The sequence below is a fragment of the Artibeus jamaicensis genome, unplaced genomic scaffold, assembly GCF_021234435.1.
Source record: "Artibeus jamaicensis isolate MK-2021 breed Jamaican fruit bat unplaced genomic scaffold, CSHL_Jam_final contig_3230, whole genome shotgun sequence".
In the NCBI taxonomy this organism is placed as follows: domain Eukaryota; kingdom Metazoa; phylum Chordata; class Mammalia; order Chiroptera; family Phyllostomidae; genus Artibeus; species Artibeus jamaicensis.
This window is the reverse complement of record NW_026521764.1, coordinates 3,267,892-3,339,460: the sequence shown is the minus strand read 5'-3', so window position 1 is coordinate 3,339,460 and position 71,569 is coordinate 3,267,892. Positions and strand designations below refer to the sequence as shown.

General features: G+C 42.2%; 2 protein-coding genes and 1 pseudogene across 4 annotated transcripts; all 3 read left to right on the top strand.

Annotated features, from left to right (window-relative positions):
- Window positions 1-28,077: 28,077 nt before the first annotated feature.
- Window positions 28,078-59,705, top strand: CUNH7orf31 (chromosome unknown C7orf31 homolog). 2 transcript variants are annotated; one of them, XM_037126572.2, is made up of 10 exons: window positions 28,078-28,371; window positions 29,040-29,197; window positions 34,114-34,281; window positions 42,157-42,225; window positions 46,143-46,172; window positions 47,788-47,969; window positions 53,290-53,378; window positions 55,190-55,364; window positions 55,652-55,743; window positions 58,665-59,705. In XM_037126572.2, exons 2-10 carry the CDS (start codon window positions 29,064-29,066, stop codon window positions 59,484-59,486), a joined length of 1,761 nt encoding a protein of 586 aa, XP_036982467.2. In that variant the 5' UTR covers window positions 28,078-28,371; window positions 29,040-29,063; the 3' UTR covers window positions 59,487-59,705. The 2 variants fall into 2 exon arrangements, with proteins under 2 accessions (XP_036982467.2, XP_036982466.2); XM_037126571.2 differs by having other exon boundaries at window positions 42,154-42,225.
- A 4,267-nt stretch (window positions 59,706-63,972) lies between these two features.
- LOC119035293 (uncharacterized) lies at window positions 63,973-64,092 on the top strand (annotated as a pseudogene).
- A 3,064-nt stretch (window positions 64,093-67,156) lies between these two features.
- LOC119035254 (cytochrome c) lies at window positions 67,157-69,633 on the top strand. 2 transcript variants are annotated; one of them, XM_053663623.1, is made up of 3 exons: window positions 67,157-67,283; window positions 68,333-68,509; window positions 68,620-69,633. In XM_053663623.1, exons 2-3 carry the CDS (start codon window positions 68,341-68,343, stop codon window positions 68,766-68,768), a joined length of 318 nt encoding a protein of 105 aa, XP_053519598.1. In that variant the 5' UTR covers window positions 67,157-67,283; window positions 68,333-68,340; the 3' UTR covers window positions 68,769-69,633. The 2 variants fall into 2 exon arrangements, with proteins under 2 accessions (XP_053519598.1, XP_036982465.1); XM_037126570.2 differs by having other exon boundaries at window positions 67,159-67,272.
- The last annotated feature ends 1,936 nt before the right edge of the window (window positions 69,634-71,569 follow it).

Below are 71,569 nucleotides of genomic sequence, written 5' to 3'. Positions count from 1 at the left end.
GATTTCCCTTTTCCTCTCTGGGTTCATACATCGCTCTGTTGGATCAGCCAAGAAGGCTCATTACCTGTGCTCGTCCCTGGACAGAATCCCCTCTGACAATTACAGTCATTCACAGTATAAGCATATAAAACATTATTACCAATTATTCATTCATTAGTGGAAACCACAACAGTAGGCCATTGATGGCCCAGAAGCCCCATGTAATAGGCCAGTGGAACTTTCCTTCCCCACTTCCAAGTGTGTCCACATCCCATAAGATGAGTTCAGGCACCAAGGAGTCTAGCCTGAATGCACATCAGAGCCTACAGCAGATTTTCAGATCGCGCGATTCCCAGCTGGGAGGGCAGGAATTGAAGACCAGCAGGCAAATCAAGGGTTTGGTGGGAGGGCAGGCACGGCAGGAAGGACATTTTATTGTTAGCCTTTTTATTCTCTTTCAACCCCTCACCCCAGGGTCAGAGCGTAAGCATCAGTCCTGTTTCCTCCAGCATATACTTCCTGATGTCCAGCAAGCACCAGGACCCAGGGTCCCCTTTACCCTGCCCCTGAACAGATGACTCTATAGTTCCACCCTGCTGTCTGGAGGGCCTCGGGGGACCTCTACATCTAGCACCCCATTTCTCCTGGCCAAGTCTAGCTGTGCTAAGAGCCACTTGGATGAGTGCGGTGCCCCTGTGCTGTTAGGCAAAGCATCTGTTGGGTTCACTTTTCCCCCTGATTGGCCTCCTGTTTATGGCTTCACCAATGTTTTCAATTCATCCAAACTAATGCTTTTGGTTCACCCAGAGCTCTATTTAAATAGCAAGGTCCTCATTGCTGACACCAATTTTTTGTGTTTGGGGACTCCTGGCTCAATAGCCACAGACACACTGCATTTCAGCTGGGGCCATGGAGTTTACTTGCCATGGTCATGAAAACACCCCTTCCTCTGCCCACTAAGAGGAAAGAATAAGCAATAACCAAGGGCCATCGGGGTAGTTAGAGTGGGGAACCCATCCTCCACGCCCCCCTTCCATACTCGTAGCCCTCCTTCCCACTACTAGAACAAGAGCGTTTACTGCCAGGTCCCAGGAACATTGCTCATCTCTCTGAACCTGGTTTGTTAAAACTTCATCCTTCCTCTTCCAGACAGTCATATCTTCATCAGCATCCCCTTCTTGTCACTAAAAAGGTCAAAGCTACAATTTGATTTTCCTTTTTATAAGCTGGTACTGTTTCATGGGTGCTTGCAGAATGCACACCTCTTGGACCAGAGACCGCAGACATGAATTACTCACAGCACAGCAAGCATCATGATGTCAGCATTTTTACATTGGTCCCCCTGGCCCTCGAGTCCCATGGAGGCCACAAGAAAGACCCAGCTGGGTGCTTCCACATGTAGTGCATTGCATTACAGAAAAGAAACACTTTCAAGAACCCACCAATTTTATAACCAGCAGTAAACAAGCCTGCTTTTTTGTCCTAGAGGAAAACATTACCTCACCCTTCAAAGTTGCTCACTGCAGATACAACCCAGAGCAATAGACTGCATAAAAAAAAGACAGGGCCCTGCTTCCTTGGCACACCCAGCAAGACATGCAGAATCTCAACAGCCCACAGAGAAGCTTCTCCCAGCAATAACCAGCCCTTTGAAAAGACAGCAATCACTCTAAAAGTTCTGCCATCATTTGCTAATTTCCAGATTTAAATACTTCCACCATGGCTGAGGATCCTAAAGTGATTTCTAGAGACATTTGGAGGGGTTACACTCATGAATAAAAGAGAACATCTCATAAAATTAAAATAAGAAAAACTGGGCTGTGATAGTCTCAATCCTTGGTAGTCAGTCCTCCGCTGTTCTTTCCTCCTCTTTAGTAAACCATTAAACTCATGTTTATAAATTTCTGAGTCTATAATCATTTTCTCCAACGTCATCTAGTTTTCGCTTCATAGTATTTACTGCTCTCTTAAAATTTTCCCCTTTTTTTCACTTTGTTGATTGTCTCGCTGCCCTCAGAATGCGAACAAGAGAATTTTATCTATCTTGTTTACTACTTCATCCCCAGCACCTGTAATGGTGACTAGTGTGTGAAAGATAGTCAATGACTACAGGACAAATAAATGACTTCTGGTTCCAGTGCCTGTCCCGCCTCGTCATGCCACTTCTTCATTCAGTCACTTGTTGGATGGTGGGCATGGCAGACAGCGATCAAGATGGCCAACAAGCTCCAGAGTATTCCTCTTAAAATTAAACCATGATTGGGTTTCAGGACATCGGACAAACCAATGCGGCCACTCATATAATATGTAAAAATCAAACTAATCATTAAACCTTCCCATGCCTCAGCTGCTCCATGTAAAGTGCTCCAGGACCTCTGAAAGGATGGCTTCCATTTTCATTGTGGTCTCTGGGTGCACACAGTGCTGGGTATGTAGCAATGACAGTGCTGTTTTGGTTTTTCGTCTCTTTCTAATGACATCCATGCCTCTGGAGGGTGATGGCAGAGAAGAGGTGAACAGCTGTCATCTTGCTTTTCTGACACTCACCGAAGTGATTCAGAAATTCCGAAGAGTCCTGGAAGGCAGCTTCTCAGCTTCTCCTTAACCAGAATTCAAACCATTACTCTGACAAGTTTCCCAAACTCACCGCTCATCTGTTTTCTCAGTGATAAAATGGGGCTAATAACACCTATGTCACAGGTGGATGGCGAGAGTTAGACAGCCTAAACCAATGCTTCCCAAAGTGGGGTCCCTGGTCCAGCCGCACTGGCGTCACCTGCCAGCTGATTAGAAATGCAAATCCTTGGGCCCCACCCGTAAAGTGGAAAGTGTTGCCTCCCCCCTCCCAGCTGCGGTTTAACCAGCCTTCCAGGTGATTTGGATGTCTACTGAGGGTTCAGAGCCACTGACAGATGAAATCACTTGACACTTGTTTGGCCCCCAAATGTCTGCTTTTCACTTACTCATTCAGATTTATTAGCCATTTGAACGAATCCCAACTAAGCTGCAGGATTGTTTATCCTCCTCTGACTTGGCAGATGGGAACAGGGGTGGGAGACTTAGGAGCCGATCCTGCTCTGTAACCCAAGTGAAAATGCTTGTTTTGGCGGCTGTTCCTCTTCTTCACAAGTATCGCAATTTCACCCATCATTCCCTCCATGTTTGTAGTTTTCTTTTTTCTCCATTTCTTTATTTGTTAAGGAGTTCTTTCAATAGATCATTTGTACATATGTAAATAGCTACACATTTTACATGGATATACATTATCTAAATGAAAACCATGATCTTTCTGCCTTAAACATTTTATTAAATACTTCTAACAGCATGGTTTTGCTGCAATATTCAGGGCCCATCATTTGTTTTTGATGTAATCAAAACAAAGTGAAGACACTTTGTGGGAAAGCAGGACTTAATAACTAGCTTTTCAGCAAACTGTTAGAATGCCTCAATCCCATTCAGCGAGTGGTAGCAGTTTGAAAAATAAGGCTAATTTTGCTACAGGTTTAAAGAGAGTGGAAATAACCTGTAAATAGCGGTGTATCTGTGCTTTGCAGTAGAAGGTTCTTAGTTTATACTTAATTGAAAAGGCTAGTTGCTGCTGAATTTAGAAAATCCTGGTAGAGTTCTTTAAAGTAGTTTAATGTAGCATTTTACGGTTGCTTTTGTAGTTTGGAATTCGAGACGGATATCGAGGGATGCATATCTCCTCTGATCCCTTAGATTTAATCAGACTTCTCACTTGCTTGCCTGCATAATGGTTTACAGTACCTTTGATGATTTGCAGCCAACCTAGCACTTTTAATAATTTACTGTAAATGCATTTAATTTTTAATGGACGAGAATGGGTTAGAGGTACCTTTTACATTGGTAAGTGCTCTCCTGAAGACTGGAAAAAAAGGAACAGCATATTTAAATTCCAAATGTTATTGAAAAGCATGCGTCTTATGACCAAAATCAAATGCATAATTGAAGAACATACCTAACCCCAAATTACTGCTGGTGCTTTATTTAACCAGAAGATAACATTGCATTCATAAGGCTATCATGAGGACTTTTTTCAAATTCTCATTTTTTTCATCTTCCATGCTGTTTTCAATACACTGTCCCACCAGATACAGCAGACCTGCCACAGGGTGAGAATAGACATCATTTTATTACATCTTGCTAATCAAGAAAAGCTCAGTGAAAGAATGGCTTGTGGTGTCTGGTACATAAAAGAAATAGCATCTTATATTCATTTTCCTTAGATGTTTTTCTAAAATCTCCATATTATGTGCATACCTAGCAATGATTTCACAACTAGTCTTAAAAATATAAGGTTTCCATGTGGAAAGAAAAATGGGAAGATGCCAGGATAAATATTTTTTAAGACTTGATGGAGGACAAAACATATCTTGCCTTCAGAGGCACATAAAATACGTTCCAATGGCTGAATAATCCCTTTTTCAGATATGCCATATGTAAAAATAAGAGCGGCTTCGCAGGACTGCTTTCTGGGGAATCAGCTAAGAGCCTGTAGCCCTGGCAACGGATTCTTCTGCTTTAACATTCCCAGGTGGATCGACCCCAGGCTTAGCCTGAAATGCGCACAGGGAGAACGCTGATGGTCAAGGGTCCCGGTCGAAGCTCTGTTTCTGAAACTCCTTCGGAACTCGGACATCAGAGAGGCTGCATAAGCATGTGAAACTCATTCGCTGTTTCGGCCTTCACACCGTCTGGGTCTCAGCCCTGCTACAGACATCGTTTCTCAGGAACATTTGGTACTTAGCCAAAAAGTGTGCTTCCTGTCCAAATAACCCCGTGTAAAGGTGAGAGTTAGAGCATCTAGTTACCCTTTCCACATTTGGTTCCCTGGGATGAACCTGCAGGTACAGGATATACCTGGTTAACCAGGACTGCGGGCCACCATCTTTTGGCTTCCTGGCAGGGGTTGTGTATAAAACTGCTCCTTTCTCTATGAGCCAAATTCTCAGCTCCACCCCAGCTAATGAACAGAAACTTCTAGATCTGATCATTCGTATCCCCAGATTTGAGGAAGCAGGAATAGCTCTTGAGCAGATAAGTTCAGGGGCACCTGAGGTGGGTGACCTTTACCAATTCCATACATAATCTCTCCCTTTCCTCCAGCTCTCCCAAATTCTTTGTCTTGCAGCACCAACATTGACATTTAGAGTCCTTAGAGATCATCCAGCAATCCATAAATTCTCACATGAAGAAACTATAAGTGAAGTAGTTGCCCAAGGTTACACAAAGGCTGAAAATCTAGAATTTTCTAAACTGAGTGCTTTCTAAATAGAGCACTATTTGAAATATGCTTTCTGAATCAAGTGCTTTGCCTACTATGTCATAGAGTCTCCCTCTTCCCTGCTTCTGTTTCTTTCTTTCTCTCTCCCCCAACTACTGTCATCCCTTTTACTTTTGTTTTAGGCCTCCCCTTGGTTCCAGGGGTACCCAGGAGTGTCACTTAGCTATAGTGACAGCCATCATTGCCAGACAAAAAAAAAATTAAGGGATGGGGGCAGGGGGGCAAATAGTGGGTGTGCCTGACCCTAGTCTAACCACCTTTCTGGCTTAATTACCTTTTTCCTCCTCCTCTTCCAGTCAGGTGTGCTGCCTCTTTTTCACATTCTGACAGCATTGCAAATGAGCTGACTTAACCCTAGCTCGTTGCCAGCCTAGTCTCCATGACGGAAATATAATTAAGTTTCTTGTGCATATTAATTCCCCATTTTTTATGTTCTTACCAGGTTGGAGCTTTGTGAATCATCTTCAAAACACAATAGGAGAAAAGAGTCAATATTATAATAATGTTGCGTGGTAACAAATGATTGCTAGACTTACTGTGGCCATCACATCATAAAGACTATAAATGTCCAATCACTATGTTGTACACCTGAAACATAGAATATTGCATATCAATAATACTTTAATTTTTAAAAAGATAGAGAATTAGGAGCTGTAGAAAAGAATATTGTAAATGTAGCCTTCTAGCCTTCATCCTGGCCTGGGTCCTCACATCCCCCAAGTTAATACCAACTAAATACATGAAGTGTTACACAAGAGTGTTAACATCAGTCATTCCACGGGCGTGTAAATGCAGTGGGGTGGAGCCAGAGAAGGGTATTGTTGTCTTTATTCCAGTACATCTTTTAAGAGATTTTTAAAAGGGGGGGGAGGAAAGAGAAAGGAGGGAGTGAGGGAGGGAAATGAGAAAACATATCTAAACCACAATAAAATTTGTAAGCCTGAAACCTAGAGTATATCAGAAATAAATGTTTTAAGTAGTGTAAACAAAAAGGCTATAAGCATAATATAGCCAAATCTATAATCCTGTAAATCAATAAAGCTAGGTTTTTAAAAGATCTACAAATTCTATTTTTCCCCATAGCAGTTAAAAAAAGGAAAATTCTGAGTTGTGGACCGATTGTGAGTATAAATGTTAAAAAGTCTCTGTTATAACTGGGTGGTAGAATTCCTCATCTGTACCACTCACATCTATACACAGAAATGGTCAATCTTGTATTTTTCACAGGCTAAATGATTAACATCAGAGCCAATCTCAATCCCATCAACTGTGTGGAAATTAGTCTCTATAATGGAAAAAGTACTTTAACTCAAAAGAGTTCATTCATTAATCACATATCAACACACCAGAAAGATAATCTTTATGCTTAAGTTCCCAGGCTCTACTTATTCATCCATTCCTTTAGCAGATATTTGCTGAACTCTTACAGTGAGGCTGACACTCTGTAGGGCACTAAGAAGGAAAACGAATTCCTTAAAATAAAGGAGATTATAGATTAGAAGGGGGAAAATAAAATATAAATAAATTAGCACATGATTTAAACATTAACACAGATTCACCCCCCCACACACATACACACACACACACACACACACACACACACACACACACAAATGCTATAGGGGGTAGGAAGCAAAAGGGAAAAATTATATACCTATTTTTGCACAAGTGGAGACTTTTCACAGAGGAAGTTGCCACTTGAGCCAGGACTCAAGAGATAGATTGGGGTTCATCATAAAGTTTCCAATGAAAATCAAAGCCTGAAAACAGAAGCAGCCAACTTCATGTGGACCTCTGTTTGGCCAGCACTTCCCAGTGTGTTCACAGTTCTTACTTAGAAAGAAAAAGAACCCCACAAGGAAATGCTGGACCCTACAGCATTAAACAGCTTTATTTACAGCAGAACTTCTTAGAAACTCTACACCCTCAAAATGCATGCCAACCAAATAGATGAGATGATGCCCCCAAGGGTTCACATTGGTTATTCTGAGGCTGTGGATCTGGAGTGGAGCGGAGATAATAAGCACAGCAAATCTAGAAAAAAAGGGACATCATGTGCAGTGAATCCTAGGCCTAGAGAAAGACCCTTTTTCTGTATAGAACTCGAAGGTCTAACTTGTCTTTGTATACCCTTTCTGTCTGTATTTGTGATCTGTACTCATGGGTTTATTTTCATGTGTATTTTACACTAAGGTAAGAAAAGGTAATTGTGCGTACCTCACAGGAATGTCCAAATCCCTGTTGGGAAAAGCAGCAGACAAGTCTTAACATTTATTATTACTGCTATCAAAACGACAATCACTCTCATTCCGAAGGGTTGCCATTGTCCTATAGAATGAATTCTACAGAGGCTACACCACCATTTGTCTGATGTTTGTGTAACCAGAAGGCTAGAAAACCCAGAGTGCGGTGACTGAACAATACACAAGTGTAGGGTTGGTGGTCAGGGACTAGACAACTGAACCAAACCCTTTTCTTCTTTGTATAATAATCAACGAGTAGATTAGTAACCAGATCTTTCCTTCAAACTCACTGCATGTTTGTGGAATACTATCTTTTTCTATGTGTGAAAAAAACACAATTTAAGCATATTTTAAAGTGTACTAAATATTTTTAAAAAGGGGAAAAATGCAGATGGTCTAGATGACATAGTAAAAGATGAGTGGCTTAGTGGGTCACCACTCCTGTGAATAGAACTTCAGAAACTACCAAGAAAGGAATACTTCAGGCCTGTTATATGAACACTATTTAAAGCATGTGCTACCTGTATAATAGGCTGGGGAAGGACTGATTCAATGGATGAAGGGTGATTTAGATCTATGACTTACATTATCATGATGAATCCTATATTAATATTAAAGTTCTATCCATCACATTGGAAATCTCCCTGCAGAGTTTTTAACATTTCCCTCATGGCCACCTTAATATGTAAGTCACTGCCATCCTGCAGGGCCAGTGCAGCATCTCTGCTTATAACTTTTTCTATATTTCATTTGTTTCCACTTTCTTTCTGGTCGAATTAAGTCCTTTTAAGTTTTAGAAAAAAGAAAGTCGCCCCCTCTACAGATTACCTGAGTGTAATGCCCTCCAAAACCGCTCTCGTTCAGCTGTTCCACATCGTTCACTCCCTTTTGTTTGCTGATACTAAAATAAACAGCAGTAAGAGGTCTGCTCTGTAGGCCTAGGAAACTTGGTTCGAGCTGTTAGTACAAGCAGTAAATGCTGGCCAGCTTATATTTTGTAGCCTGTAAAATGTTGGATGATGTAGCTCAGATTCTTTGGTTGGTGGCCGCAGTCCGCAAATGTCACATCTCCTCAAAATCACTTCAGCAGCTGCTGTTCACAGGCCGTCCAAAGAGAGGGAGGGCCAGAGGGCAAGCAACCAGAGCACGCGCCAGAGGAGAGGCAGTCTCTGGGTGCTCATCTAAGCATGTATGGAAACCAGTGCTGCCCCAGGGTCTCCGGTGTGACAAAAATCTGAGGATCTCCTTGGCCCTAATGACGAGATGCTCCACATTCAGTAACTTTTGAGATGGGGTGGGAGCGGGAGTGGGGGAATGAGGAAAAAAGACAACAGGCCAAGAATTATTCACTAGCCTGGTTCCCTCCTCGGTGCCAGAAAGAAAACCTGTAAGATAGTAGTTCATCTTCTACCAGCCTTCTAATTATGCCCTTCTCCACCGCCCCTCCCTCCCACCACATAATCAGTTCTAAAGGACAGTGAGAATAAAAGCAGCAGGGGCAGCAGCAACCAGTAACCGACATCTGGGGGTAATCTGGGCGGATGACTCAGACAGCCCTGCTGAGGATTTGCTCAGTGTTTCCTCCAAAAGAGCAGTTCAGAGCTGACTGGGGCCACTGAACGGAGAACAGAGGGCCCTGCGGCTGCCCTGCAGCCCGTGGCTCTAATTTGTTCCACTGGGCAGCCAACCCACATCCCTCGCCCCCACTCCAACTGTGCTCACAGTTGACCCCTCAGAAGGCTTTACGGGAAGAGGGGAGCATGTGTCCTCTGCTCAGGCTCTACCCTGAGGAAGAGGGTCAGCATGACCCAGGGCATCCTGAGCCTCCTTTGTGAGCGGTTACTTAGAGGAGAGGCTGTGGAACCAAACGGCCCAGCCTCCTAGATGGAGAGCGATGGAAGGGAGAAATGTCCTGGCAGATTTTTCATTTAAAAAACTTTATAAATTTTTAAATCTTACTCTTTCAAAATGAGCCATAAATGGGTCAAATGATATAGAATAGTGAAATGGATGTGATATGAATTCTTTATAATTATGGAAATGGCAGCTTCCTTATTGGTTACATGAGTCATATAATATGTAATTCCCTGCCCTGGGTTATTAATAATGGATACACAGTTATCAAATTGTTTTAATGAACACTTCTAAAATACTTTCTGTCACTGAAAGCAAATATTTTATTGTAGACAGATATGCTTGCCCGAACTAGGATGTCCCAGTATTACTGTTTCCAATTTAATGTAAATACTGTCAAAAAATTGACAGAGAACAATGAAGCTAATTACCAAAAGAATATATGCTTCTATTTGGAATTGTACTCAAGAGTCCTATTTTTACCGTCTCCAAAATAAACACTCCTTACTGATCTCTACACAGTTCATTATATAATGAGAGGCAATTCTGGACTGTTTCTGAGGGAAGACTGAGCGTCAGGCACAGAATGGCAAGTCTGCCGACTTTAACAAAACAATAAACTTTCTTTCTCAAAAAGCAACAAGCCCCTCTGCTCCAGGTCACAGAACTCACCCAACCCTGATAAACTCAGTGGGAAGAAATGAGGCAAGAGAATATCACCACAGCAAAACAAAGGACGTGAGACATTTAGGAAAGAGGCCCAAGTTGAAAAAGAGATTAGGACTATTTAGGGACTGAACCACCTGGCCTTGAAATTCTCAGGATAGCACTTCATAACTGGTGCTGAGAATAACACTGGAAACAGGAGCACCTCCAAATGCCAAAGAAAGACACCTGAGCCAGGGCTCTCACCTGCCAGGGGAAAAGGGAGTCTTACAGGCCCTCAGAGTTGGCACTGCTTTTGATGGATATGTAGAGAAATGGCTGGGAATTGTGCCCTCAGCTGCCCCTGGGGAAGGAAGATCCAGAATTTGTTTTGTTTTGTTTTGTTTTTATCATCAAAGCCCCACATGAGCCACAGAAATATCGCACAAGAACACCTGCTTGCAAAAACAAAGACCCAGATGGCATAGATGAAAGCAGTGTCTACTGGAATCGCCAGGCTAGGATAGAGACCTTCCTCAGCATCTTAAGAGAGAAACAGAGAAACACCCACACCCACAATAGCTAAGTGGTTCTCTGACTGCCATTCAGAACTTAGTTTTCACCAACTTGGGAAGTAGTTTTTCTCTGAGCAGGGAAATGGATTCAGGCAGAGAAGAGTCCAGATTTCCCTTACATCTATCCTGCTGTACTGGGCACCTTTTTGATTTTAGTCTTCCCAGTAGCATCACTGACCCCCAACTCTTTCACAAGTTTGCAGTTGGATCTCATATGTTAATGCAGTTTGACCCACCTCTGGTCACAAATGATTGGTTAGGATGGGGCACCTTATCTAGATGGGGCCAATCAGAATCCTTCCCTGGTATTCAGCATCTATAACTGAGATTAAGGCAGTTTCTTGAGGGAGAATGGGAGGGGCTGAAATTGAACCTGTGTAAACTCAGAAGATATTAACAAACTGATAGATAAGTAGACAAATCAAGACAGCAGTAGGAGGGGATAATGAAACTGATGTGCTGAGAGAAGAAATGAGAATCCAGGAGAAAGTCCCAATGGTGATCTGAATCCTAGGCTTTGGATGTTCTATAGCCCCGATCACATTCATAAAACATCCCAGGATCCTCATAATCAATTCCCCATTTTGCTTAAACACAGTAGAAATTTCAGTAACATGAGACCAAGGAGATCTGAGTAGTATATTAGGTAAAGGAGAACCTGGTTTTGCAGCTGTGCCGATATGAAAGCCACAGCTACAAAATATTTACAAGAATAGGGAACTGCTCCAGAGGCAGGGAGGTCCAAAGTGAGCCCACAGTGATTTCTCCCCTATTCCATTTCTCACCATGCATCGCTTAGCCCAGGATTCTAGGACTCCTGATCCCTGAATATTTCCATCCAAATCAGGTCAGGGGAAGATATACAGTAAGGGAAGTTTTGAAGTGGTAAATTTAAACAAGCAAGTTTGGCCAAAAAATATGGAAATATAAGAAGGACTATTCCGCTGCTCTTGACCCAGAGGCTGGTGGGTAGGACGTGGACAGAGGTGGTATTCACTGGAAGATCTACATGCGTCTTCCCAGTTGCATGCTTCTAGACCATGGATCATTGACTACTCCTATGAATGGATCATGAATATACCCCTTCGAAGGGGGAAATAAAAGCAGTGTTAAAGAGAAGTGTGAACCCCTTCTCAGTGATGAAGCCCAGCCACTGTGATACCACAGTGCAGGAGGCCACCAGTTCAAGGTGCCCACATGGGCTCAGTCCTAGAGCAGAGGGGCAGGCGGGATGACCAAAGCTGAAAGACTGGTAACAGAACGGAGCAGAGGCCAAGTGCCAGTGTGTTAATGCAAGGGCACCCAGCCAGCCCCCCTTCCTACTCACCACCACTGCAGCCGCATGGCTGCCCTGAACCTTCGGGGAAGCTCTTAACAGTCCTCCAGAGCACAGACACCGCAGAAGTCCCCATCAAGGAAAAAATTCATAGACATTTTTCAGTTAGCCCTATTATCTTTTTTCAAGAGAGGCAGAAGAGCAACTTGCAGGGTCCGCATTAGTGATGATGCTCATTGTTATTAGCTACCCATCTGCCCTTATTCCTATTTGAGATGGGAAAACAGTCCTCCTTTCAAAACACCCTCCAAACCCACACTGGTGTAGGTTTGAGCAACAGATTTCCTCCCCGTTGTGGCTAGGCTAAGCCTAAGGAAAAAGCCTAAGGATTAGACTAAATTCAAACTATTGAAATTTGCAAATTTTCTTTTATAGAAACAAATTATTCTTTGAAGAGCACATTCCACTCTTTAGAGCTGGATCCTCCAAAACAAAAATAAAACAAAACTCAAAAAATTAAAAATTAAAAACCAAGATCTTGGAAAAGCACACACTTTTTGAGAAACTAAATTATTCTGCTCAGGTTGGAATAATAAGGTGGCTGCTGGCTTATTTTTAAAATATCAAAAGCAAGACTAGCCAAAGAAAAAGAAAAAAAAACCCAAGTAAAGGTCTTGGTTTCCATTACCTATATTTGTATAAAAGCTATGTGTTGTTTTAACTAAACATATGGTCTTTGTCCCGCATGTAAAGAATTCTGAGTTTTCCTGACACTTTGGCAAGAGGTACCACAACCCCCTGCCAGGCCAGTAAAAATCACACATTTTTTTCTGCAAGGAAAAAAAATGTCAATAAAAACGAACATTAAAAAGCGTAAAAAGCTTGAACTGGAAAGCGGTGCTGGAGAGAGGCTGCTTCCTAATCAGCCTTGCACAAGTGCTTTCACAATTTTATATAACATTAATGCTCTACTCTGTTCGAGAGATCTAATACTGGTACTGAAAGTTTGTTCAATACGTTGTTCTAAAATATGTTCTTTAGACAAAGGGACCTTGCCATTTAAACAACCTTCTAGAATAAATCACATGGATAAATTTTTATAAATATTTAATGTTCTTGCATTGGACAAATTGATTCTTTAAGTTACTTCAACTAGAATTGAATTCCAACAGCTTTTAGTACGTAGAGGAATAATCTTTGTCTCACTTTTGCGTGGGCACCGTTCAAGACCTTGGTGTTGCGATCTGTCATAATAAAAAGCAGAGAAGTAAATACAGTACTGCTATCAAAATACGACAAGCTCATTACAACAAGCCACCCATAAATCTTAAAACAAAGGCACTGCCATACATTTTAAAAATAGTCATTTTATGCAATTTGCATAGTATGATTTTATTTGAAACCAAGGCAGGTATTTCTTTCTCTCTAGACACATAATGCTGAAATGAATTATACAGTAATCCCATCACCCACCTCTAAAGAGGGCCTGAAATTAGTTAACAAATGGCTGCAAAATACTTTGCAATCATGAAATGCAAAATAAAACGATAATGCCCATAAATTCTTCTGCATAGCACAACTGGATTGTGCTTAGATGGAAAGGGGGAGCAGAAAAGCAAAGCAGTGTAAAAAGGCAGATGCCCTGGAAGTAATCGGCTGGGTCAAGGGTGAGAAGAAGGGTTCCATAATGAGTTTCCTCTGGATATTAAAATTCAGCACCTTTCTGGTAAGTCTCACCATGGCCTCAGGAGACACAAATAAATGTGTGGAGTGAGCTGGCCCTTCTACATAAAGATTTAAATAAAAACTTGCAGCCTGTGGTGCAAAAATAATCTCTAGTTTTAAAATATTTCACTAGACCCTTAAAAAGTCCTAACCCCAACTCAAGTCAGCTCAGTTCTTGACTCGTGGAATGATTTGCCCCTTTTTCTCTACCTGCCTGCCAGAGCTTCAGATGCATCCAGTGGGCATGGAAAAATAATAAGCCATCAGAGAACCCTTTTCTGCCCCCAGCAGGAGAAGTCAGTAGGCCTATGAAGTCCGCCAGATGGGAGACCCGGAAGCATCATCAAGAGGCCCTCCGTGGGACCCTGTAGTTCCTCTTCACACCCTTCCTGGTGTTTGGGCCCTTCACCATGGCCAGATCTATACTGAACCTAATAAGCAGTATGTTGCACTACAATACAGTAAATCTAAACACACATCCAACCTAGTTATGCCTGACTGTCCATGTATGGGTCTTTGTCCTGGAAAGCCTTAGATGTAAATCCTCAACAAGAGAACGTTAAGATGTTATGATTTCAAGATAACCCAACAAACCTAGACTGTGATCATGTGTAAGTCACAGTAAAGAGCCAAAACTGGGAAAAACAATTAGCCGGAAACTTCAGCTGTATCTCTTATTTCCAATACTAATGAAAACTTTATCCATTCACTTAGAAATAAAATATCCCGAGCACCTATGACAATGGAAAAACCACTGTGGCCTGCACAGGCTAGGTCCTGCCCTCATACAGTTTCCGGAGCACCAGAGAGGGAAACAAGGAAGCAAGAGAGTGAGAGTGAACAGAGCCCTGATTAGGGAAGAACAGAGAGCCATTCGTTGGAACTGGAAGCCAGGAGAGACCTCTCAAGACATGTGATGCCTCAGGTGAGACTCAAACTTACAAGGAGTAAGAAGTGGATGAATATTCCACGCACAGGAAAATCACGAATAAGAGACTTGGAGGAAAGAGACAGCACATCCATTTGGCAGAACAGAAAAATGTTTGTCCTAAAGCATAGAGTTGGTAGGGCGTGGGGAGAGATAATGCTGGAGAAATAAGAGTACAAATGATGAAAAGTGGGCTCTCTAAGGATTGGGAGAGAAGTAGAAAATCATAGAAAGGTTTTAAAGAAGAAATCATAAACATCTGTATTTTATTTTAAAAATTCTGATTGCATTGTGGAGGAAAAATTGGAGAGGACCAAGAAAAAGGTCTAGGCAGTAGAAAAATGGTAACTGCATAATGGCAATTGCAACCAAGAGACATGAACCAACGTCAAAGCTATTTAGTAGTTAGAAGAGACCAGACCCAAATGGGGAGGCTAGCACAGTGAGTTAAGTATTCAGATGGCTTGAGTTCAAACCCTGAGTCAGCCACTTACAGGGAAAGTCACTTAATCCTTCTGCACCTCAGTTGCCCTTTCTGTAGTGTAGGAAAAATAATAATAGTACCTGCTCATGGGATTATTATGAAAGATAAGCTAATTCACAAAGTACTTACAACAGTTCATGCCACACTGTACGTGTTCAAAAAAAAATATTGTCTATTGAGTGTAATGGCTCAAAACTGGAAACAGTGGTTCATGAACCGCAGATGTGATGGGAAGTGGAGGACGAGAGGAGGAAACAGTCATGGATCCACGAAGGGTTTGGGCTTGGACAGGAGGGTGGCTGGAGACTGACCGTGCCGGCGACCAATGTGCTGCCTCTCAGCTCCAGATCCACTCTCGTTTTCTGCTCTGGCATCCTGGAGATGGACCCAGTAAGCACTGCTCCTTTGCAGCTGACATTTGCCTTTCAAAGGCAAGAAGAAGGGAATTTTTCTGGTTCAGATGTGCTTCCATTTGCCTCTTTTTGCTCCTACACAGGGCTGCCTACGGTGCATGTGGGGGCATCCAAGAGCACCCACCCCCACCAAACTCCAGTAGCCCAGGCCCACTGAGTCTGAGAAAACCCAGAGGTTGCCTTCCTAGCCTTGGCCCATCTGCACCCCGGAAGGGTGTCTCCCACTTGTAATTGTGGCCAGGCGCAGCTGGAAGTAACTTGGCAAACTTCTCTGCCATCCACACCTTCTTCCATATGGTCTGAATTCCAGACACTTTGTCGTTCCCTTGGATAATCTCCCTTGGCCCCAGGGTGTTCTTTACCCTTTTACAGTTAGTCCCTGTTATAGTGCACAATTCTTTCTGTTAATCATTTCCTGGTCAAATTACTGTGTGTTTTCTGTCTCCTGATTGGACCCTGCCCAATGCAGAACTCTTCACTGAAGTGGAAAACATAGGAAGAGAGACAGGTATGGAAAAGATAAATTCCATTTTGGACGTACTGGGCTTGAGATGCTTGTTGGACATTTCGACAGCACTGTCTGGTGGGAAGCTGAGTACCTTCTCAGCTGTAGAGCTGAGAAGACGTATCCGAGCTAGAGACATAGGCTTGGAAGAGAATAGCTTTAAAGTCTCCAAAATCTTCATGAATGAAGCAGGTATGTAAATGCTAAGTGCCAGGGAGACAGATATATGTATTTTTAATTTTTCATGTGCTCATATGTCTCATCAAGAGCCCCTAAATGTGCTATATACGTGGCAGCACATTTCATCAAAAGACTTACGGTAATTTTGCATCCCATGTGTTAGGTAATGTTGTTTTGTATCTATTAATGTTTTCAAAGCTAACTGCAAATAGGGTTGAAAACAGCCAAGCCCCATAAGAAGATAACTCTAATTACACTCCCAACTTGGAAGCTTAACCCTGGTGGAGGTAAGGGGAATCATTCGTCACTCAGCTACTTTGGCGCTGAAAGCAGGAAAACTGCGAGCAGCACTGAAAACTGGTGAACTGCAAAAAGTGTGAGACAACTAGACACAAACACATTTTGAAGGAGTCCCGGGCCAAGCCCTTCCACTTTTTCCAGAGTGTGAACTCGACCAACATAACTTGCTCCTTGCTTCTCCCATTTCTCAAAAGTTTGGAGCTCCTGACCACAAAAAAAGGAAGTTCCATCAGCAGTTTGCAAAGAAACAATTTAGAAGAGAAATGTATTAAATCCTGAGGGAAATTAAACCCAAATAATCCAATAACAGCATCACGAAATTAACAATAGACTATGAATTGAATCAATTGCCTCCTACTGTGGGGATCCTGTGGCTACCCACAGACCGAAACAAACGTGGCCGATGGTGTCCATTGCCTCCAGAGAGGCGGTGGGCAAGGGTGACCTGGGGCACCCTAGAGTTTACCCACTGGTGTTTTCAGCTTTCTGATTGATTCTGGACATCTATAGTACAGAGAAAGGTCTTTGCTTCTGCCCATTTCCTACCTCAGATCATGGCAGATTAGTGAGAGAGGCCAAAGGTGGTACGATGCTTGAGACAAAAGGTGCAATTTTATGACTCACTCTTTTGTAAATTCCCCTCTAAGTGTCTGTGTCTAGAAGTAGCTAGAGTGTTGGAAATCAATCAATGTAAGGCTTTTTTTCTCTGGAGAGGGCTGAATGGCAGGTGCAAACGAGGAATGGTTTCTCTAGAACCCAGGCGATAGAGAGATCAGGTGGGTCTTTGAGAACACCAGGCATCTGCTCCAAAGGAGACTCTGGCATTTCGGTAAATGAGCATTTATTTCTGTAAATTCTTTTCTTATGCTCTGATGTCTGTCTGCCTGGGGCAGTGTGAGATTACTTAAGTGCCGTGGGCCAGGGGGGCCACAAAAGCAGCACGTGTGTGACTCACCAAACCTCCGCGAGTTCTTAAGGGCTTTGAGGAGGAAGGTAGGATGCGGTGTCTCATAGAAATAAAATCCCGGTGATTTATACAGCTTTGCCAAATAAGGCCCACAGGGCAAATGCAAACGGCCTTGAACTGCCTCCAGCGTCCCCGGAGACAGCCGCTTTGTCAAAATGCCTGTCACAGGGTCTCATGCACACCCTTCAGGTTACCGCTGACATTTACTCCTGAAGCTTTTTAATAACCAAACAGCATTTCACAAAAAGTTAATTAAAGGCACTTTATTTGGGTATTACGTGACTTAGAATTATTTTCACATTCTTAATTTTGTTTGTCATTTTGAAAACACTATGCCTAATTCTTTTGTGTGGATTAAAAAAAATTTTTTTAACGTGGCCAGCAGGTACTGAATGCTATTTTTTTCCTTCTCCCAAGAACTGATACAAACACCAATATACTTTTTGTTTGAGCTCGGAGAAATAAAGCATTCTGTTTGGAATCTTAATGACTATGGCCCCGAACTTACCTAATTAGAAGCTCCTTTTTAATGAGAAAAAATGATTTTCAAAGTTAATGAATTTGTAAGCAGAAACACTGCTGGCTCCCAGAATGAATTACCCACATTCCTCACAGACATATTTTAGTGAAACGCTCCAATTAATATTAGCACTTAAAACATGTGGGATTGATTTCCCCGTTGAAGCAAGCTCCCCTTTGTTCTCAGACAACCCGGGAAGACCAGGGTTTCCTTCCTTGGAGGCATCAGGTGGCACATAGGAACTTAATTCTAGGTTTTGGACAAAATGGATGTTATTTCATCAAAACAATTCATTTTATTGCCTTGAGCCACTTTGAGCTTGTTAACATCAAACATCTTTTGTGCAGATGAGTTAACGATGTCCAATCTTCCCAGCAAAGAAAATCGTGACAAATATTCTGAGGTAAGTTTTTTAACTCTCATGTGACTAGCATTGACTATGCATTTGTCCAGAGCCCAGTGCTTTCACGAAGGGTAAGGAAGTGCTCATTGTGCTTTGTTTTTTCGTCACGCGTCAGCCTTCCCGTGATGGTGGATGGATGTCACATGAATTTCTAACCCAACAATGAACAGCCCAGCCTGTCCAATGACGGTGTACATGCAGGTACAACACTTAGCAAGCACAAGGCACATTAATGATTTTCAGCTGACGCAGAAGCACCCAGTTGTAATAAGTAGTTGCAGAATTAAGATCTGGAGACATTGCAGCTGGACATCTGAACTGTCTTCAACTACAAACAAAAAATATGACATTTATATTTTCTACTTGGCAAATGCAAGCTGGTAAGTTTGTGGTACATCTGACTAGAATGTTTGTCCCTAGATGATGGAATTGCAAGTGGTTTTTATTTTCTTTATACTTTTAGATACTCCAAATTTGCTGAAACCAGTATATATTATTTTTTACAATCAAAAAAGCAATCATCTAAAAATCCTTATATGGACAAACCTTCATGGTTAAACTAAATCTAATTATACAACTGCTGTTTTTTTAATGGTTTCTTTAAAGTTGGCATATTACTGGGGCAGTAACCCACAAACAAATTGGTGCTTTGCTAAAAATGTGATTTATATACCAGTAAAAATACAATCTGTGTCTTGAGAAGTGCTTTTAGGCTGGAGCTCCGAATACGAACTAGTGAAAATGACATTCTGTGGGGCGTCCTCCAACCGCACCCCAAAACCTGGCTCGAGTCTCTGTTCCCACGTACCCACCACAGAGGAGGGAAGCAGGGACGGGAAGAAACCTCAGCAACGTGCATCAAAACCCAAAAGAGAATAACTGCCGTCAAATACGCTTTTGCCTCATTTCCTGCCTCATTATATTCCTGCTGCTCAAACACATTGCTGTCTTCACTCGATATATTTTATTAATATTTTATAGTTGTCTTACAATAGTCCAGGGACAGAGAAACCAGATTGCTTTAAGAAGCATAATGCAAATTATTTATTCAAATATTCTGTACATGAAAACACAAACTTTGTTTATGGCTTTAACAATTCCACAGATTAAAGTTTGGATTTAAGTTAATTTTGGGTCCAAATCTACTGCTTATAATAGTGATAAGTAATTTTAGTGATAATTTCTAATGATAGCCTAGAGAAGACCTTAAAAGGGAGAAGAAAATAAATCTCAGTTTTAAAGAACTAAAAGACTGGTGTCCAAAAAACTTCATGAGGATGAGCACACCTACCGCCAACAAAATGCCGCACTCAGTGCCCCCCCCACACCGTCCTTGAGGTTGAGGGAGGACCATGGGAGGGGAAAGAAGCACTGGAGCAATGACCAACCCTCCTCTTCGACTTCCGTCACTCACCCCGGGGTGGTTTCATGGGCTTGCAAGCCAGGCAGTCACACAGGGTCCTGGGTTTGGTTAAATGCCCTCTTGATTCTGTCTTGAAGTTCTTCATAACTTTGGACAAAGGGGCCCGTATTTTTAGTCTGTACTAGGCCCAACAAATGATGGGGCCTGTCCGGTTCTCCCGAAACTTGGTCCTACTGGCTCCTGTGCTCATATTCCCAGCATCCAATGCCTCTCCGTGTTTATCAACCCGAGTTTCCTACGTAAAACCCAAGGGCCAGCCTGCCATGCAGGCCCAGCAAGTCTGCTTACATCCTACAGTGAATATAAATATAACCTTACAAATTGTGAGATATGGTCAAAAATGCAAATTTATTTTTGTATCCCATGATCTCCCTTAAAATGTAAGGGCAAAGAGAGGGTTGTGCAGAAATCTTCCCCAGCCCTGCATGAAAGCTTGGCCAGAAGCCATGAACTTCATTGCTGCTCTTAAGTGATGTCAGACCTTTGGCCTCTCTAAGTCAAAAACACACAGTCTCAATTGTACTGTAGTCAACATTTCAATGTGTTCAGCCATTCGGTCATTCATTCATTTATTCGCCCATTCATTTGGTCCTCCAGTGTTCCTGAGGGAAGCCTGAGTTCAGGGACAGGAGCGTGGTCACATTCTGTTTACTCTCTCTTCCAGCCTCACCTGGTTTCCTCACTCCGTGCTTTGCTGGACCTCACTGGGATGGAAGAGAATTCAAGATGAGAGGCAAAGAGATGGTACAGTTCTTACCAGGGTGGAGAGATTCACTCCTGGGACCCAGTGGGTGGTACTGCCCACCATCGTGGGGCCCTCTCCCTGCAATTCTTCTGTTTCCCCTGACACCTTTCAACGCTCAGCTGGGCCTCAGCTCTTACCCAGGGTTACAGGCACCCACTCCACCCATGTCTATTTCTCTTCTGGGGTCCTCTTCTGTAAGACGCAAAAGAGCTTCTCTTTCCTGAAGCCTTCTCTGCTCGCCCCCGGCTCACCCTCCACACTGGAGGCCCTGCTCTGTTCTGCCTCCCTGAGATGCATTAGCTTTCTGGCCTGGAGTCGGGCACCAGGCCTTTGTTTCTCTCAACCACATGGAACACATTTCCTCATCCTATGGAAGCCCCTCCCTGGTGAAGTGGAAGGGATGCGGTAATCCCCAGACACCTGGGCCCGGGTGAGGGGCATTCACAGCAAGGTCACAATGCTCTTCAAAGAAATCCTCTCTGAAGCCAAATCCTGTCCTTTAATCATCTCTGAATGAGTGAGGGAATTTAGAACTAGAAGAACAACTTTTCAGTCACTTCCTTCAAAAAGTCTTCAAATGGTGATCTTGCTTTGGGAATCTGATATCTATTAGATTTTGGTGTTTCAGTGAGACTCCACTTTTGACAGCCTTTGCAACAAAGATAAATCTGTCCTTATAAGAATGCTTATAGCTGGTAAAAATGACAACTTCTCCGAATCATTTCACACATATGTGCATTTTTCTGAGGAGAGAGTTTGGAGTTCAGGGGTTAAATTCCTTTTTTATTTTTATTTTTTATTAATTTTGGAGAGAGAGAGGAAGGAAGAGAGAGAGAGACATTGCTGTGTTGTTCCCCTCACTGACGCATTCATTGGTTGATTCTTGCCTGTGCCCCGATGGGGGGGGGGGTCACACCCACGACATTCGGGTGCTGGGACGACACTCCAGCCGTGCAGTGACCAGGGCAGGGCCCTGGAGTTAAATTCTCATGGGGGTTTGAAATCTCACAAAGTTGAAGAATTACTGCAATAGCAGGTTCTTATTTCTAGAATTGTTTTAAATTAATATCTAATTCAATTTGTAAATGAATAGTTTTATCTGACTGGCCATTAAAATGATATGAACATAATGCCAAAATAATCAGAATCGTTTGAGTGGCTTAATCCAACCCTCCTCCAAATGCTGGCTTTTTAACAGCAGCACAAAACAGGATGAGCAGACAGTTACGCTCCTCTCCTCCACGTCTTTCCCAGGCTCACCCCCAAATACCCTCGCTTCCAGCGCTTCCCTTCCCCAAGGAAATCCCACCTGGATCAGTCCTGACCTAGAACTTAAGCAGCCTGTAAAAGTGAGTGGAGGGTAGGGGCTTTGGGGGAAAGGTGAGGACGACCCCAGTTATACGTCAATCACTGTCACGGAAGGCAACTACCATGCGATCTCAGGCCCCCCTTTCATATATCGTACCATGACCGTGACCTTGAGAAACACAAAAAGGAAAAAGACATGCACTGACTCCAGGACCAATTTCTCGGTGAGAAAAATGAAAGGTCGGTGCTCACCTAAGTGTGACCAACAAAATGAAATAGGCAAGAAAGGGGAGAGCAATGGCCTCCGCTTTGTGGGGGGAGGGGGTGCAGGGGGGTGCTTTTTTTCCCCTGAATGCAGCTTTGTGGTACTCTTCTCCTTCAGATGGCCTCAAACTACATGTTATTTCTAAAAACATGCACTTTCACATTTCTGTATTTTTGTTCATTCCAAGCCCTTCACCTCAAAAGCCCCTTTTCTGTTAAACTCCTTCAAGATGCAGTTCAAATTTGGATGCAGCTGTGTATAACAGAAAACCTAAATAATCTTGTTTTAACCAAGAGAGACTTTTTTTTTCTTGCATAAAAATATCTGGAAGGAAGCAGTGCTGGGCTGGCATGGAAATCCCACAGTCATTCCAGAGCCTGCCATCTTTCTCATTCACGGTCCTAAGCACGTGGCTCCCCCCAGGCCGTCAGGTCCCCTTCCAGGCAGCAGAAACGAAGGGACAGGCAAAGGGGCACTCTTTTGCAAGAGGGCATTCTTTTCCAAAGGGACCCTTATAGCTCACCATCCAATATCTTTCGTGGCATTGGCTGCCCAGATCAGCAAGTGAAGCTGGGAAATGTCGTTTCTCCACTGGACACACTGCCCCAGCCACTCTAACTATGGCTAAAAGAGCAGGGACATTAGATGGACAACTGGAGGGTCGGCTCAGTCCTGATAGGCTCACTTCTTGGTTATCTAAAATATACAATATTTCTTTTTTTTTTTTCTTTCACCAGGTCCAAGTCAACACTATTGACATTTCAGATAATTCTTTGCTGTGGGTGGCTGCCTTGTGCTGGAGGACATTTAACAGCACCCCTAGCCTCTACCCACTAGATGGCAGCAGCGCCGGCCCACAAATGTGACAAGGAAAAAGGTCCCCAGACATTGCCAATTGGTCCCTGCAGTGCAAAATCCTTCTTAATTAGGAACCACTGCACTAGACTGTCCTGCTCTTCCTCTGCTTAATGCTGCAATGGGAGTGACTATTTGTTGTTATGATAACGATGCCTGTTTTAGCATCTAATGCTGTTTTGCCCATTTCTGTTCTGTTCATTTGTACACATGAGGACTGCTCTCAGAAAGGACTTTTTGAGGAAAAGGAGTTAACATGTGGGCCCCACTGACACCCATCCGGCTCCACGGTCTGGGCGCTTCTCCTGCAGACACTGCCTGTCCACAACTGCCCCTCCAGCCCAGCCCTCAGACATTTTAAGCATTCAGGCTACATGTGTTGAATTAAGCTTTAAAAAGTAAATATGAGTGCCCTGGAGCCCAGGAATAGATCCTAAGTGTTTTATAACACCATATACAGGTTTCATAAAAAGGAAAGGGAGAAAGAAAAAGGAAGGGATGGAAAGAGGAAGGAAGGAAGGAAGGAAGGAAGGAAGGAAGGAAGGAAGGAAGGAAGGAAGGAAGGAAGGAAAAAAAACCATAGATTCCTAGGCAGCTTTCATAAAATATTTATCTTTAAAATCAGGTAAGGAGGGGACTGCCTCCTCAGTAATGCACAGAACAAATGCTGGACCACTTTGATCCTACACTCTAAAGGAGCGATCGCTGCTTTCCCCCTCCCTGCAGCACACCGAGTACTATTGTTGGAGATTCAACTCAACTATCGGTTCCTTCTTCCATGGAGAACTGAACTGCTCCAGAGAGCCACTGAATATGCAGTCACTGGCAGGTGGAGTGGGGAAAAGGCATCAGGAGACAAACTTCTGCAAGGATAGCTCTTTCCGTCTCTGGGTTATTTCCAGTCTCTTATGGGTCTCATTCGTGAATTAGGACAAAGCAGTAGAGGAATTAGAATAAATCAGAATACAATTCACTGACATGAATCGTAAGAGTGTTTCGGTATTGTAGCCATCTCCTTCCTTTCCCCAGACTGAGGTTTGTTTCCGGCTGCTCCGTGGAAAATATAATCGCTTTGCTTCTTACAGTCACGCTTGAATAAGGAAAATACTATGCAGCGAATGTTCGTGTCTCTTTATTACATCCAATGTTTATGTTAACTTACTATTTATTAAGTGGCCTTGAGTACTGAACTTATTATTAGGTATGGCACATTTTATTCATTATTGTTAGAAATATTAAAAAATCCGGGAGATTTCACTTGCCTTTTTTTATGTATTCTTTTTACTGTGGTAAATATACATAACATAAAATCTACCATTTAACCATCTTTAGTGTATAATTCAGTTGCATGAAGTGCATTTCACTTCCCTTCCTACCTGGTCTATTCTCTAATTATACTCACACCATTAATATCTAAATAACCAACCCAACACTTTAGTGTTATTTTGCCTGTAAAAAAAAAACTATGACAACAATAAGGTTGATGCTTTTAGAGGTGCCCTGACTCTGACCGATTGACATCTTATTCAGGAGTGTCACATTTTCTAGCAAACCTTCAATTTCCCCTATATCCACTTCAAGCTTGTTTGGAACTGGGTAATCGTTGCCCATCTTTTTTCCTCAAAAACTGTGTTATCATCTCATCAGCTCACACGACACTGGATCACCTGGGGCCAGAGCCAATGCTTCTCCGGAAGTACCTGGGACAGTCAGGTATGAGGAGGTAACAGTAATTGTATGACGGTAATGAAAATGGAAAGTTTGGTGAGTTTTATTTTCCTGGGGAATGAAGAATGGTCAACAAATATCCATAAGCTATTTTCTAGCCCTTCTCTTCGAACTTCAGTGCTCTACCCCATTCTTCCTAACAGTTCATTTTATCATATGCTATGAAGTTTTCCTCTCCTAACATAACATTCATGTAACGTGTTTATTCCCATGTGTAGCTTCAGAAATGGGAAGTATCATGCCCATTATTCTCTTTCTAAATTATAGGAACTAACACATGAAAGGAGTGACACAGGAAAATCACAATTAGAATCAGGAGTGAAATTAGATTATAATGAGATTAATGGCAAATTAATGCTCTTTGTAGAGGTAGAAAAATATTATTTAATCCTAAAGATAAATTGTCTCAAAATTTATTTTTCTTCTTGCTGGATTTCCAGGCATCAGTATATTGTGGTTAATAAAATATAAAACTATTGTGCCTCTTAAAATATGCAACAATGCTAATTAGCTACAGCAATGCACCTACATAATTTTCAAACTGCTTTAAAAATAACCAGTAGCTTTTTAATGTTATTATATTTTTTTATTGTTGTTCAGTTACAATGGTCTTCATTTTTGCCCATTGGTCTCCCCTTCTAACTCCAAGCACTGAAAGATAACCAACACTGCAAAACTGCTTTTAACCTCTAGAGGGAAGAAGGTGCTCCACATTTGTACTTCACTAATTTTAAATTACTTGACCAAAATAACAAAACCACCACCACTACCACAACAAAAAGCCTCTGAGATCCTCTGGTTGCATACTATACAATGCACTGGATACTTAAGGCCCAGTTAACAACTTTAAAATTTTTAACTAATGTACAGTTACCTACATTCAACAGTTTACAAAAGGCAAAATTAACAGTTTCACATCCTGAGTCGAGCTGTGAGTGAAGGATTATTAGCATCAGGCAGTCAGTGCACACTCAGGGAAAGGCAGAGGACTTCAAACAAAACAGACTGTGACCGAGGACCAGCCATCTTATTTCTATGTTAAAATTTCTGCGGTAAAATGCAAAGGTTGTATTCATGATAAAATTTAAATAGTTACTGAAGTTACAAGGTGATCAAATGTTACAATACTGACATTTCCCTCTTGAATTTTCATGTGTTCCTTTTGTTTTTAACCACAAACCAACTGTAGATCTAACAATGGCAAAGATGTTTTATTTTCCTCTTAATACATCTTTTGACCTAATTAACTTTTGTTTCACTCCAAATTAGGCCATTTGCATTTCAGTAGCTAAAGCACTACTTTGTTTGATTAGAAACCACAACCTCTTCACTTTTTCACTCTCATTAATTAAAACACATCATGGTAAATTAAGCCGTTTGGATTTCACTCTGAATGGGTGACATTTTAACAACTGCCCCTTCAACCTTCTCTCTCTGTCAATCTTGGCCACGTCCTACATCACTGGACAGCACAAAGGCAATGGTGGCAGCCTGATAGGGGAGTCGAGCAGGCATGGACCCAAGGATGATACATCACTGAAGCCAGCGATTTCTCAGATGCATGAGCCATTCGCCTGCCAATCAAACCTGATAAGGCTTCTACCTTATAGGGTTATGCATGACCTTACCCAAGACACTAAATCATTTCTGAAGTCTCATTTCTTAACCTAAGCAAACCTGCTCTCCCCACTTTTCAGGTTGACGGGCCCTATTCACTCTCACACTAATAAACACAAGGGTCGTGGCTCAGAAAAGCAATGGGGGGACCAGACAAAGTAGCAGTATCACTTCTTTTTAGACTAAGGAAAGCAATGCACTTTTAAAATCAGGGCTAGTCATAGGAGAGAAAGGGATCTGTGCTATTGCCTACTTGTGGAATTGGCAAGTTTAAAAGAACTTGCTCACAATCACAGCTGTCCTGTAATAGATCTAACGTGAGCCAAGGAAAGGTGTGTGAGCACAGGCTGGGTGGTGGTACGTGAGGAATAGCACCAATGACATTTCTGCATGGACTGTGAAGCTGTACTACAAAGACTTATCAGTCTCCTTTTAACATCAATTCTCTTTTGGAAAGAAATACATGCACAAAGTTTAAAAAGCCATAAGAATTTTATAGGGCTTATAATTAGGATGACTGCATCCTGTCTTCCAGGAACATTTCTGATTTACCCTCATTATCCCAGTGTAGTTTTAAGAGTGCCCCCTTTCACCCTGAAAAGTGTCCCAGGTGAATGAAAAACTATTGTCTCAAGCCCAACCTCATCACCCCCAATTTCTATTCCCCAGAACCCACTACTCTGAATTTGTTTAAAATTTTTTCTATATGACTTCAAATTTCTAAAACAAGAAGCAAACAAAAAATGATTATATTACTTGTATCAGTTAAAAAATTGCCTTTGAATTCTAGGGGGTAGGGGATCAACTTAAACAAATAGAAAGAGATGTCTGGAAGTTACATTGTTTGAACACTTACTCCTCTAAAAATGACTTCTCCTCCTTCACACTTTGCTGAGATTTCATATACATACAAATTCTCGACAAAATGTTAGAATTTTAGATCAACAAACTGTAGGGGTAGGGAAAGAAATGTCATTGGTCACACATGGTGCCTACATCTCCGTTCGAAGTCAGGTATGGTGCTGTCAGCTGTTAACATCTTACTCTTTAAACTTTATCACAGGTATGTATATATAGGAAAAACATAGTATATACAGGTTTCAGTACTGTCCACAGCTTCAGGTATCTGCTGGGGCTCTGGAAACGTATCCCCCCAAGATAAGGGGAAACTACTGCAATTTACCATATGCTATGTAGGTGCATGATGTAAGTCCGTGTAACTGTTGGGGGAAAGTGTGTGTAATTTTAAATCCTACAATACCCCTAAGTGTTAGGTATTATCCTCATCTGACATGAGGAAAATAAGTTAGGTTTGCCTGGAGATCAAAGCTTTGCCCTTATCCCCTTTACTATCCTGATTTCCCTATCTTCTCTGTGGAAAGTTCAATGTTCCCTCTTATGTTCAACCCTTAGTGAAGTGTCTTGGTACTACAGCACTAATACTGCAATCCTTATTGGTTTATGTGATTTGCCCCCCTCGATCTGGCCTCATTGTCCCCAATTAAAGCGTGGAAAGAGGAAGGACCGGTCGAATGCTCTGTTCCACTAGGGTTTCCTTCCACCCCTTTTCCCTGGCCCTGCGCTCTTCCTCCGTCCAGTAGACACAAAACGCCCCAACCCAGAGACACCACTAGAACAGGCATCCCTCCAAAGAGAAACGATGGGGCCGCCAGAGGGCGCCTGTAGGCGGGTCGGTGAGCGGGTCGGGGGCGGGGCCAAGGGAGGGACGGGTCCGGAGCCTAGGGCCTGATAGGATGTGGATAAGACTATTTCGCCCCCGCCCCCCAACTGAGCTTCCGGTCTTCTCTTTTCACTTCCGGTTCCACTTCCGTTTCTCACATGTCTGGGAGCTGCTAGGCTATCTTCCTGCGAAACTTGGTAGCGCGGCCGGCCGCCCCGCAAGAATGCATTACCTAGTGCCACGGTCATGGTCGCCGTCACAGGCACCCACGACCCCACCCCTGGCCTCCTCTCAGTCCCTCTCTCTCCCTCACCCGCACCTGCTCGCAAGCTCCCCGGGGCCGCAGGTGCGGACGACGGCGGAATTCCACGCTCCGCGAAGGCCCGCCAGCTCTGGGGAGGGGAAGGGGAGGCGCAGTCCAGTGCTGCTCCCAGGCTGATGTCCCAGGTGCGTGGGAAACCCAGAGGTATCGATCGGCGGGGTGCCGAAGGGCGGGAGGCTCAGCTCCCGGGGCCCGCGGTCCTAGCCACCACGCCTCCTTGGCGTCCCCCTTCTAGTCCAAGAGAGGGGTGGGATTTTCACCCTTTGGGGTCCAGCTCACGCTTCACCACTGATTATCCACCTCTCTGCAAAGGACTTAACCTTGTCCAGGATACTCCAAGACTTAAGAAGCTGTTAATTTTGTCGGATAATGAATCTCCTTACTTTTTAGAAAAGCCGTGAGGGGCTGGGGAAAGGGGGCGGTGGCGTGATCAGCTAAGTTTTTTTTGAATAATTATGCTTAAATTTGAGGCAAGAATGGAATGTCAGCCCATGTCCACGAAGTAGAGAGGCCTTGTGTGGACCTAGAGTGCTTTGGAACATCTTCCACTTCGTGGATTTGTTTCAGCTGAAATTAATTTCCATAGAACTTCAGTTGCTATTTGTTACTGATGTGACATCTGGGCATCCACAGAGGAGCCCTCAGTGAGGAAGGAAGCCCCTGATTCTTTGCAGCATTGCGCTGAACACTTTAGCTGTACAAAGCATGTCTTCTGCCTGCCCCGAGGGAGGAGCAGTGTGACAGTGACCCAGTCAGTCCACTCCCAAATCAAGTGTGTCCTCCTTCTTTCCAGGTTGTGCTTTTTTAGCCAAGAAGCATGGAGGTAATCCACCACCGACCCTGCTGTTGCAGGGAGCTGGAAGGAGCTGACATGCTCTCAGACACCTTTTACTCAAATGCGTGTCACACTCCACTACAGATGCCTACTCGCCCAACTGCCTCAGAGGACAGGTAAAACAAAAGCTAGAGAAAGCAAAACAATTTAAAAGGGTCTTAATAGATTTGTATATTTTTATATATGAGAAAAAACACTTAAGGTTATGGGTCTCTTCTGTTTAATCACATCATAGGGAAGGCATAACATGACAGTTGTCTAAAATAACATGCTCACACCTGTTAGGAACTCAATGAAAAGTAAGTTGGTGTATATTTTTAAAAGTGGACATCAGACTCATCCACTACAGTCTAGAATTCTAGAATGATTGGTTCCTTCATTTGATAATTAATCTGTTTAATTTTTTTATTTTGTAAGACCATGTGGTTAAAAATACTCCCATAGTCTGTTGTTCATAGTTGCTGCCTAAATTTTTGCTTTACCAGATTTTCTGTAACACATTAATTACAGGTTATGATATATATCTAGTCATTACTCTATGTGGACACTGTACCAAATGCTTTCTACAGAGTAACTCTTATCCTCAAACAACCCAGTAAGGAAAATACTATTATTACCCCCATTGTATGTGTGAAATAACAGGTAAAACAAATTTTCTGAGATCTTAGTGCCAGCTTTTCTATATTGTATTTACTTGAAGCATTTCAAAGGGGAAAAAAATACTCAGAACATACAGACAGTGAAAAACTAGCCTATGAGGTTGTTTTCTTGTTTTTATTTTTTAATTTCACTTTGCCAGACCTCTAATTTAAGAATTATTTCTTTAACAAACCAGACAGGGAGTCACCTAGCCACAGTTTAAACCCTTGCAAACTGAGACATCACTGCCACACAGGCAGATCCATTCCATTTCTGAATGCTGCTGATGGTTAGATAATTTTCTTTCCATGGAGAACATTTTTCCTCCTAGTAATTTCTATCTGCCGATCCTGGTTCTTCCCTCTGAAGCCATGCAAAATAAGGAAATTAGTCATTTCCAGGACAGCAGCCCTTGCTCAGAGTTCTCTCTGCCAGGCTGAACACTGCTCTCAACAGACTTTCCTATTGTGTCTTCTTCCTTTTTGCATCCAAACTTTCACCATCTCAATCAGACTTGCATGGCCTGTTCCAGTTTGTCGACATGCTCTTTATATGAAAAAGGGAAAAGGCAACTAGTTATAAAACTAACACATTCCTTGAAAATAATTTAGAACTCTTAGAAATCCACAAAGAAAACAGATTTTTTGACAGAAAAATTACAAAATCAAAGCACAAGGAAGAAAACCTCTGTACTTCCTTTGTTGGCCACTGTTAACATCTCAACATGCGTTCTCTCCATTCTTTTTCATTTAAAGATCATGTTCAACTTATTTTTTGGAAACTGCTATTTTCTTATCAGTGGGGAGAGGGTTCAGCTTACTTCTACTGAGTCAGTCCTTGCTGCACCTGCTTTTCTACTATGACCTGATTCTAAAAAGTGGCCATCAGTCCAAATACCTACTCAGCTCCGAGGACTAGCAATTATCCAGAGCTTCTCTGGAGTCAGAGGGAACCCTTAGCAGGTGATGTGTGATCTAGGGAAGAGGAGGTGACCCTGGCTCATAAGTAGCATTGTGAGGTTTTCTACTTGGCCAAAAGGGACCTGAGTAGGACTTTAGGGCAGCCATATCTGAATGACTCCTTATCCCCTCAAAAGTCCTCATCTAGCCCTGGGTGGTTGTGGCTCAATGGATTTTGAGTGCCAGCCTGAGAATCAAAGAGTTGCCGGTTCGATTCCCAGTCAGGGCACATGCTTGGGTTGCAGGCCAGGTCTTCAGTGGGAGACGCATGAAGCAACCACACGTTGATGTTTCTCTCCCTCTCTTTCTCCTTCCCTTCCTCTCTGTCTTCCTTTCTGACTTGTTAACAGCTAGTTGCTTTTAAGAACATGTTTTGTTTTGTTTTCTTTTCAGCATTGTTTTGTTTTGTCTTCTCTAGGCCAATCAATAATGTCAAATAGAAATAGAATTCAACTTCCCCAAGAAAATTTAACCCAAAATGCAATTGTTTCCCTTTTTAAGATTTTCATATCATTATCCACTCTCAAGGAAACATATCTCAAAGATATGAGCATCATATCTTTGCAAAACACTGAGCTATATATGCTGGGGATTCTGCAGTGAGTGTGGCAGACACCTTATCTGTAGTGACTTGTCCTCATTTTGTTCTGCAGTGGCAACTGTCATGAATCAATGTTCTTTATTCCCTAGAACATTACATACTTTATCTCTTGGTGATAGGTAACTATTTTATTATGAAAGGAAATAACCCAGGAATAGCCAGATGGAAGAGATGCGTAGGGCAAGGCATTGTGGGAAGAAGTACAGAGCTTCATGCTTGAGCATACTACTCTCCCTACATCTCCATGCATTCACCCACACAGAAGCTCCTTTTCAGCATTTTCAGTTGTTTTCAGTGGGAAGGTTGGTCCAAATAATCTAGTCTGCCATTACTGGAAACAGGATGTCGTTAAATCCTTCCTAATTAGGAAGCACATCTTTGCCATAGTCTTAAGTGCTTTGTGAGACCATCTTCCTAGCCTGAATTTTTTATTACTGTGCTGCAGCCCTAGAAACAAATCCATCTCTTTGGTTCTCACCCATTCACTTATGTATGCATGCATTCAACAGACATCCATTTAGTACCTCCTATATAACATGGATACAACAGGGAACAAGGTAGAGTCTCTGTCCTTCACTTCCTTATTAAGAAAGAGCAGAAAGAGTCCTCTAAAGTACCAGACATGTCCATGTCTCTAGCCCATGGAACGGTACAGTTGTAAGGGGTTGGACTTTTGGAGACCTGATCTCTGGGAAAGGTTACTACTGAGTAAGGAAATGTTTCTAAAACTTTAGCATGTATAGGAATTGTCTAGAGGGCTTGTTGTAACAGATTACTGGGCTCCAACCACAGAAATTCTGATTCCTAGGTCTGAGGTGGAGCCTGAGAATTTGTACTTCTAACAAGCTCTTAGAAAATGCTGATGTTGCTGGTTCATGGTCCACACTTTGGAAATCACTATTAAAGAAGCTCTAGATGGAGCTTAGGAGCAAGTGTTTCTGCCTCTTTATAGTACTCTTCATTTTTTAATATCAAAAGATCATCTGTAGCCAAGATCAGTCAATGTGGGAAGACTAGTCTTTCCAATAAGCGGTGCTGGGACAACTAGATGTCTACACACAAAAGGACGAGACTGCACCCTTATCCCACATCCTGCATAAAATGAACTCGGCATAGGTCAGAGACCTGAGCTGAAGAGCTGAAACTGAAAAACCGTCAGAAAAAAACAAGGGTAAATCTTCATGATCTTGGATCTGGGGATATATTCTTAGATATGCACTAAAAGCACAAGCAACAGAACAAAAAAATAGATAAATTAGACTTCATTTAAATTAAAAACTTGTACTTCAAAGGATACTATAAAAATGAAAACATACAGAAAAGGAGAAAATATTTGCAAATCCTATCTCTGATACGAGACTTCTATCAAGAATGTATCAGAACTCGTACATCTCACTAATAAGACAGCCCAGTTTAAAAATGGCCAAGGATCTGAGCAGACGTTTTTTCAAGGAACATATACAAATGGCCAATAAACACATGAAAAGATGTTCAACATCATCAGTCATTAGGAAAATGCAAATCAAAACCACAAAAAGATACCACTTCACGTACACTAGAATGGCTTTAATTTAAAAAAAAAAAAAGGAAATTAACAAGTGTTGGCACGCATATGGAGAAACTGGAATCCTTGTTCATTGGTGGTGGTAGAAATTTTCCACTGTGGAAAACAGTTTGACAGTTCTTCCAAAAATTAAATAGAATTACTGTGTGACCCAGGATTCCACTGCTAGGTGTTTACCCGAAAGAATTAAAAAACAAGTATTCAAACAAAAACTTGCACATAAGTGTGCAGAGCAACTTATTAACAGTAGCCAAAAGGTAGGAACAACCCAAATATCCATCAACAGATGAATGGATAAAGAAAATGTCTTATAGCCATAAATGGAATATTATTCAGCCATTAAAAGGAATGAACTACTGATATGTGATATAGTCACAAAAGACCACATATAGATTTCATTTATGTGAAATATCCAAAATAGGCAAGTCTGTAGAGGTAGAAAATAGAATAGTGGTTGCTTAGGGCTGGGTTTGGGAGGGGGAAGTGAGGGCAGGGTAGCTAAAGAATACAAAGTTTCTTTTTGAGGTGATGAAGATGTCCTAAAATTATTGTGGTAATAGTGGTACATATTTGTGAATATACTGAAAACAATTTAATTATACACTTTAAATGCATGGACTGTAAGCCATGTAAATTATATTTCAATAGAGACATTTAAAAGAAATAAGCATACATACTACAATTGCAAAAATAAAAACGATAATCCATAGGCTCTCAGGAATTTAACCTCATTCCTCCAGCAATCCAATGATGCCTAAATAACCAGTATCTATCATAATCTACTTAGCACTGCAAATTCTGTCTGTGTTCTAAAAAATGGGATGTAAAAGTAACTTCAAAGCTATGGGAATTTTAGTTGTTTGTCTTAGTCTGTTTGGGCAGCTATAACAAACAACCACAGCCTGGGTAGCTCATAAACAATGAACATTTATTTCTCACTATTTTGGAGGCTGGAAGTTTAGGACATGGCACCAGCAGGGGCACGTTCTGCTGAAAGCCTTCCTCCCGGTCCGTAGCTGGCACCTCCGTGCTGTGTTCTCATGTGGTGGAAGGGGCTAGCAACCCCCCCTGGGGTCTCTTTTCAAAGAGTTTTCACCCCACTCATAAGGGCTCTACCTGTGTGAGCTGGCCACTCCTAAAGGCCCCACCTTCTTGTACCATCCATCACTTTGGGCGTTAGGATTTCAACACCTACATTTGTGGGGGACACAAACTTTCAGACGACAGTATTCCATACTGAAGCTATTTAAAGTCTTTCTTTTTTCACAGGTATCAGGACTTCAGGGAGTCGCTCCAGCAGTGCAGGCTGCCATGGGGCGCTGACAGGGAACACGGTGGGACGATGCCCACTTCATTCCCTGAGGAGCACAGGCTGAAGTGTCGCGTCCCGGGCAAGGGACATCAGCACTATGGATCTGGTGGAGAAACCTGGCTAAGGTGAATAATCTTTCTGCCTTCCACAACAATGTATTAGTATTTGTTTTATTTCTATTGTGAGTCCTTTATAACTTCATCTACCTCCAAACTTATTTCTTTTACTATTTATAAGAAGACACAGATAGAAAAACTAATCATATAATTCCTAATTGTGAAGTCAGTATAAAAAAATGCGTGTTTATGGTTGTATTTCTGTCCTTAGAGGTGTACAAGTATTATGATCAGAAATTTGGATTAATTTAATTGCCTCGCTAATCACACTTAAACTAAATAGGAATATTCCTTTGAGAGATTCAATTAAAAATCTGTTTGCTCGGACAAATAGCTGGTCTAATTTATACAGAAGTTCTTGGTTTTAGGGGACTTTTGATTTCTAATTTGTTTATCAATCTATAGTCATTAGAACCTATTGGGCATTGTTTTCAGTTATTAAAGTATTTCAGAAGTCATTTATAAATCTTAAAGTCACTCCTTCAACAACTTTATTTAAAACACAGATTAAAACTGAAGAGAAAGGGGGAAAACAACCTGAGCAGCAAAGAAAATGTCACAGTAATTATTTATTAAAAATTATGAAATTTAGTCAAAATCCATCAAACCTTCACACAGAGTCCTTACTCCTGCGTACTCTATCAATCCTGGTTGCCTAGTTTACTAACTCTCTAGTTTGGTTTGTTGTTCTAAAGCCATCAAAAGAAATTGGGAAAGACAAGCCACAGCTAGAGAGAGAGACCGTGACAACAGGGGCACATGGCAGCCAATGACCTTTGCAAAGTCTAAGGAAAGCCATAGAAAGCAGACAAAGGGGAAGGCACTCACCTCCCCAAAAGGGAAGACCCAGAGTCAGCAGTTCCCGCCTCCAACACCAAGTCGAGGATCTCTCTGTGACGTTCATTGCTGTCTGGTTCAGTTACAAACGTGTCCTGATAACCCACATGTATGCCCTTGGTAAACCACCAAAACACCCTATATGAAATAGTAAGGAAAAAGGAGAAGAAAAATCAGTTAATATATTAAAGTATACAGGACGTAGTGAGGAGGAAAATATGGGATGCGACTGTAGTGTTTGTTTCTACAGCTGGCCTGAGGCTCTTGTTGATGTTACAGGGGTTTGCTTTCCCCACCACCCAGTCCAAGTTCCCTTGCCCTCAGCCCAAACCTGAGCTGGTAGGAATTCATTATCTGGGGGGGCAACCCCAAATTCTGTTTCTGAGAGATCTAAGCTTTTAGTGTGAGGTTGCCACAGTATTCCATTAACTTTATGCTTCTGGAAACAATACTAGGAGGTGTCCAAAAACACTTCAGGTTCTAGAAATACTCCTTTCATATTCCCATCATTGTATATCAGCAATCCTTTGCCCTTGACTTTAAGGATCAATCACCCCAGCCTACTTGGTACAGTCCTTTCTTATCTGCTTTCTCCAGATTTATAAGGAGCCCCAGATTACCACATTCTCAGTTCAACTTCCAGTTCAGTGGGACCATTGTTGTGTTCTCTGATGAAAGTATTTTGCCCTTAACCTCTGAACCAGCAAAGACCCTGGCTATGGAAGAAGTTTACTTCTCAAGTGTAACAGAAAGTAAACAGTGAGAGGCGTCATCCCCACTTCTGCTCTTTGCTTTTTCAACAGTGCATTCTAGCTTTGGGGGGAACTGTTTATTGGTTATTGCTTCAGAGCATGTGCCACACTCAGCCATAACTGAATCTTCGATAGCTATTCTGCCATTCTGTGTATCCAGAAAGACCAGTGAATGCTTTAATTCAACTAGGGCCTCATTTCTTGTGGGGTAAATTACTTAAGTTGAAAGTACTGTCATTTAAATGGCATGCAGTGATTAAGGCATTTGGGAAGTCCACCAGTGATGTGACTGGCAGGAGTATAGTGAGAAGGAAAGGGAAATCCATGTTAATAAGTGTCTAGTCCTGCGATGATAAATCCGGTCTTTCACGGTGGAAGGGTCCAGTGTAATCAGCCTTTCACCGACAGCTGACTAAGACACCCAGGGAGACCTTTCTCTCTGCAGTATTTAGGGTTGGTAACTTCTGGCAAACTCACATGTGGCCAGGTCCGTTTTGATGAGGGTGAAGTTCATGTTGACGGGTCCACACAAAACGACTTCTGTCTCTGCCGCCATGCTAACTCAGTTTATGGACCATTGAGTGAGCGCTGGGGTTACCAGAGAAAGCCAGACTTATGCTCACAGAGGTGCTCGTTTTTTCTACCTCATTAATCAGGACATTCTCAATCAGGGAGTTTTTTGGGTGAGCATTCTGTGGGGTGCAAAAAACCCTCACATTCTACGGCCATACTTAGAGGCTGAGAAAGCAAGCTTTTTGGAATCTACGCTGGGGTATGAGATACAAGGTGGGTGTTCAAAAGATATTGGGCAGTTACAAGGGACAGTTGAGTGCTACAATTTATTAAAATATTACAAGCACCAAGAGTGAAGGCTTTGGGTGCTAACATATTCATGTAGGTTCATCGATTAGACACTCCGGTGGGAGATGTTGTCTATGAGTGAGGCTAAAGGTATGTGAGGGTGAAGTGGATATGGGAGATCTCTCTACCTGCCTCTCAGCTTTGCTGGGAAATTAAAACTGCTCTAAAAAGTTATCTTTTTTAAAAAGTCTACGAGGTCCAGCCTCCTTTGACCACCCCCCCCCCCAACCAATCCAGTCTCTTTCCCAGAGAGAACTGCAGATACCACTTTGGTGTGTCTCCTGGATTCACTCCTTTTGTTACGCATTTACATAATCACACAGGCACCCGTGGAAAATATATTGTGTTATTTTATGTGTGGATACACTTAATACATAGTATGAGGCAAGTTAGTTCTTTTTATCTCTATATAACCTAGACATTATAAATACAGATCTACCTCATTCGTTTTAGTTTCTCATAGTATTCCACCCCCCCCCTTTTTTTTGCATTAACTATAGGTAATGAATGTGCTCAAACAGTCCTGCTTGAGCTCATACTTGACTGTTTCTCTGGGGGAAATCCTAAGGGGAAGTTATGGGTCAATTATGTAAATATTTTTAATTACGGTAGATAGAGCCCCAGTGCTTTCTAGTCTCTTGGGAGTGGCTAAAAGTGTCCGTTTCCCCATACTCTTGGTATTATAGTATCAAACTGTACAATTTTCACCTATCTAATGAGTATCTTGTTTATTAGAATGTGTTTCTTTGCTTAGGTCGAGTACTTTTTTCTTAGGTATTGCCATTTACATTTTCTTTTCTGTTCTTTTTCTTTCTCTATTTTTATTGCTTGTCTTTTAGCTGTAGATTCTTAGTTGTTTTTTGTGTTCTGTATATTAATCCTTTACATATCTTTATTGCAAGTATTCCAATCTGTGTTGTATTTGAGATTTTTATGCTGTCCTATGTTTACATTTTTCTAAGTACATTTTATTGATTATGCTATTACAGTTGTCCCATTTTTTTCTCCCCTTTATCCCCCTCTGCCCTGCACACCCCCCTCCTACCAGCATTCCCCCACCATTAGTTCATATGTATGGGTTATACATACAAGTATTTTGGCTTATCCATTTCCTATACTATTCTTAACCTCTCCCTGTCTATTTTGTTAATATCAATTATGCTTCTTATTCCCTGTACCTTTTCTCCCCATTCTCTTCCCACCCCCTCCATACTGATAACCCTCCATGTGATCTCCATTTCTGTCATTCTGTTCCTCCGGTTTAGTTGGTTGCTTAGTTTGTTTTTGTTTTTTAGGTTCTAGTTGTTGATAGTTTTGAGTTTGTTGTCACTTTACTGTTCATAGTTTTTATCATCTTTTTCTTAGATAAGTCCTAACATTTCATATAATAAGGGCTTAGTGATGATGAACTCCTCAAACTTTACCTTATCTGGGAAGCACTTTATCTGCCCTTCCATTCTAAATGATAGCTTTGCTGGATGTAAGTCCTTGCTTTTTATGACTTTGAATAGTTTTTTCCAGCCCCTTCTTGCCTGCAAGGTTTTTTTTGAGAAATCAGCTGAAAGTCTTATGGGAACTCCTTTGTAGATAACTGCCTCCTTTTCTCTTGCTGCTTTTAAGATTCTCTCCTTATCTTTAATCTTGGATAATTTAATTATGATGTGCCTTGGTGAGTACTTCTTTGGGGTTCTCTGAGCTTCCTGGACTTGCATGTCTATTTCCTTTGCCAGATTAGGGAAGATTTCCTTTATTATTTTTTCAAGTAAGTTTTTGATTTCTTGCTCTTCCTCTTCTTTTTCTGGCACCCCTATGATTTGGATGTTGGAACCTTTAAAGTTTTCCCAGATGTTCCTAAGCCTCCCCTCATTTTTTGAATTTTTGTTTCTTCATTCTGTGCCAGTTGAAACTTTATTTTTTCCTTATGTTCCAGATCTTTTATTTGAGTCCCCATTTCCTTCCCTTTACTGTTGGCTCCCTGTATATTTTTCTTTATTTTACTTTGCATAGACTTCACTTATTCCTTTATTTTGCTTTATTCTTCCTGTACTCAGTCATTTCTCTGAGCATCCTGATTACCAGTGTGTTGAACTCTGCATCCAATAGGTTGGCTACCTTCTTGTCACTTAGTTCTTCTTCTAAAGTTTTGATCTGGTCATTCATTTGGCCATATTTCTTTGTCTCAGTGCACCTGTTAACATTGTAAGGGACAGAGCCTTAGGTATTTACCAGGACGGGGTATCCCACATCACTGCATTGTAGCACACTCCCCATGTGGTACATGGGGAGAGAGAGATCAGAGAAGGAACAATGCTGCTTGCTTGGCTCTCACCCTAGTTTCAGTCACTTTTCTCGCTTCCCACAAGTGGATTGTGCCCTTTCACGTGCTGATACCCAGGTGGGTGGGTTTGTGTATGATCTAGGACCCCATGGGTCTCTCCGTGAACTTTCCTGTGAGGCCGGGAGTTTTTCCTGCTGGTTCAACCCCAAGAGCTTTTTACAGCCAGAGGTTTTGAGGCTTTATTTCCCTGCACTAGAACCCTGGGTTGTGTGGTCTGTCTCACTCCCCAGTTGTTCCTCCCGGCTTATCTGCACACGAATGTGGGACCACTCAGTCCACCAGCCTCCACCTTTAGTGCGTCCTCACAGCAGCCTTTCCATCTCCACCCCTCCTACAGGTCTGGATGAAAGTTCCATTAACGCCTTTGTTGTCAGGCTTCCACACGTTCAATTTTCTGACAGCTCTGGTTGTTTTTTGTTTTTAAATTGGTTGTTGGCCTTATTTTAGTTGTGCAAGGAAGTGAAGCTTATCTACCTATGCCTCCATCTTGACCAGAAGCTCCTGAAACTTCACATTTTTTATTCGATGTTATTATACTTCCTTTTGGTTTTTGACTTTTAAAAGAAAAATCTTATTTAAAATGTTTTTCTGTCCTGGCTTGTATAGCTTAGTGGATTGAGTGTGGGCCTGCAAACCAAACAACCGCGGTTCAATTCCCAGTCAGGGCACATGCCTGGGTTGCAGGCCAGTTCCCAGCATGGGACCCATGAGAGGCAACCATACATTGATGTTTCTCTCTCTCTCTCTCTCTTTCTCTCTCTCTGCTTCCCTTTCCCTCTAAAGATAAATAAATAAAGTCTTTAAAAATAAAATAAAATGTTTTTCCTGCCAGCAAGACAAAGAAATACTCATATATTTTCTTTTAATATTTGTCTGCATTTCTCCATTCTTTAGATTTTAACCCATCTGAAATTATCTTTGTGAGTAGTTCAAAGCAGAAATATATTTTTTCCAAATAGCTAGTGAATTTTTCCTGCATTGTTTTTTTAATTTTTTTAATTTTAGCATTTTTTAATATATTTTATTGATTATGCCATTACAGTTGTTCTATTCTATTCCCCCTTCATTCCCCTCCACCCTGCACTCCCTACCCCCACCATTCCCCCCCTTTAGTGACCACGTGTCTCAAGTTCTTTAGATTCTATATTTCCCCTACTATTCTTGCCCTCCCCCTATTTTCCACCTACCATCTATGCTACTTATTTTCTGTACCTTCTCCCGCCTTCTCCTCCCACTCCCCTGTTGCTAACCCTCCACGTGATTTTTATTTCTATGGTTCACTCCTGATCTAGCTGTCCTCTTAGTTTGCTTTTGTTTTAGGTGTGGTTGTTAATAACTGTGAGTTCGCTGTCCTTTCACTGTTCATCTTTTTTATCTTCTTTTTCTTAGGTAAGTCCCTTTAACATTGCATATAATAAGGGCTTGGTGATGATGAACTCCTTGAATTTGATCTTATCTGAGAAGCACTTTATCTGCCTTTCCATTCTAAATGAAAGCTTTGCTGGATAGAGCAATCTTGGATGTAGGTCTTTGGATTTCATGACTTGGAATACTTCTTTCCAGTCCCTTCTTGCCTGTAAGGTCTCTTTTGAGAAATCAGCTGACAGTCTGATGGGAACTCCTTTGTAGGTGACTGTCCCCTTATCTCTTGCTGCTTCTAGGATTCTCTCCTTCATTTTAATCTTGGCTAATGTAATGATGATGTGCCTTGGTGTGTTCCTTCTTGGGTCCAACTTCTTTGGGACTCTCTGAGCTTCCTGGATTTCCTGGAAGTCTATTGCCTTTGCCAGATTGGGGAAGTTCTCCTTTATTATTTGTTCAAATAAGTTTTCTGCTCGTGGCTGTTCCTCTTTCCCTTCTGGTACTCCTATAATTCAGATGTTGGAACATTTAAAGATGTCCTGGAGGTTCCTAACCCTCTCCTCATTTTTTTGAATTCTTGTTTCTTCATCCTTTTTTGTTTGGTCATTTTTTTCTTCCTTCTGGTCTGCTCCCTTGATTTTGAATCCCAGTTTCCTTTCCATTACTATTGGTTTCCTGTGCATTTCCCTTCATTTCAATTAGCTTAGCCTTCATTTGTTCCTCTAATTTGTGACTAAAATCAACCGGTTCTGTGAGCATCCTGATCACCAGTGTTTTGAACTGTGCATCTGAAAGTTTGGCTATTTCTTCATCGCTTAGAGTTATCAGCTCTAGGGCTTTGAGTTCTTCTTGAGCCATGTTTTGATCTGTTCACGCCTGTTGAGGAGCGAAGCCTTAGATGTTCACCAGGGCGGGGCCACTCAGGTCGCTGGTTTGTGATGCTGTATGTGGGGGTAGGGTCAGAGAGGAGCAATGGCGGTCCTCTCTGCTGCTTCCCACCACTGGGGCCTGCGCAGTCTGTCTCACTGCTCGCTGCTTCACTGGTTTATCTGCGCGCGAATGTGTGACTGTGGTCAGTCTGCCACCTCCTGCCCTCACTGGGTCCACCTATTGCCACCCCACACACACCTGGGATCCTCCAATGGCTGCCTGTGCACCTGGGTCAGACCAGGGGATCTTTTCTGCCTGACCCCGCTCTGCTGCTGGCTCCGCCCCCCTTAACGGTCTGGCTGAATGGACTTCCATGTATAGTTCAATTTTCTGTGTTTTGGCTGCGTTTTTTGTTACTAAAACTTTATTGTCTTTAAACTTGGTTGTGCAAGAAGGCACAGTGTTTTCACCTATGCCTCCATCTTGGCGGAAGTCCTCCTGCATTGTTAATTTTCCTTTTTTTTAATTTAATCTCTTGGGGCGATATTAGTTAATAAAATTATGTAGGCTTCAGGTATACATGATCTGTATATTGTGTTATACTCACCAGCTCAAGTCCAGTCTCCTTCCATCACCATTTATCCCCCCTTAAATCCTCTTCTACCTCCTTCAACCCTCCTTCCCTCTCCTGCACTGTTCATTGAAAAGTAAATCCTTCTCTACTAATTTAAAATGCCTCCTTTTCATAAACAGAATTTCCATATGCACATAGTCATACTAATCTATTTGTCTTTTCCTTTTTCACTGTTACACTGTATTAATTTGAAAAGATGTTCAATTTAATGTTTTCTTTCTTTTCAGAAGGATTCCTATTGAACAATTTTATTATTTGACACAGAACAAAAAAAGTGACATCTATGGAAACGATTCCTTGTAAGTTTGGGGTTTATTTTCCTTGTATAAGATCAAATAACATTTTTAAGTGAAAATGAGTTATATGAGAAATAAAAAAGCCCCAAAATGGAAACTTTTAGAAAACCCAAAAGTGTTCCATTTTTTAAAAAATAGCATTAATAATAAAAATGAAGACCAAATGACAAAAAATAAAACACATAAGCCTAAAACACACTAATTGCTTGTGGTATTTAAACAAGTAGAGAAAAAATTGGTTATATGAAGAGTAATGTGTGAAGTAATTCGAACAGGCCATCTTGGTCATTTCCCTGCCTTTGACCTAGTTACTCAATCTAATGGGAATATTATTTTTCTTTAAATGTTCACAGAAAATGCTCCAGTGCCCTCAACAAAAATGTTTAATTAGAATTTTATAAGATCTTCATTATGATAATCTACAAATAACTTAGTAAGATTATTCCCTAAGTCTCCTTCGGATAAGGAATATTTGGTCATTATTTTTTACTCATTGAAATAGTTTGTTGTATATAATATAAAAATTATACTTTTTAATATTCAGATAAAAATAAAATACTAGCAGTATTGAAGTAACAATGAAAATATCCCTTCTTTGCCTTTAACCATTAGAATTACTAGGAATCTGTTTGTAGGTGGAAAGTTAATATAGATCTTAGCCACAAGAGGGAGCCAAAAAGACATTTGTGCTTACTAAAACTTGTTTATCCCTCTGGGATTAGTTAACTTGGAAAAGTAGATACAGAGTATAGCAGTAAAATATTAGAATGATTCAGGTCAAGGAATCTGTGTCTCTAAAGCCTATTTTCTTTTCATTCATTTTATTTTCAAACTTTGGCTTTTTTTTTTTTAAGAAGCTTTCCTTTTACTTTCAAAAAATTTCTACTTTGACTCAAATCAATTTTAGGCATAGACTTGTCAATATCATAGTTAAATTTGCTACACAAGAAAATTTTTACATGCTGACTTAATGTTTCATAAATAACAGCCAATTTAGTAACTCTAGATCCCTTGGATTTTTATATTCATTGTCCCACTTTTCTCAGCTCAACCAGAAATATAACTGGAAAATGGAACTTTTTTTTTAGTTCAAATTCCATAAACTTAGAATCCAAATAAAGCAGGATATAAACATTTTATGGTTTATGTGTTAATAATATGAACTAATAAAATTATATGGTTAATACACCATTTTCTGAACAGAGAAATATAAAAAATAAAAGAGGATATGCAATTTTACTAATCTTTACTGTCAACTGATTAGCAGCCTGTTAATTTTTTATGCCTGAAATATTTCAGAAATATTTGAGTGATTTGAAACTAATTGTTAGAATCCGAAGGACGTGGATAGCTATCCTTCCATAGTGTGGACTTTGTTCCTGGGCAGTGTAATTAGTAAATACACAGCCTTCAAATGAACTGATTCAGAAAAGGCATACCTTCAGAAGCTTGTCGGTCTTGTCCTAGCCTCTCTGTCAACTGGGAGAGATCAACAATCCTGGGCAAAATGTCAAAGAACATACAGTACTGATCTATGTTCTCCAGTCAGGCCACACTCAGGTGAGTGTGCAGTTACTTTAGGTCATGTAATTGTACCACATGCATGGTGGCAGGCTGCCTCAGAGAACTTTTGCTACCACCATGAAGGTGAATGTTGGAAAAACCAGAGCTGTCTTATCATTAGAAGTAGGCAGTTCTAACTGCACTGCAAATAAGAAATGCAGAACAGAACACCTGCTACATTAGGCCACTCGCCAAGCCTGGGAGACACAGCAGCTGTACCCAGTATGTAGAAACACACAGGGAGGTGGCCAAAATGAGGTGAGAAGAAACATCCCAAATGAAATACCAGAGCAAAAAACCAGGGAAAAATGGATACAAGTAATCTACTCAATACAGAGTTCAAAACACTGGTTATAAAACTCAAGAAACTTAGTTTTGACCTCAACAGCATAAAAAAGGACCACTCAGAAATAAAGAATACGCTAACTGAAATGAGGAATAATTTACAAGGAATCAACAGTAGAGAAGATGAACCTGAAAATCAGATCATCAATTTGGAACACAAGAAAGCAAAAACACCCAATCACAACAGCAAAAACAAAAAAGAATCCAAAAATATGAGGATAGTGTAAGAAACCATGTAGAACAACTTCAAGCATACCAACAGTCACATCATAGAGTTGCCAGAAGTAGAAGAGATAGAGCAAGAAGTTGAAAACCTACTTGAAAAAATAATAACAGGAAACTTACCTAACCTGGTGAAGGAAATAGACATACAAGTCACGAAACACGGAGAGTCCCCAAACAAGGTGAACCCAAAAAGACCCATACCAAGACACATCTTAAGTAAAATATTGGGTTGGCCAAAAAGTCAATTCAGTTTTTCTGTAAAGTGGCTCTAGTTGTGTTTAATTGTCTTTAACTTCATTCAAAATAATTTTGTTAGATTGTATTGTGACAGCTGTCATATCTGCATGCATTTAAAAACTTATCAAAATTGATAAATTTTTTAAAAGATTTTATTTATTTATCTTTATGGGGGAAGGGAAGGAGAGAGGTAGAGAAATATCAGTGTATGGTTGCCCCTGTGCATCCCCCACTGGGAACTGGCCTGCAACCCAGGCATGTGCCCTGACTGGGAATCGAACCACGACCCCTTAGTTCACAGGCCCATACCCAATCCACTGAGCCACACCAGCCAGGGCCAAAATTGGTAAATTTTTGTGTAGCCATTTTAATATTGAAGATGGAAGGAAATAAGCAATATTTTCAGAATGTTATGCTTTATTATTTCGAGAAATGTAAAAACATAACTAAAGATTTGTGCACTATATGGAGAAGGAGCTGTGACTAATCAAACATGTCAGAAGTGGTTTGCAAAGTTTCATGCTGGAGATTTTTTGCTGGATAATGCTCTGTAGTTCAGTAGAGGTTGATAGTGATCAAATCAAGACATTAATTGAGAACAATCAACATTATACCATGCAAGAGATAGCTGACATATTCAAAACACACAAATAAAATTATTGGTGAAAATGAAAAATATGTTTTTTATTTTTTCACAAAAACTAAACAGACATTTTGGCCAACACAATAAAAAAGAATGAATCTTAAAAGCATCAAGAGAAAAACTGTTGGCTACCTACAAAGGAGCTCCCATAAGACTGTCAGCTGGTTTCTCAACAGAAATATTTCAGGCCAGAAGGAATTGGCAAGAAATATTCAAACTCATGAAAAGCAGGGACCTACAGCCAAGACAGCTCTACCCAGCAAAGCAGGGTAGAACCAAAGAACAGATAAAAGACTTTCCCAGACAAGAAAAAACTAAAGGAGTTCACCATGACCAAACCATTATTACATGAAATGTTAAAGAGACTTATTTAAGAAAAAAGAATAAAATCATGAATAATAAAATTATAATAAATATACATCTATCAACAATTGAATCTAAGGAACTAAGAAAACAAGAACAACAGAGACAAAATCATGGATATAGAGAGCATTTTGGTGCTTGCCAGATTAGAGGAAGATGGACGGGAGCGGGTGAAGAGGTGAGGGGATTAAGTACAAATAGGTGGTTACTGAATAACCATGGGGATGTAAAGTACAGTGTGGGAAATGGAGTAGCCAAAGAACTTACATGCATGACCCATGGATGTGAACAATGGTGTGGAGATTCCCTGAGGGAGTGGGGTGTGCTGGGTGGAGGGGGACAAAGAGAGAAAATTTGGAACAACTGTAATACCATAATCAGTAAAACGTGATTTTTTAAAAAGATTTTTAATGTCGGTGTTATATTAGAGACACTGTAGTTGGAGAATGGATATTTTTTATTCTTATGCAAGTTTCTAATAGGAATGTAAGCTTTAAAAAGTACTTAATAAAAATTAGGATTTATTTTCCTGCTTTTATTCTAGGATGCCCAAACCACCTAACTCAATGGTACGGTAAGTATACAGTATGTCTTTTCCTTCCCCGTTCTGTTCACAGAAACAGTGTTGGCATCCGCAGGTCTTATTGTGAGGACAGATGGGACTCTGCATGTGAGGGTTTTAACAAGTGGCAGGAGAGGCTGGGGAAGTCCAGTAACAATATTAATCTTTTCCTCCAATTATATCCCCTGCTGTTCTTTTTTTTTAATCCTCATTGAGGATATGTTTCTTCATTTTAGAGAGAGAGGAGGTGAGGGGGAGAAAAACAACGATGTGATAAATTTTCATTGGTTGCCTCCCATACGTGTCCTGCCCAGGGACCAAACCTGCAGCCTAGGCCTGCGCCCTGACCACAGCTGAGCCCACAACCTTTTGTCGTTGTGGGACAGTGCTCCAACCAACTAAGCCACCTGGCCAGGGCACCAATATCACCTTTTACTTTTGTTTTCTATTAATATATAAATATTTTTCTATTCCATGTACTTCCTAATTTCCATTTTCTTCTCATTTAGATAGCTTTCCCAGATTTTTTTAAACCTTTGCTAGTTTGTCAAAGGACAAACTAGGAAATGATAGGAAATGTACGTGCTTATGATCTTTTTAACTTGAAGAATTTTCTTTCAGTGTACTAGCCACCTTTGGCTTTTGGATTTCTGAACAGCACTGTGTGCGTATACAGGCAGTAGATATTGCTGACTGATTGCGTACAGAAACGGACGGCCTGCCCTAACCAGTGTGGCTCAAGAGGTTGGGCATCGTCCCCAAAACCAAAAGGGTTTGATTCCCAGTCCTGGCACATTCACAGGCTGCAGGCCAGGTCTCTGCGTGGGGGTGTGCAAGTGGCAACCATCGGTATTTCTCTTGCTCATCAATGTTTCTTTCCTTCTCCTCCCTCCCTCCTCCTCTCTCTAAAAATAAATAAAATCTTAAAAAAAGAAACAGATGGCCAGGGTTGAAAGTTCAATCCAAGATGGTCAGAGGTCACTATGTGTACTGAAGCTAAATGCTCAAAAATGATTCCATAAAATAAAGTACTAGAATCCTCTTAAAACAAGAGGCAAGAATTAAAAGCAACTAGAAATTCTAAAAACTGTAAAATTCATGTATCTTCTGCTTTATATTTTTATGTCAGCGGTGAGTTATTCACTGATAAAGAGTTCATTATCATTTACTTAGAAAATTATGGTAAACTTATTTTTTTATTTGTGTAGCAAAATTAAGAAAATTTCAGCCCTGGCTGGTATGGCTCAGTGGATTGAGCTCTCGCCTGTGAACCAAAGGGTCAGTAGTTCAATTCCCAGTCAGGGCACATGCCTGGGTTGGGAGCCAGGCCCCCAGGAGGGGGAGCACAGGAGGCAACCACACATTGATGTTTCTCTCCCTTTTTCTCCCTCCCTTCCCCTCTCTCTAAAAATAAATAAATACAGTCCTTTTAAACATTTTTATATCTTTTTTGGTATACATTGCTAACTACATGAGTATAGAGACTTTGGCTCACTGTCATATCCTCAGGGATTAGACCAGTACCTGCCACAAAGAAGGGTTCCAATGAATACTTGATTAATTTATTTTAAAGTGCACTTCTGGGGTTTTTTTGTTGTTATTTTTCTTTTGTTCAACTAAATCTCAGCAAAATCTGCTCCCCGTACCCGATCGAACACCCCTACCACACGCACATCTGTCGCGGCGCCATGTTCCCACCCTTCACGTCACCCGAGGATCCCTACACTGGCCTCAAAGCCCGGAGCCGACAGCCCTTTCCACCCACCGTGCCCACGAAGGCGTATGATACAACGGTTCTGAAGACAAGAGGTAAAATAGGATTTAAAATCAGAACGGCATTAATTCTTCTTCTATTTGGGGTTTATTCAATAATAAAAGTAAAGAAAAGTGGAGCAAAGAACTCAAGTCACAGAAGTGTGACCTGTCAGGGTAGAAGAGTTGTTCTCAGCTGTGGCTGCGCTTTCGAATCAGCTGAGACCTCATCACCCACCCATTTCATTCAGATTCTTTGCAGATGCTTTTAACCTTTCATCTTTATACATAGCTTCCCATGGTAGAATCAGAAATAAGCATTGTAGTATTGGTTGTTTTTATTCTACTTACATTTTGTTTTTATTTTCTCTTTGTTCCCTTGGTTTAGCTTTTAAAAATTCTGTCCTAGCTCAGGTGATCAGCCCAAGGGACCATGGTGGGTTCAGAGTCTGGATGTGATGAAGCAGCCATGATGAAATGAAAAGGTCCTTATTAAAATGAGACTCAGAAAGTGATGGGAGCAGTCTGTTCAGTTCCTCTTACACCTGGGAGCACGTTATCACATTTTATCACAGAGGCAAACATGGGGGTCGTCCCAGATAGGTTTTACTATGAAGGACAGTACACCCTTACACTGATCACCGAGTCTCTCCCGCACTACACACCTCTCAACAGAGGAGAAACCTCTGGCAAACGAGTGCAGGCAGCTACAGTGGTGGAAAAGGTGCATGGTAGGCAGAAGTAAATATTTGCTGAACATGTGTGGTCTGTGAAGAAGGTAAGACCCAAGAACTGTCCGTTAATGCAGGTCCTCTGTATACGAACAACTGAACCCACCTGTAGGAACAGACACTGCCATGCTCACTCCCAACCTGCCTCGGCCCGCGAGGCAGTCAACGGGGTCCGCCGATATACCTGTAACGGATGAAGGGGGATGGGACAGGAGGCGCGAAGAATGGCAGCAAGACAAAGGATTCTGATCAAGCTGCAAATTTTATTTCAAAATGGAGGGAGTTATATAGAGGAGGGCAGTGGAGGAAGTGCAGTGGATAGGTGGCTTCAAAGCGTGCTCTAGCCTGCGATTGGTCGGGGGGGTGCATGGCGGGGCGCGTGATCAAGGCACTGATTGGTGTGCCACCCGCATGTCCAGGAGGGGGAGTTCTATGGCTCCTAACCGCAGCATCCTGTTATTCAGGCGCAACCTTCAGGTCGGATTGTATCAGCCTGTTTCAGGCTTATCCCAGCCCCCAACATCTCCTCCCTTATTTTTATTTTTAAGGTGAGGAGTGGACTTTAACCGGCTAGGGGGAGGCAGAGGTCTGGCTCCTCCTGAGCTCGTCCAGAGCTCTGAAGCACCCTTTTCGGAGGAGAGGGTTGGGGTGCTGACCTCTATGCAAGCCGACTTGCCTTTTTATTGCTTTGAGGGCGAGGAGAATGTAGATAGGGTAGACTTTAACCGGCTGGGGGAGGCAGAGGCCAGACTCCTCCTGGGCTCATTCTGAGCTTTAGGGTACCTTTTGGGAGGAGAGGAGTTGGGTACCAACCTCTTTGCAAGTCAGCTTACCTCTCAGGAGACTCGAAGTGGCCGTATGTACAGGCCTCTCCTTGCAGTGCTTTGCCTTGCACCCAGCGGTGTCTATCACAGCTACTTGGCTGTGAAGCATATCTTCGAGGGTTATGCTGCTCCCGCAGGAGGGGAACCTGGCAGGAATCGTGGGCTAGCACCCCAGCAGCTGTACGGCTCAGAGTCTGCTCCATGTTCTAGCATTTCTAATTGTTGATAGTGTACCTGAATAGGTCTTCCTAGTACACTGTTAAGTTGGTCTTTGATTAAGTTGGTTATACGTCTAAGAATCCAGGGAGCAAAGGAGAGGATGAGGGTGATAGAAACTAAAGGTCCTAAGAGGGGAAGGAGGTAGGGGAGAATTCTGTTGAGTCCACCCCAAAGGGGGTGTTCGGAAAGTTCTTTTCCTTTACAGACGCAGGGTTGTCCAAATAGGGCGAGGCAGGGGTTTTTGGGTGGTCTTTCTCGTCCTCCGTCTGTCTTTAGGTATGGGAGTGTTCCGAGTAGTATAATGATGTTTATTCGGTGCGTTCTGTTTCCTGTAATAGAAAGGAGAGAGAAGTCCCTCAGGGAGTATGGCTTATCCCTGGGTTTGATTAGATGCCGGAGCAGAGGCGAACATAGTCACAGAGCTCTCCTTGGCGATAGGGGCGGATGGCATTTTGGCAAGCGGGGTTGGCATTTTCATAAGCTAAGTGTTTAACCAAAGCGTTTTTACTTTCGCCCGAGCCAAAGAGCCTCTCAGCTAATTCCTGTAAACGACTTATAAAATCACTGTATGGCTCATCTGGGCCTTGTCTTATTTTTGCAAGAGAAGTGGTTGCGGTACCTTTTTGTGGAAGGCGCCTCCATGCTTTAAGACCCGCGGACTGGATTTGGGTTAAAAGTCCGGGGGGGAAATTGAGCTTGTCTCTCATTGCTTTGATAGGGGGCGGAGCCAAGAAACTTAAGGATGGTCCAATTTTTAGAGGAGGATTTTCGCATATTGCGCTGGACAAACTGTTTAGCGATGTCTTCATATTCGCTTTTCCAAAGAATAAAGTCACCTCCGCTCAGCACTGCCTTTGCTAGAAAGAACCAATCATTGGGCGTGAGCCAGCGCTCACTAAGATTTTCAATTAGGGCAAGGGAAAAGGGAGCTGTGGGCCCGTAGTGTGTTACAGCAGCTTTGACTTTTTCTAGTGTTTTAAGACTAAGTTTTTTATATGTGTGAAAATAAGCTTGGGGGGTCGTAGTGTCTCTTGTACTGGGCTGTGCTTCGTCTATATCAGAAGGGGAGCTGTCAGAGTTTTCGGGGTCATCACTGTCAGGAAGGGGGGTAGCTGCAGCCGCAGCTGAACTATCTATGTTCTCGGTCTTATCTGGGCGAGGCTGGGATCTAGTAACAGGGAATGCTAAAGTTTCGTGGGGAGGGGGACTGATCGTAAGAGCGGAGAGTTCATTGGCAATGGTTTTGATATCTCGGATGAAAGAGAGGGTTTCCTGAAGGAAAGGCTTTGGAAACGGAGTGAGTGCGGCGGTGGCCGCCAGCGGCAAAGCAGTGGGTGCCTTGCATGCCGCGGGCGGAATGGCGGAAGCGCTATGCACCGGAGGCAAAATAGCGGCGGCGGGTGCGCGAGGGGTATTATAAGGAGGCGGTTTGAATGGTGGAAGGACTGCCGCTACGAGCGGCGGCCAGTCGGGATTATTGTAGCGAGCGGCCTCGTACTCTAACTCTGCCTGTTCAGAGGGGTCTAACTGGTTGCCGGGGTCCTGGGAATTGGGGGGTGGAGCAGAGGAATAGAACTCCTGAAGGGGAGGGTACAGAGAAGGGACTTGAGGGTCTGCATCTATTCGGATGGAAACAGAAGGACAGTTTGAAGGTGCTCGTGAGGGAGGTCGCGAAAGCAAGTCAGCACGATCGGGAAGGCCGTGGACTGAGGGGGCTTTGGAGGGGGCCGGGGATTGATTGCGGAGAATTTCTTGCCCCTCTTTGCAAAGGCGCTGTATGTCAGGGGAATTATTGTGGTTTTTAAGGATGTCTGTTATGAGGTTATAATAGTCAAAGGCAGTTATAGGGATAGTCTCGGGGCCAAAAACCTTATAATAGTAATTTAGACAGTTGCCTACACGGCGCCAGACGCGGGAGTCAATGCTACCCTCCTGAGGAAACCATGGGCAGATTTTAAAAACGAAAGTGAAAAAGGAATTCAAATCTTTTTTACGAACTCTTATCTTGCGCACCTTGAGAGACTCTTTTAATTGAGCGACGAACGAATCATGTTGTGAGCATGCCTGTCCCATGGCTGCGTCTTACCTTTTGAAATGCCGCTGTCGGGGAACGGGGTCTTCAGGGAATGCCGGCGCACGGTCAAGTAGTCGCGGTGAGCCGGGCGAAACGCTGCGATCGAGGGGGACAGCGGTCCGCACAGGCGATCAGCGGGGCCCCACGTTGGGCACCAGTTGCCTCGGCCCGCGAGGCAGTCAACGGGGTCCGCCGATATACCTGTAACGGATGAAGGGGGATGGGACAGGAGGCGCGAAGAATGGCAGCAAGACAAAGGATTCTGATCAAGCTGCAAATTTTATTTCAAAATGGAGGGAGTTATATAGAGGAGGGCAGTGGAGGAAGTGCAGTGGATAGGTGGCTTCAGAGCGTGCTCTAGCCCACGATTGGGCGGGGGGTGCATGGCGGGCGCGTGATCAAGGCACTGATTGGTGTGCCACCCGCATGTCCAGGAGGGGGAGTTCTATGGCTCCTAACCGCAGCATCCTGTTATTCAGGCGCAACCTTCAGGTCGGATTGTATCAGCCTGTTTCAGGCTTATCCCAGCCCCCAACACCAACCTGGGTGTCGCATTAGGAGACAGTAAGGTTTTGAGAGGCATCACGGTGGAGTGTTTAAGTGCATGGACTGCGGAGTCGGGCTGCAGGGGTGGAGCCCTGGTTCTTCCACTTACTCACCACAGACCATGGGCAGGTTTCTTCACTTCTCTGCCTCCACTTCCCAATCTGTAAAGTGGAAAGAGTAGTACTACCTCATGGAAAATAGAGATAAGTGTTAGCAGTTACTGTTTTTATTACTGTTACCCACAGTCAACCATGGTCTGAAAATATTGAATGGAAAATTTCAAAAATAACTAATTCATAAGCTTTAAACTGCACACCACTCTGAGTAGTGTGATAAAATCTCCCAGTGTCCCGCTCTGTCCCACCCTGAAGTAGGTCATCCCTCTTTCTCTGTGTCCACACTGTGTACGCTGCCCACCCCTGAGTCATGAGGAGGCATCCGGGTCACCGGACTGAAAAAGCGGAGTGTGTATGGGGCTCAGTACTGTCCTTGGCTCCACGTAGCCCCTGCCCGTAAGGGAAGAACACTGTACCACCAATGCCTAGGAAACTGTTAAAATGTTCTCTCAGTGCCTTTTTAGTAAGCAAGTACTAACTCCAGTTCTTGGTATATATAGGCAGGGAAAGGCAAAACAGGTAGTTTAGAATTATATTCACTTAAACGAGAAAGAGGATCCAGGAAGACTTATAATTTACCTAAAAATTCCTTTCATTAACAAGAAAGGTAGAGGATCAGTCCTCCCACTGCTAGAGTACCGGGGCTATGAGTCCAACCCGCTAGCTAGTTTAGGTAGCCCTCATGCCATGCCTTAAGGGGGCGACAGCGAGAAGTCAACCAGAGTTAAAGGTGTAAAGCTACGATGTGTGCCTGCATTCCTCTCTGCCTCATACTTTCTTGTTTCCATGGATTGCACCCATAACTCCATTAATGAGAAGACTGTCCCTGTATATTCAGGATAACAGTGCTCTCCCTGAAAATTTCAGGTAATCCTTACAGATATGAACTGCTCGACTTTCCCATGGATTCAAAGAAGAAAGGCTTGACTTGGCCAGGCCAGGGGGTATATTATGATGTAAGTATCTTTTTAAATGTGTTTAAAACAAAATAAAAAATGTTTTTTGCATATTTATAAAAATCCAAAAGACAGATTGTTTTGTATTCTCTCAGGGCAAAAATTTTGAGATTTTGACCAGGATTTGCTTTTTTTGTCTTGTTTTGTTTTCTTAACTGATTTCTTATACTTTTGGCAGTTATGTAACATTTCCAGTTACCAGAAAAAAGGTTCTTCCAGAGAGGAGGAAAAGGGCTGTATTTCACTGACTCTGTGCCCCACAACTCTATCCTTATGGCTCATAATATAGCAAGTAACTCCAAATACGCATAGAGGAAATGGGAGATTTTTTCAGAAAGATTCACAATTTATTGTGCTAACCATTATATTTCTGTAGAATCAAAAATAAAACAATAACCACTGTTTATCAGGAAGTTGCTACCTATACTAACCACTTGAGACCACTTTATATACGGTGCTTACAATAAGGCTCCGAAGGTCGGGATCAGCACCCCCATTTCATGGATGAGGAAACCAAGGCTCAGAGCCTTTGTGACTGTGGTATTATCACAGCAGTCAAGCTTGTGAGGCTTCAGTCTCTGCTCTTAACCTCCATACTATGACTCCACACGGATAAAAAAAGAAAAACATTTTTGAAAGTATGTTTTTTACAGCTGGGGACAGTGGGACAAGGAAGGACTAGAAGATAGAGGGACAGCGGAGGGGATAGGAGTGAGCCGAGGCGGGGCCACTTTGGCTCCCTAGAAACGTTTTGGGAAAGAAGTGAGCCAAGGTGGGGCTGCTGTCGGCTCACTGGAAAGTCAGAGTAAAGGGGGCCCTGGAGACAGGTTCAGGGGGTGAGCCCCAGAGAGCTTTCCCTGCCTATGGCTCTCCCCTGGTTGTAAGTCTCGTCGGGACCCTTAGAACTTGGGGAGAAAGAGCATACCTGGGAAAGAAAGGGGAAGGAAAGACGCGGGCATGCCCCTGGGAAGAAGTGCACCAAAAAAGAAAAGTTTAAATCATAAAGGAAAATATCTAGAAATTTGAAAATAGTACTAGTTACCATTCATTGGCCAGTGAGTTTGTGACGGGCAGTGCCCAGTGTTTTCCATACAGTATCTCCTGGTACCTAGCACTCTATGAGGTAGGTGGGAAATGGTGGGAGACTGGGAACCTTGGATTTCCAATTAGACCATTGCAGCAGGCCACAGTGCGGTCACTGCAATGTCACATAGTCGTTACCTAGTAAGCAATTTTCTGTCTGTGTTTTCTAAAGTTGTACATCAAGAAAAGTCCTTGAAGGGTCATCTGTTTTACTGGATCTCTCATTTCTTCAAGTAAAATCTAAGCAACCCAGAAATGTGAGAAGTTATTCTAGAGATTGTCTTGCCTTACATGTTCTTAGAGCCAAAGCTTCCACCTCTGGAGTTTAGTTTCTTCTTTCAATTTCCCTCATTTCTGCCCGCTGTTTAAAGTGATGCTTTCCTCATGTCACACCCCTTTGCAACAGCTCCGATTGGCTCCCCTTCACCTAAGTGTGAATGCCAGAGCTTTCACTGAGCTACGGAGACACATCAGGGTCTTTCTCCCTTTCTACACCTGGCTCCACTTGCTAGTCCTCTAACAGTTTCATGGCCATTTGCTATTTCTGAATACCCTCCTTTCATGGCGTCTCACCCACCTAAAACTTGCGCGCTCTTCAAAGCTTAGCTCAACTCTCATTGTGTGCATTGCCTAGAATTCCTTTGCGCCCACCCCAGGTGAGACAGTGGGTCAGCTCTTGTTCAGCTAGATGACATTAATAGCAATAATCTTGTATGTTCATATTCTAGTTTCCTAAATGTGTTGAGAAAAACAAGCAAGTATTCTACCCCAAACCTCCTAAAACCTTTGCTCCTAATGCTTGTCCAAATTCCTGGGATCACGTTAACTCCCCAAAAGAAGCCAACATACAAAGGAATCTTGAGAAGTCCCACTGGGTAACTTCATACACTCAGGATTTTACAGGTATGAGTTCCCTTTCATACAGATAAAAAGAACAAAATTAGAGAGTTGACAAATGCTGTTACAAGCTTTCATCTTTCTAATATTTCTCCTTGTTTCTTAATCTAAACACTAATACAAATTAAGGTGGGTGGTAAGTTTCTCTTAGCAGGTAACTTGGAGGTTAAATTGGTTTTCATTTTATTTGTCCTTATTTTATTTCAAGGGTGAATGGTATGTTTTTCTCCAAGAGGTCATTTGCATGCCATTTTTCATTTAACCAAATGATAAGGTGTGATGTTTCTGTTAAGGTCTGGGGCCCATGAACCCCCTTGAACTGGATGATTACCATGAAAAGGAGGTGGCAGAGTTAACTGGACATATGGGATTCGACCCAAAGCCTGTAAGTAGTTGCAGTCTTGCAGTCAACTCTCAGTTATTTGGGGGAAAGTATCCAAGTGTTGGCCTCTTTCTTGCTTTGCCCACTTCTTCTTGAGTATTGGTGACTAAACTAGAAAGAGGAAAATTTAACTCATTTTAGAAGTGAATTCTGAATTGACTTGAACTGGCTTGAATACCTTTCTCTACTATTTCGAAGGGTAAGCAAGGTTCCTTTTTTTCTTCATGATGCTGGTGGTGTGTATTGTTGTTTTTAGCAGATTTTATACTGTGTTACTGTTGCTAAAATTGACAAAGGAATTGATTTACAAAAGCTTGCCTACTAACTTAGTGAGATTCTCAAATTCTGTAAATCTCTGCATATTAGTATATCTTGTACATTATCACTGCTCTGAAAAGATAAAGCTTCTTCCGAAAGCCATGATAATTGAGAGTTAGCTGAATTACAATCAAAAGCCAATTCACTGTAAATATTAGCTTTCTTAATTGACTGTGTGAAATGGTCTTAAAGTAATGATCATGCCCTTTAGTGACAGAAGCTATAAACTGTCGGCTTAAGTCTGTAAATGAAGTAAAATGACCTAATAGTACTCATTTATTGTTTTATTTGGGACTAAATTTTATCCTCTAAAACTACAAAATTTTGAAAACAAAATTAATAGTTTCAAAGACAAATTATGGAAAAACACATTAAAAAACAACTATAAGCTATTTTGATATGAACTTTTTTTATGCTGAACTGTATACTTTTTTTTCTTCACATTAGCTTCAGTATTTCCCAAAGCTATATAGAATCATTAACACCAGAAGTAACACCATAGACTGTGCTGTATCATTCACCGAAGAGTTTTTCATTTTCTTTATTCCTCACTTGTAACAAGCATTCTCTGAGGCTAGGAGAGGTGAGACGCATACCCTGACATCGGCAGGTGTGTTCAGCAACTGTCCAGATTTCCACAGATTCGACCCTGTGGGGTCTAGCCCCTCAGGAAGCAGCTTTATCATTTTTATGAAATACACATACAGTTATACAAAGGATGCTTGTCACGTACATTATATGCAAAATTACTGTGCAAGTAAATAAACACCTAAGTTCTTACTAACATCATGATAAAATATGCCCAAAGGAGTTGCTGGTTTCTGACTAAAGCATAAATAACAGATACAGGAAGGCATGTGTTCATGGTAATAAATATGTGTATGAAATATTTTGCTGTAGTAGAATAAAATAATGGTATTAAAAACTGCTTCTCGCATGAAGGAATACAAGTAGATATGATACACCCTATACTTTTACGTTATGGAAAACTAAACAAAGCATTTCAAAGAGTTGGGGTTTTTTTCCCTCTTTTTTGATAGTGTGTACTCGAACTTGATTAGTTAAAGCTTATAACAGATTTGTTAATAACAGTATGGAAATTTCTCTGACTATGAACAAATAGGTTCCAAAAGGATGTTCCCAAGTCCATTTTTTTCTAAGTCCAAACTACTGTTACTTTCTCAACATTCTCATTTTTATTTCCACTATCTATTCCATCATCATCATATAGCCATTGCTTTTCACTCTTTTCTTCAACATATAAAAATTTTCAAACACAGAAAAGTTTACAGTTAACATGCATATGCCCATCACCTAGACTCTACGATTGGCATTTTGCTATACTTAGCACATACATAATTCAGCTTTTCATCCCTCCAACCGCTCCATCAATACACTTATTATTTTTATTTTTTAAGATTTTATTTATGTATTTTTAGAGAGAGAGGAAGGGAGGTAGAAAGAAAGGGAGAGAAACATTGATGTGTGGTTGCCTCTCACATGCTTCCAACTGGGGACTGGCCCACAACCCCAGGCATGTGCCCTGACCGGGAAGCAAACGGGCAACCTTTTGGTTTGCAGGCCAGCAATCAGTCCACTGAGCCACACCAGCCAGAGCAATACACTTATTATTTTTATACATTTCAGAGTAAATTGAAGACATTAGTATACTTTACCCCTACACATTCGGTATGCATATCATTAACCAGAGTTCAGTTTGTCTGAAGTTTCTTCTTTTAAGGTAATGTGAACATTCAATGATTTACACAAATCTTAAGTGTACACTCAATGAGTGTTGCAAATGCACACACCTCCGTAACCCAAACCTCTATCAGTATATTGAAAATGACCATCACCCCACAAAGTTCCCTGGTGCCCCTTCCCAGCCAACTCCTCCCCTCATCCTCCTGCCCCGCAGACCTCTGTCTGTCACCAGCCCTTTCATGCACTCCCTACTCGAAGTTATGGGCATGACTGAGTCCACAATTTTTATAAAACCTCCCAGAAAACAAGAATAGATATGACTAATTCCTCTCAGACCAGTGTTTCTCAAGCATCCTTAGCCACAGCATCACCAAGGTGCTTCTTCAAAAAGCAGGTTCCCGAGCCCCACTGCTGCTGACCTTCTGACTCACAGTCTCGGAGGATCAAGTTTAGGATCTTATTTTCCGCCAGCTCCAAAGCTGATTCTGATTCCACCAAGGTTTAAGGACTCTTGCCTTGGCCTAATAAAGAAGGCTTGGCAGAGACTCAGATAACTGTTAACATCACCTGTTGCTGATGGGCAGAAGTTTTGTTCCCGGGATTCTTTTATATCTTTGAAAGTTTGAAAGCAAAGGGTTCCTACATAGAGGAATTTCTATATCGCCAAATGAAAACACACCCTTTCCATATTAGCAAAAATGGGTAGAGGAGAAAAATGTGCTCATTAGGACCCAAATCTCACTATTTCTAAATATCAAAGGACAGTGGAATGCACACTGCCACACCCACCCTGTGTTCCCTGACAGCGAGAACAGAGGGGGACTCTTGCCACGGTGGCAGCACCCTTACCATGCCATGTTTATTAATGCATCACTTTTCTCCTTTTTATCCCACCACTCCAGCCAGAAAAATCCCACCCTGTCTTAAAAACTGCCAGACCCTTGGAAGGACGACTTGCTCGATTGCTTCAGAACCGGCGACCTCTGGAGGCTGTTGTCCAGCAAGTGCCACCTTCTTGTCCTGATTGCACCCCTCGAGTGTTGTGTAATTTTCATACCTTCGTACCCAGTTCTACAGAAATGATGGCACTTAGTGATAACACACCAGCAGGTATGACCAATAAATACCAGGAAATTGAAGAGAAGATTAAGGAAGAACAGAGGTTCTTGTCTCCCTATGCATACCGACCTTGTTACCCAACGAAAGATCTGACTGACATTTATGGCATACAACCATTTCCAAAAATTATGGATACTCAAAAGACAGAGGATTTGTACTGGAGACAGCTGTCATCGAAACCCCAGCCTACACCTTACAGCAGCCCAGACCATTACATTCCATACGAACATTTTAAATCTGCCTTACATGACCCATATGCTATGTGTCCAAATCCTGTTAGCCTTGGTAAGCCTAGTATTTTACAAAATAAACTGGACTCGGCAGCTGTGGATCTAGAACGCTTTTTAGGTAAGCCGAAAGAACAGTTGACCTTTAGCACAGAAAATGATGAAGAGACAAGATCACTTCTGGGTTGGATTCCTAAAGTTGGAGAGGCCAAGACTCAAACCGACCTGCTGGCGCTTAAGAACTCCTTTTCAAAAAGCGGTGCGCAAAAACGTTTCCATCAGTCGATTCTAGAAAACCATAAAGACCTCAGGGACAAGGTGCATTCCGGGTTGAGAAACCAATTCTATGGCCATAATTCGTATTATTTCCATAATTGAGATAATCATCCTTCCCTTCGAAACCCAGCCTCTTGCAAGAAAAGAAAATATAACAGAATTTCTTCCCTGTTGTTGGATTCTGTTTTATAGAGGAGCCATAATGACCTTGTTAATGAGGTTTATGTTTTCAGGAATTTAAGTTAGGATCTGGTCAGAGGAACCCAGAGAAGGTGATGTTTTGACTTCTTGAAAAGTTTAACAATTTGACAATAAAATATTAGTACCAAAAAAACTTAAGTCTTTAATCTCATTTTCAAATTATACTCCAAGGAATTTTTCTAAAAGCACAAAAAACAATGTGTATGACAAGGTTCGTATTATTGTTTTAAAAAAAATGAATATTTGAAAAAACCCAAATGCCCAATAACTGGCAAATGTCTATACAATTTATATTAGCTTAATGAAACAAATATGCATGCACTGTTCCTTTCTGTAAATGTTTGTACAAAATAACATGAGGTACGAAAGGCCAAACTCAAATGCCCAGTCGACTGAGGGATGAAGAAGCCTACAAACTGTTACCTTAATAAAGCAAGTGTGTGAGGCTTCTTTTTCTATCTAAACGTGGACAAAATAAGTCAGTGGAAAAAGATGAAACCCAAAATTCTCTGCATGCACTTGTTCTAAGTTGGATGTTTCTTTTCCTTTAATAACCGTTTCTTTAATGCAGGAAAAAAGTGATTGCAGTGTGAAGAGCTGGCAGTGGCTTTAATTAGTAACTGGTGAGTTCTCATTGTGGTAAGAAAGAATGGTGTCTTAGTCCATTAGATAACAAAACGCCATATACCAGGTGGCTTATAAACAACCAACTTTTATTTCTCACAGTTCTAGAGGCTGGAAAGGTCCAAGGTCACGGCCCTAGCACTTTTGGGGTCTGCTTAGGTTCTCACTGTCACCTCACAGGGTGGAAGGGGTGAAAGACCTCTCTGGGGACCCTTTTATAGGGGCACTAATCCCATTCCTGAGGGTTCTGCCTTCAGGATGAATCAGCCCCCAGGGCCCCATCCTTATAAACAAGGTTGGGAGTCAGGATTTCAACATAGGAATTTTAGGGTACACAAACGTTTAGACCAAACAAGTGGCTTAATATCAATTACCCTAAAGCCAAATGTCATCATTTTTGGAAGGTGTCCACAAGAGTTCGGCTAACCCCAGAGGTAGATCAATCTGTCTAATGTGCCAACGCTTCAGGGGAGATCTGGTGAGACGGCTGGGGAGCGGGTAGGGAAAACAGCGGTGTGGGGGTTTGCCTTCCCTCAAAAAGGGAGGGGTGGGGAAGTGCCGATACCCTCTCCCCACCCCCACCCCCAAGGATAAACGAACTATCGTGGCTTGTAACAGCCGGAGGAAGCTTGTAGTGAATGTACACGGGCGGAAAAGTTTGCAGCACACCCGTACCAGCAAGTTAACACGATGGCAGCGGAAGGCATCCTCACTGAGCATGTGCCAGGGTAGAGAAATGTCTGGACAGAGGAAAGGGCCCTCCCACTTCCTTCTGGAGTGCCTAGGATTACAGGTCGAGATTTTTTAAGAGGGTGGGCAGTGACCACTTTTTCTCCCTTTCGGTTCCCTTCGCTTACGCTGTTAGGAGCTAAGGCCTTCTGGGCCACTGAGCCGTGGAGGGACCTGGAAGCCCCAGGTCGGGGAGGGTTTCCAAGGCCCCTCCTGATGAAAGAAGCAGCCGCGGCACAGACAGCTGGCACTGCGCTGTGCAGCCCCCTGGTGCATGGACGCGCAGGCGGGCTGATGGCCTGAAGGATGGGGCCCTGGGCGTTGGGCCAGTGGGCAGGAGCAGAGAACAGGGCATCACGCAGCAAGTAGGACTCCAGCGAGCGCCAGACTCCAGAAAGATGCCTGAACCCGGACTCCGGGAACCAACCAAGCCACCTAAATGATCGTGCTGCAGCTGCCCGCGTTTCCCAAAGGATGGGATTTTAAATGGGAAAAGGAATTCCAGGTGCAGCCTCAACCTAATGTGGCAAAGAGTGGCAGGATTGCCTTTGGGTGTTTTAGAGGGAATGAGCTCTGAAGCAGAAGCCCGCCATTCTTCCAAAATCGTGTAGCTTTTCAATAAACAACCCCCTTTTCACCAAATCTCTCCCTTTAGAGTTTGTCTGTTGGGCAGCGGGCAGTAGAACCCCACTTGCTGTTCAGTAACACCAAGAGATGTATTTTAGACATAGTTTAACATGGCAAGTTCATAAGGAATTTCTCAGAGTTTCATTGAGTTTTCTTTTAATTTTTGTATTTGTGTCATGACTAACGTGTCATTTGGCTACACCCACTTAACTGTTCTGGGCAAAAAATTATAGACTTTTTTTCCAAATTCTTTTTTAATAGTACTAGTTATGTTAGATACTATGGGAAGCAAAATATTACACGGTAAAATAATATCGGAGAAAACTAGGGGCAACAAAGCCAGTCATATGACTTTAGCAGAGGATTCTCCATGGCCTTTAATACACGTTTGGGAATGTCCAAGGTGAAGGCAATGGAGTGTATACATTTCTCAAAACTAATGTGGTCCTTCTATCATAAAGCATATCATTATGAATGGAATTCCAAAGAACAGACTTTGGGAGATGCAACTCTGCAGAACAGGAATTGGGGGTTTTGATTGCACATTTCCCCCAGTTGCAGGGGCAGAGAATTGCATTCTGACTGGCTATTCACTCCACCCACATTTGTGCAGCCGCGGTGCAGCCTTCCCTTCGGAGGACTTTCCTAGTCATCCTCAACGCTGGTAAGATGTCAAGCCTATCCTAACTCTGTTGGTTTTTAAGGCTAATGGACCTGGCCTTATTAGGTAACAGAATACCTACACTCCCATTATACTCATCAATTTTGAAACAAATTTATGGATGTATCCAGATTAAGATAGATTCAATTCATGCATCTAATTTCACTTACTCTAAAAAGAGTCCATGAGTCCTGGCTGGTGTGGCTCAGTGAATTGAACACTGGTCTGTGAACCAAAAGGTCGCCAGTTTGATTCCCAGTCAGGGCACATGCCTGGGTTGTGGGCCAGGTCCCCAGATGGGGGCACGCAAGAGGCATGTGATTGATGTTTCTCTCGTACTTTGATGTTTCTTTCCTTTCTTCCTCCCTCCCTTCCCCTCTCTAAAAATAAATTATTTAAATCTTTAAAAAAATAAATTAAAAGTCCATGAAAACATCAGTAAATTTTTTTTATTTTACTTTATTTTTGTTTTATCTTATATACAAAAGCATAAACCAGCTAGGTCAATAGGGGCAGTAGGAGCTGAGATAATAGAAACATTCTGGAAAGGATATGGATAAAGAAGGTGGCTCCTAACTGAAGACACTAGAACCCACTGACAGTGGGGAAAACAGCCCAGTTTGCACATCACAATCCTCAAAAGGCTCTGGAACTCAGTCCCAGGACTGAGGGCAGGGGGTTGCTAAATCAAGGAACACTGACTGAAAACAAAGACATAGTTGGCTACCTAGATCCTCTTCCTACTGGACTCCACATCCTAACAGAGTCTCAAGGATTAGTTTCTGAAGAAAGGTACAGCAGGATTTCTGGCATGGAGAACACCAAGCATAGCTGAGGACTGGGTACCATTCTGAAAATGGGAAATGAGTACTGTTACCGATAAGGGCCTTAGTGGGAAACAGACCCCCAAAGACTTCCACTGAGGGGTGTTTAGTACAGGGACTATCTATAAAGATGTGAGTAGGGCTATGGGAACTTCAATAGTGGGGCACCAAGGAACTGCCAATAGCGAGAAGCCTCACCACTCCCAACCCTCCAGGAAAGAGAAGGGCCTAGCATTACAGTGCCTCCCACTGGCAAACCCAACCAGGAGTCAAGAGCAAAGGGATTCAGGATATACTGTCCTTACACACCCCTGCCCTAAGGCAAACAAAGGGTGGGAAATGGATCTAGAGAGGCAAGAAGAGAATAACCAGCACAGTGATGTTATAAATACTGACTCCTCCATCTGAGAGGTGCAGCCCCCCCGCCCCACCTGGCTACCAGAAGCCTGACAAGCATAACTTTCCAAGAGAGAGTGACTTCCCAGCTGAAGCCGAACATCACCACATTCTACCTTCTTTTTTCAGTTCTCACACTGTAAACAAAGTGTTCTTGTTGTGGTCTACTTCATGCAGCGTCTTTCAAAATTTTTGTGTCTTTTGCTGGGGATTTTGCTGTTTCAAATGGCCCCCCAAGCATAGTGCTAAAGTGCTATCTAGTGTTCCCACATGTGAGAAGTGCGTGCTGTGCATTACAGAAAAAATGTTGCTTAGATTTGCTTCATTCAGACATAAGTTCTTAGACTTGACACTAAACTGTAATCCATTTTATAAAAAGGAATAAATTTGCCTTCGGCATAATTTAAAACTTGCTGTGCAAAGATCCTGGTTAGATGATGAAAAGCTATGCTACACACTGGGAAAAAATATCTTGCAAAGCACATATCTAACAGAGAAATAATATCCAGAATATATTAACAACTCCAGCTTTGTGCAGTGGCAGTATCATAGCCAATGAGGTTTATCCGAAGCACGATTATTGCTAATTGAAAACAACTCCAAAAATTCAACAGTAAAATAACAAACAATTCTTTTCGAAAATGAGCAGAAGACATTAAAAAAATTTACTAAAGAGACATAGATGGCCCATAAGCACAACAAAAGATCTGCAACATCATTAGCCACTAGGGAAATGCAAATTACAACCACAAGGAGTATCTATTCTGGATCTTCCACCTAGCCTTTCACAAAGGGATCCAAGTGGTAACTGTGCACTGCACAAGGGGGAATGCCTATTTATTTCAAGATGATTAAGCACTGGTTCTTAGCTGATACTAATCTCTTGGGAGCCAGAAGACCACTATGAGAGAGGCTTGACAGGTTTTACCCAAATTTGCCCCTTGGTGAAGCCAATAGGAACACAGACATGCTGTGGTTACTCCCACAGTTTTGACTATGTCGCTGGAATAGATATACTTGGCAATTGGCAGACTCCTGCATTGGCTCCCTAACCCGTAAAACAAGAAAGGCTCAGTGGAAGTCTTTGAGCACCTCTCCTCCCCGTGCCCCACCCCCCACAAAAAATACTCAATACCACATCTTGACAAAGGGGGTGAAGAGAATAATACACAGATTAATAAGCAGACCACCATCAAAGACTTGAAAAATGCAGGGGTAATTATTCTTATCACATCTTATTTAAATCACCTATTCTATCTACTCACAAGACATATAGATTTGAGAAAATGAGTATATATTAAATTTAATACAGTGATGTTCATTGAAGCTGCTATTCCATATGTAGTAAAATATACACACTTCGTCCTCTGGAAAATGTATTGAAGTTACTGAGATTACTTATTCATTAAATACTTGGTATAATTTATCACTGGAGCCTTCTGAGCCTCATTTTCTGTGGGAAAGATGTAAATTATGGACTAATTTCTTTAACAGTTATAGTATTACTCATTAGCTCTTTATTCCTATGTTTTGATAAATTGTATTTTTCAAGGAATTTTTCACTTGACCTTAATTTTTCAATAAAATAATTATCAATTCAATGTCTATAAGATTTGTCATTTTTCATATGGGTTTTTCATGCTTTTTTCTTTGATTTTTCTTACCAGGTGTTTTTCTGTTGTATTAGTCCATTCTTTAACTTTCAAATCTTTTGTAATCTTATGTTTTAAATGCATTTTTTTGTAAAGCAAATATTCCAGTTTTTAAAATACGCTAATTTTAAAATATTTGATAACTACAAAATTTAGTTCATTTACTGTAATAACTGATCTACTTGGGTTTTTAATTACCATCTTATAATGTGTGTGGGGGGCTTTGTATTTTTACTGCCTGCTTATTTTTCCCTCTTTTCTCTTGCCTTAAAAAAATATTTATCACCATTCCATTTTCTCTCTTACTTTGGAAAATATACACAACTATTATTTTATTAGTTTCCCTAGAATCTAAAATATACCCTCTTCCTGGAAAATGAAAGGACTTTAAAATATTTTAACACTACTTTTCTATTGGCTTATATGCCATTGTTATTCCTTTCATTATATATATTGCTACAACATACACCACACACATATGTGTGTATATATATATACACACAAATGTACACACGTGTACACTATGTGCTTAGTTTTGTTTGTCCTCAAACTTTGTCAAAACCTTATATTAAATGCAGTTTATTTCAATGGTTATAATCTTCATTTCTAGAAGTTACCTTTAGTCCCTTTGAAAATCTGCCTGGTAAACAATATCAGGACTTCAAAAGTCCAGGCCGCATGGGCAAGGTGTTGCTCAGCTTGCTCTTTTACTAATTCAGACTGTTGGCCAATGAGCCTATTTCAGTAGTGCCCCTAAATGCTCGTTATTTTGGTCCCTTCCAAAGCCATGAGGTCTCGAATAGTGTGACTTCTGCTGTTTTATAGCACACTTCTGTGGCAATAGTATGTGACCTTAGTCAGGACACCGTCACATAGGAAATCGGGTGGTCTGGAGCAGAAATCATAGGCCCAGCGGTTTGAAGGGACCTAAGGTAATCTAGTTCAACCTCCTAGCATCTGTTGCTGAACTTGGGGGCAGGAGGAAGGTGCTAGAATGGAAGTTTGATGAGAAAAAGCCCTCGATGGTTTACTATAGAAATTGTACATAACATGTACTCAGTAAATACCTGACTGAATGAACACGGCAGTGCTGCATAGAATATGAGAAAAAATTCAATTCAACTCGGGAGCTGAATTTGAAGGACAAGGGAGTCAAGAAGAAACTTCTCAGTAACCTAATTGAGCAAGAAGGGGGAGGTAGTTCAGGAGAAAAAATATACAGGTGGAAACTGTGGTAATCAAACCTGTATTCTAAGACCCCAAGCACATTAGCTTACTTGAACATGACCTTCACCTAGGTTAGATGGGATGCAAATCCAGTCTAGATTTCCAAGAATTTTCTAACCACGTAACGATGTTGCTTTCTAGATGCTGCTTACACACTCTCCTGGTTCTTTCTGCACACCAACGCGAGGGAGAAACTGGTGTTGGCAGAAAAGCCAGCAGGTAAGGGGCCAGAACTGTAATCCGGTCTGCATCACCACCCCCAGTCCTTGGGCGGCCATCGAGGGGAGCTTTGGAAGATGATTTAAAAGACAGGGTGGAGGAAGAACAAGGTCAGTTGCACGTGTCCAACTCCTAGAACTCCCGATCCAGTTATCAGTTTGGGTGCAGCGGGCGCCAGCCGTGGAAGTATGACCAAGTACGGGCAAAGGTCGCCAGGCGAAAGGCAAGTAGCCAAGAGACTTCTCTCTCGCGGGCTTGCAAAACGCCGGCCGAAAACGCTTTATGTCACCGACCACTAGAGGAGGTACCTCCGCGGGATAACGCCCTCAATCCACCCGAGCACTCCACTTCCCCCTTCCAGTCGGCGCACGCACGCACGCAGAGTCCGGAGGATGACGTAACCTCCGTACCGGAGAACCGGCGGACTGTCGTAACTGCCAAGGCAAATGAGGCTTCAGGAGGAAGGGCACCCCGCGAAACACCCAACCCTGCTAGCCGGCATGCGCGCGCAGGTCGCCGACGCAGGCTCTTGCGATTAAAGCCAGTAAGATGTGGCAACGTCACCGCGCACAAGTCGACCCCGCCGCAAAGCGAGCCGCAAAAAGGCGGAGCGAGTTCGGTTGCACCAACACCGGTACTTAGGCGCGGACCAGCGTGTCCTTGGAATTAGAGAGTGGGACGTCCGGCTTGCGAGTCGGAGCTTCTGTGTTTCGCGCGACGAAAGAGCGGTGAGCGTAGGGTACGGAGTACACTGCAGGCAGAGGCTTAGCCATGGGGGCGCGCACCGGCGTGGGGGACGCGCGGGCTGTTGGAGGCCTGCGCCTGGGATCTTCTAGCCGAGTCCGCGCGGGCCGGCCGGAGGGGGAGTTAGGACCCCGGACTTCGGCCAGGCCAAACCCGATGGGCTACGGCTTGAGGTGGGGTCGATCTCCCCCACTCCTCGAAACTAGGTCAGGGCCCTAAAATCCCGGAGGCAGCTTGGAAGTAGATGGGACTGAACGCGGCCTCCCTGTTGTCGGGGCTGTGTAGCGAGCGGTGGAAGTGGTAGACAAGATTTCCTGGGGTCAGGGAGAGCGGGCGGACGGTGCGCTGCGCTTCGCGTTCTCCTTCAAAGAGCAAAAACTGCTGCTCCTCCGATGAGGGGCAATTTCTTTTCCGATTACTTGTCTCTTCCTCCCTGACCTGCTCAGGCATCTCAGGAAGTCAAAATCACGGTCTCCTTGAGACTGGCCCACACGGTTGACCTCGTGGTCGGCCCCCAGGGATCCTGGAGGTGGAGAACGCGGTTCTTTGGGAGACCTCGCAGCCCGCCGCTGACCTCTCACCCACAAGGCCGTTTAGAGTGACCTGAGCAACCATGACCTCTCATGTATTTTGCCCATTGTCAGAGGGAGGTGGCCTAAGTTAGTGTGTGAATAAATAGGCATTCTTACTCTTAGTCGAAATTTCGGTGGTTTTGGCTTAATGCACTAACCTTGAAACTTAATCTGATTTCATGACTTTCTGTGACCTTGACCTCGACCTCGACCTCATCTTTTGAAACAGTTTCGAACTAGGTTCCCAGTTTGCTTACTTGGGCTTTAACGGTCCCTCATCTGAACACACAGGGATATGTTTTTAAGGAAGTTCTTCCAGTAGTGTTTGCAAGTGTACTAAGTAAAACAAGATTGAGCCTGGTACTTTATGTCTTAGATTTACAATGGTTCAGTAATTAAGTGGTCATTGATTGGTTACCAGCATGTTTTTACTTGGAGAGAAAACTTAATAAACTCAGTCTTTCGTTTTTAGATTTTAAAATGGGTGATGTTGAGAAAGGCAAGAAGATTTTTGTTCAGAAGTGTGCCCAGTGCCATACTGTGGAAAAGGGTGGCAAGCACAAGACTGGGCCAAATCTCCATGGTCTGTTCGGGAGAAAGACAGGTCAGGCCCCTGGATTTTCTTACACGGATGCCAACAAGAACAAAGGTAAGAGGGAAGCAGTTAAATAGCAAAAGTACCCGTTGCTCAATTGTAACCTGGGGTAACCCCTTTATCTGGAGTGTATCATACTTAACAGTACACCTCTTCTCCTTTAGGGATCACCTGGGGAGAGGCTACACTGATGGAGTATTTGGAGAATCCCAAGAAGTACATCCCTGGAACAAAAATGATCTTCGCTGGCATTAAGAAGAGTTCAGAAAGAGCAGATTTGATAGCTTATCTGAAAAAAGCTACTAATGAGTAATAGTTGGCCACTGCCTTATTTATTACAAATGTCTCATGACTTTTTTATGTCTACCATATTTAAATTGATCTCATATACCAGAATTCAGATCATGAATGGCTGATAGAGCATTTCTTTGGGGCAGTTCTGATTTAGATAATATTGGCCTGTGGTTAAATGAATACGATCAGCTTTTTGAACTTTGATGGTAATTTCGGTTCAGTGACTGCTATCACTATTTCCCTCTTCAAAAAAATATGATTGGACTTGGCTAGTAATATTCACCTTTCCACAGAGGTGGTGAATGCTGTCTCAAAACCTGTAGGAGATTGGTTTTTTATTTAGATTTATGTAACTGCTAATATAAACATTTTAAATACTGAGAAAATCCCTTCACTGTTTATTAGAAAAGCAAGACTTGCTTGTGTTTCAAATTGTGTTCATTAGCCTGTTAAAAGGCAGTGGCTGAAGAAAAGCTGGCAGTGTCCACTTTATCTTTTTGGTCCTAACTATGCCAATTTAAAAAAAAAAAAATCCTGTATCTAAACTGTTGCCTTTAACTTACTGAAAGGCATTTTAGTGTGGTTTGTGTATAATATCAAATAAAGAATATTTAACACTTCTCATATTTTATAGATCTATAAGGTTAGATGCTTTGACAAGATAAAGTAGCAGCACACTTTGAATTCTTTACGTCAGACTAAGTTATAATTCAGGATTGTCTTGAACAGCTATTCAGAAATGATTGTAGAGTTACTACGCATGTGTGATTGATGACAGTGCTTTTGCCAGCTCACTAGAAGGGTTAGAGGAGAATAGATCAACACCGAATTGTACATTATGTGATTATAAGGCTTAGGATAATTAAAAACGAAGTCACAGATCATGATTTTTCTAATGTGATTGATTTATACCTGATGCCCAAATTTTAATGGTTGAAGAGGACAATAGTCCTAAATAGTGATGCAGTGGGGTTATTAGTGATATGTGCTAGATGATGTTTAACTTGGTCTTCTGGAACAGCCTGGACTACAACAACCCTTAAGTAATTCATCCTTCCAGGTCTTTGGCCAGTGTAATCACTGCAGCATTTATGCCAAATGTGGATGGAAGAGTATACTTCTGGTTGTGTAGTATTTATGTACTAAATCCTTTCACCAACAGTCTGTACCATACATTTAAAGTAGTTCCTGGAAATTTCAGGGAGACGGAGAAAGTAAGTCCTAGTCTGAGTGATAATGGTAGGAAATTTTTTTTTTAAATGCATCCTGGAAATCTTTCAGCCATAAAGCCCTTGTTAACAGGACTGGGTAAACCATAAGTTAGTTGTGTTCAGGGACAGTGTAGAAGTTTAGCTTGTAAGAGATGATCTAAACCCAGGTAGAAGGGGAGTTGATCTGTTTCTGTGCCTCCTACATCAGCTAAGGCCAAGGTTGGCAGAGATCGTTACCGAGTAGCTGCTGTGTTCTAGGCCAGTTACGCTGGGTAAGGGCCTCTGCTTATTTACAGTGTAAGTGATCCTAGTAGGTTCAACAGAAGGCCTATTCCTAACTGTGAGGGCTGTATGCTCTTAGAAATAAAGAAATGAGATAGGCCTTGGCTAGGTGGTTCAGTCTAAAACCAATTTTTTAAATTCTTGAAGACTTAAGAAAGGAGGACAACAGTCTAGCACTGTGTTGCCCGTGTGTAAGGACTGTCTCCCAAGTGCCCCCTACACCTGGGTTTTGGGTTCTGTTTTAATCAACAAGGTTACGCAGCACAGGTGGGTAGTGTGTTGACAGTGCACATCAACAAGGAGAGCCAGTGATGTGTAATAGAAGTGCTTCCCCTGAGCCTTCTTCCCTGATCTGGGATTCTTGCAGGGGCAAGATAGTGCCCTTAACCCTGGTTCCAATTCCTGTTTCTAAATCCAGTGTTCCCGCCGCTGTGTTTTACCGGTTCCATTTTTAAAGTTGGTGGTTTATTTTAGGTTGGTGACATTCTGGTAGAAATGTGCCTTTGGGTCTTCCTTTTCCTGCATTTTTGTCTAGTTTCTCTATAGACAGTGCACATTTTTGCTTTAACCACCGAAGATTATGGTAAATTGAAAAGCCTATGTTGGAAGTCACACGTGGCCTAGGAAGAGGCCGGCCCTCCCCATTCACTGGACTCACGCTGTTTTGTGTCAGGCCCAGACAGAGGTAAACCAAAGCTGATTTTCATACGATGGAGAGCGTTTGTGTCTGATGATGGGGTCTTTGGCTCCCATTGACTTTCACCATACTTTGAAAGCCAATTAAGATGCAGCTGAGCATGAAGTAAGAATGGCTAATTAAGGAATTATTCGTACAAGCAAGGCTGCTGCCTGACCTAGGATAAATGCACATCTGCCGTGACCCGCAGTATGTTTCCCAGGTAAATCTACGCTGGGCAGTTCTGGGGCGCACACTGAACTGCCTCCTTGGCTGCGTTGCTTGTGCACCAGACTGATTGTTGTCCTGGTGTTTGTGTGCTTAGAGTATAATAAAAACACTGGGTTTCCACTTGCTTAATAACAGTTGGGTTCTCAGTACGCTTAGTTGGAACTTAGGTATTTGGAAACTGATCATACCCTCAGGCTGTCTTGGTTTACTCAAAAGGCTGAAGAGCTTTGCTCTATTTCTCAAAGAGATATATCCAGGTTCTTAGAAGGAACTTAACTGGTCTCCCTATATGTCACCAACAAAGTATAAAAATTCTTCTACATAGAAATACACAATGGCAAAAAGATGTATAGTAGTTGATAAATCATTGACAGTTTTTAAAAGGTAAGAGATTTTACCTTTAAAAGGCCTGACTTAGCC

What these genes read in the sequence shown, in the direction of transcription:
- LOC119035254 (XM_053663623.1), top strand. Translation starts at nt 68,341, where the DNA reads ATGGGTGATGTTGAGAAAGGCAAGAAGATTTTTGTTCAGAAGTGTGCC. An exon ending in GGATGCCAACAAGAACAAAG is followed by an intron (nt 68,510 to 68,619) that starts GTAAGAGGGAAG and finishes CTTCTCCTTTAG; the next exon opens with GGATCACCTGGGGAGAGGCT.
- CUNH7orf31 (XM_037126571.2), top strand. Translation starts at nt 29,064, where the DNA reads ATGGAGGTAATCCACCACCGACCCTGCTGTTGCAGGGAGCTGGAAGGA. An exon ending in CCACCTAACTCAATGGTACG is followed by an intron (nt 46,173 to 47,787) that starts GTAAGTATACAG and finishes ACTAAATCTCAG; the next exon opens with CAAAATCTGCTCCCCGTACC. An exon ending in TGGGATTCGACCCAAAGCCT is followed by an intron (nt 55,744 to 58,664) that starts GTAAGTAGTTGC and finishes CCACCACTCCAG; the next exon opens with CCAGAAAAATCCCACCCTGT.